The sequence below is a fragment of the Denticeps clupeoides genome, chromosome 5 (genome assembly GCF_900700375.1).
Source record: "Denticeps clupeoides chromosome 5, fDenClu1.1, whole genome shotgun sequence".
In the NCBI taxonomy this organism is placed as follows: domain Eukaryota; kingdom Metazoa; phylum Chordata; class Actinopteri; order Clupeiformes; family Denticipitidae; genus Denticeps; species Denticeps clupeoides.
Genome location: NC_041711.1, coordinates 33162975 through 33230243, shown reverse-complemented (window position 1 = coordinate 33230243; position 67269 = coordinate 33162975). Strand labels below are relative to the sequence as shown.

At 45.9% G+C, this 67269-nt stretch overlaps 4 protein-coding genes across 4 annotated transcripts; 2 read left to right on the top strand and 2 right to left on the bottom strand.

The window, feature by feature from the left end:
• Nucleotides 1-11231: 11231 nt before the first annotated feature.
• Nucleotides 11232-28288, bottom strand: tgfb2 (transforming growth factor, beta 2). Its single transcript, XM_028981095.1, has 7 exons — nucleotides 27323-28288; nucleotides 17550-17713; nucleotides 16441-16573; nucleotides 14769-14879; nucleotides 14455-14623; nucleotides 13440-13593; nucleotides 11232-12909 (listed from the first exon to the last, which is right to left on the bottom strand). Exons 1-7 carry the CDS (start codon nucleotides 27666-27668, stop codon nucleotides 12751-12753), a joined length of 1236 nt encoding a protein of 411 aa, XP_028836928.1. The 5' UTR covers nucleotides 27669-28288; the 3' UTR covers nucleotides 11232-12750.
• A 3997-nt stretch (nucleotides 28289-32285) lies between these two features.
• LOC114791077 (RRP15-like protein) lies at nucleotides 32286-35226 on the bottom strand. The gene is given in 6 exon segments (XM_028981603.1): nucleotides 32286-33173; nucleotides 33176-33284; nucleotides 33975-34152; nucleotides 34236-34333; nucleotides 34548-34828; nucleotides 35084-35226. Coding segments are annotated over 6 exon segments (810 nt in total). The 5' UTR covers nucleotides 35133-35226; the 3' UTR covers nucleotides 32286-33078.
• A 243-nt stretch (nucleotides 35227-35469) lies between these two features.
• On the top strand, nucleotides 35470-38345 carry LOC114791075 (uncharacterized). The gene is made up of 2 exons (XM_028981601.1): nucleotides 35470-35800; nucleotides 36366-38345. Exons 1-2 carry the CDS (start codon nucleotides 35593-35595, stop codon nucleotides 37775-37777), a joined length of 1620 nt encoding a protein of 539 aa, XP_028837434.1. The 5' UTR covers nucleotides 35470-35592; the 3' UTR covers nucleotides 37778-38345.
• Nucleotides 38346-39437: 1092 nt separating this feature from the next.
• LOC114791076 (alpha-N-acetylgalactosaminidase-like) lies at nucleotides 39438-42273 on the top strand. Its single transcript, XM_028981602.1, has 9 exons — nucleotides 39438-39527; nucleotides 39856-40012; nucleotides 40080-40220; nucleotides 40492-40703; nucleotides 40785-40879; nucleotides 40958-41119; nucleotides 41238-41435; nucleotides 41525-41665; nucleotides 41772-42273. The coding sequence occupies exons 2-9, from the start codon at nucleotides 39858-39860 to the stop codon at nucleotides 41982-41984; spliced, it is 1317 nt and encodes a 438-aa protein (XP_028837435.1). The 5' UTR covers nucleotides 39438-39527; nucleotides 39856-39857; the 3' UTR covers nucleotides 41985-42273.
• The last annotated feature ends 24996 nt before the right edge of the window (nucleotides 42274-67269 follow it).

Here is a 67269-nt window from a genome sequence, read left to right as displayed (position 1 = left end):
GTGTGACCTGGTTTAAAAAAAAAAAATTAATACACTGTTCACGTGCACTTTTTTTTGCCTGATCCGAGTGAACATGTTCAGTTCACTGTGTGATTTGTTCACTGATTTAGGGACAATGGCCACTGTCTTCTATGATATGTGAAAAGTAGACAATGCCCTGTTGTTGAACTTCACACCCATGCCACAACTACATGAGTGTGAAGTTTAGGGAACTTAAAAATGCCTCGCAGCCATTTTTACAACTCAAAATCTGTCACTTTCAGCTCTTATTGCTCAGTTTCACCCCCTCAGGTCATGTCATTGTTCCAATAAACAATGTGCACCCAACGACATGACAATAAACCTGCCGTGTCCTAGCCGGCCTAGTGGCCCGGTGATGCCTGAGTGAAAAGGCCCAACAGGTTGCGCAGCAGATCCCCACAGACAGTTCCCCCTGGACCGGGTCGCCGGGTTTATCCTCCATTAGCCTTGTCACACTGATGGACAGGGACAGTTGAGCTTCCTGGCCCCGAATCAAGGCCGGCGCTCTGCCTGAGAGGCGCTTCATTCAATAAAGGGGCCATTTCACATGGAAGCCTCGCTTTATTAAATTCAGGCCTGTTCCACAGAGAGCGCAGGATTTATGTGTGTGTGTTCCCACGAGTCCGGGAGCATGTGTTATAGGTGAAATATGGCCCGTGCCACAACGATTGCCTTTGTGCGGCCCGGGTCCAGCGTGTGTGTGTGTGTGTGTGTGGGTACTCGGCCGGGAACGTCCGTTCCTGCGTCCTTGTGCTGTTAAATGAATTGTTGTATCTGTGAACACAACAGGCTCACCAGTTGCTGTGAATAAAAGCCAGAACGCCGCGGGGATAAACCACAATGACCCCGTGGCTTTGAACAGTAAACATCTGCCGCGCTGGAGCTATAATTGGGTCTGGGTTTGCATGAGGGAGGGACAGAAATAGGGACGTTGATGCAGCCATTTACTTTAGGTCGCAACGTTGCCAGCCGACCCCTCCACCCAAACAACATGGCAAAAATGCAAGACATCCTCGGTTTGCTTTTGTAGTCCATAGTTTATGCTTGCTGTGATGCTATCAGCTCCTATGAGGCCACGAGGGCCTGGAATCGCCCCTGTCAGTCTTCATGGCACCGTGCTTCAGCTTGGCGAAATCATTGCATCAAGTTTGAGTCACTCCAATCAATTTGGCTTCTCTTAAAGGACCAGTCGCTTCTTCCGCTTCTTAATGATGGGCCTTAACCGATGAAGAGGTACACCACTGCCTCTTTTACTACCAGACCTTATGCCCACCTCTGTCTGGAGGGAAAAACGATGCGTGTCCCTGCTATCCCTCAAGCGGTCAGCATTACAAGCCATTATGTGCTATTAATCATTACTCGCGATTAATCTCGCCAAACCGGGCGCATGTCATTACGCGCCATTAATCTCGCCACGCCCGGTGCCTGCAGGGCCGCGAGCCGCGCAGGTCACTCGGGTCACACGCTTGGCACCGGCATTAAAATACGAATCGTTCGTCAGTCCGACCGACCATCTGGGGTAATTGCTTCCTTACAGCCAGGGCCCCACAGGGTTAATGGCACCCCCATTCCCCTCCGTCACTCAGCCGCCTTCCCCTCGCGCTCTCACACTTTCTGCCTTATTATTCCTTTATAACTCTCTTCACAGTGTGTGTGTGTGAACGTCTGTTCAAACCAGACACGTGTGCCCTCACCGTCCACAGCCGGCTTTGTTCTGTGACCGGCTAGATTTTTGTCACTTTTGTGCACTTAACCTCTCAAAAACCAAACTGCCTGAATGACAGAACCAAGTACATTAGTTTATAATATCAGGACCTTGACTAATGCTTGTTTGTCTCTCCATGAAAAAACATACAACGATACTGAATCTACAGGTGACAAATATACCTTCTATGGACTGAGACTGGGGATACCAGGCTGGTTTAAAGGTCAAGACACACCACATTCCCAGGTTCTGGGCCCATAATGTTTAGGCAACATTTTCAAGGTCTCAATGAAGTGGTATGAACATTCATTTCCTCATCAAATGTATAATTCACTGTTACACGCACATTCCTAAGCACATTCTGTGAAGAAATGGGGCATGTCACTACACCTGTCTATTAGCTGTCTGCTCATCATATACCGTACAGGCCAAAAGTTTGGACACACCTTCTCTTTATTTTCATGACCATTTCCATAAAAAACTGTCATCTTTACCCGGCTAGAACATTTTTGTCCTTCGGGACAATCAATAATCAAGGACAAATTAGATAATTGCAGCTTTCTTTTTTCCTAAATCGATTCCTACAATTTGGATGGAACAGAACAGTTCTCCAGCATCTGGATGTTTTACTGCAGTTTCTGCTGACTCCTGTCTTCTCACACACACTCATCACACCCTCTGTCGATATTTCGAGCTTCTTCCTCTGTCGCCACCCCCCTCCTGCTGTGCCTATGTCTATGCAGCTCATCCTTATGAAGCCACTGATGTGCTCCTGACTGCTCTCTGACGGCGAGGGTCAGTCACCCAGGCCGTTGCAGCTGAAGACCACCGGCCTCCATGCAGACCTCTGAAACACAGGACCTTTCCCACCTTACAAAACTCAGAGGATCATGGGAAAGCCACACATCTGCTGTGTATCTGCATAAAATATAACACTGTCCGCAAGATGGAGTGAAGCTCTTCCAGCCTCAGAGCCAGATGTTTTATTTAGAGTCCTGAAATGTGCTGGATAGGTAATTGACTTTTTTTTTTAGGGAGTGACTGAGCAAGACATTCTGTTGTGGCACAGAGAAGCTTCGCATAGTTTCCATTCTGTACCGATTATATTTCCCTTTCTCTCTCCTACTTTTGACCTGTTCATTTGGGAAGGTTCCTTGACTTCATTGTTTCATGTGGAGAACACTGGTGGCAACATCTCAGTGGAGGAGATTACAATAAAGCCAGTCATGTTGACCCCATATACTTATTTGGTGCACACTTACATAGCCTCCTTTCAGACTGGGTCCTTTTCTGGCACCAACCGGAAAGAGTAACACTGCGGTGCAAAATGCCTCACTGCTGAGGTAAGCAGTGCTGGGATGCAGCACTGTAAGGTAAGAGTTAAACCACTCACTGGTTCCCGTGGACGTCTTGGCAGCATCCCCATAATGACAATACCAGATTGCTATTATCAGAGGTAATATGAATGCCCAGCAGCCCAAGTTCCCCTTGGTTTGCTTCTTGTCTCTTATACACTGGTGGGAATCTCTCTCACTTTCAGGCCCTATTGAGTTTCAATTGCTACATGCCCTTAAATTTCCTTTTTAATTACTGTTAGCTCCCTTGTCCTATAGTCAGGAAGTTCCCAAGTCACTGGCACTCAGAACCTCAGTTATGGACTTTCCTTTCATATGTTCTCCAAGTGGGAGGCCAGAAATCAATCCCAACACAGGGCCCAGGCTGGCTACTGTAAAACCCTTTAACAGCAGGCAGCACACTGGGACCTCTAACTGGGAGCTCACCAGTTCTGGGAAAAGAGTGGAGTGTGACCAGAAGAAGACGGTAATGTAGATTTGATGTAGAAAATAAAAGATGCCTGGTGTCCATGTGAGTTCAGTACATTCTATTTTCAGTTTACATCAACTACCGATTTAATAGTGTTTAGTACTAGTTTTATCCCTTTCATGATGTTCCAAAGAAGTGATGTTGTCAACACAAGAACATCTGAGCCTTTTTGGGAAACAGATGACATGTGAAACAGATGACATATCAGAAATATGTTAATAATAATAATGCTGACCCCTTGTATAAGTATATATGTGATGTAAATAGGTTTTATGAACAACAGTAGTGATTTTATTTTTATTTTATTTTGGATTTTGTTTATTATGATCCCTGGTAACAAATCTGTAACAACATATCTATAGTAAGATTTTAGAAATATGTGTAATATGCTCATGGTTATGGTTACATAATTTACTTTTAGTGTAAAAGTGTAAATTAAATCTGTTACAGTTGCTTACATGAGGTAAAGGTGAAATTCAATTGCAGTTACTTAATTACAATTTTAGTTACATCTGAATATTGCAATCAAAATGTGAAATAATTCGGTATGGCAGGAATCATAGGAGTGTTATGTGTGCCAATCAATCAGAGCTCAATGCCTGTAAAAATTCAAGTGAAACGGACGTTGTTAGTTGAAAGTTTCTGTCAGGCAGACATCAAAACAATTCCTTGCATGCACGCCCAAACACACACACACACACACACACATACACACACACACATATATATATACACATCACTAGACACACACACACCTGCATGGGAATACACACACATCACGCTAACTCAAGCCTGCCTATTTGGATGTATCCTGTCACTGAAAGCCATGACTAAAAGGTTAAAGTCAGTGTCTGCCATTATAAAGTAAAGGGGCAGGCAACTATTTTTCTACTGCAGATCCGCCATGTGATGTGATCAGAAAAAGAAAATGAAAGAAACGCAGTCCAAATAAATGTAGATATAAAATAATTGCCATATAGATCTTCTGCCCACGACATGGTCAAAGTAAAATTTTGTTGAACTTTGACCTTTGCACTCTGTGATGCACTGTTGTGCGACCAATAGAAACAAAGCATTGAAGAAGTCTCTGAAACCAAGATGGAGAAGAGGTTGATTATAGCAATGATTATAAGTTAATTATAGCAATTGAATTTATATGTATATTAGAAAAAAATGTCAGACTGCTAGGTGTGTTTTGCCAGTTAACGGCTGCTGGTATCCCCAGACGGAGGTAAAGAAGTGCCCCCAAACGACCATAAAGTCACTTAATTATTTACATTACTTGAATATATATTCGTTGGAATAGCAACACTACTGTTACATTTTAAATAGGGTAACTTGTAATTGTAACAAATTAAATTTCCAAAACAAAATTTCCCAACATTGGCTGTACTGTGGTGATTGTCGATCACCACAGTATAGTATAAGACAATATGAGACATATATATGTTCAATTTATATAAAACAATTGGCGAAACAGTGATCGTATATAGTAAAGCCTGTGGTGTGATCAGAGGTGGAAAAATTACTTTCAATTATATGATGTAAAAAGGACTAGTCATAAGTCCAATATAGCACTAGTTGTTTTATTCAACTTTTAGGCAGTAAAATGTAAAGATAATAACCATTCTTTGGGTGGACAAGGCATGGTAAAGGAGAGATAACCTTTCCCCGTATGACATCATAAGGGGCCATTTTCCTTCAGTTCATACGGATTTTTAAAAATGTTTTACTCAGTAACTGGAGTATTACTAAGTAGCGAAGTAATGTAGCAAAGTAAAATACTTGGGTAAAAGTAAAAGGACCTATTTCTAAAACAACAAATTACAAATTAATCATAAAAACTGCCCAATTACAATAAGTGAGTAAATGTAATTCTTTACTTTCCACCTCTGGGTACTGTTGATGTAATGTGTTGGGTGGTGATTGTATAGAGGAAAATCTGTGGTATGGCTGATGTAAAATGTTGGGTGGTGATGGTATAGAGTAACATCTGTGGTATGGCTGATGTAAAATGTTGGGTGGTGATTGTATAGAGTAAAATCTGTGGTATGGTTGATGTAAAATGTTGGGTGTTGATTGTATAGAGTACAATCTGGTATGGCTGATGTAAAATGTTGGGTGTTGATTGTATAGAGTAAAATCTGTGGTATGGCTGATGTAAAATGTTGGGTGTTGATTGTATAGAGTAAAATCTGTGGTATGGTTTATGTTAAATGTTGGGTGTTGATTGTATAGAGTAAATTCTGTGGTATGGCTGATGTAAAATGTTGGGTGGTGATTCATATAGCGAAGTCTGTTGTTGTATGGCTGATGTAAAATGTTAAGTGTTGATTGTATAGAGTAAAATCTGTGGTATGGCTGATGTAAAATGTTGGGTGTTGATTGTATAGAGTAAGATCTGTGGTATGGCTGATGTAAAATGTTGGGTGTTGATTGTATAGAGTAAAATCTGTGGTATGGCTCATGTAAAATGTTGGGTGTTGATTGTATAGAGTAAAATCTGTGGTATGGCTGATGTAAAATGTTGGGTGTTGATTGTATAGAGTAAAATCTGTGGTATGGCTGATGTAAAATGCTGGGTGGTGATTCATATAGTGAAGTCTGTTGTTGTATGGCTGATGTAAAATGTTGGGTGGTGATGGTATAGAGTAAAATCTGTGGTATGGCTGATGTAAAATGTTGGGTGTTGATTGTATAGAGTAAAATCTGTGGTATGGCTGATGTAAAATGTTGGGTGGTGATGGTATAGAGTAAAATCTGTGGTATGGTTGATGTAAAATGTTAAGTGTTGATTGTATAGAGTAAAATCTGTGGTATGGCTGATGTAAAATGTTGGGTGTTGATTGTATAGAGTAAGATCTGTGGTATGGCTGATGTAAAATGTTGGGTGTTGATTGTATAGAGTAAAATCTGTGGTATGGCTCATGTAAAATGTTGGGTGTTGATTGTATAGAGTAAATTCTGTGGTATGGCTGATGTAAAATGTTGGGTGGTGATTCATATAGCGAAGTCTGTTGTTGTATGGCTGATGTAAAATGTTGGGTGTTGATTGTATAGAGTAAAATCTGTGGTATGGTTGATGTAAAATGTTGGGTGTTGATTGTATAGAGTAAAATCTGTGGTATGGCTGATGTAAAATTTTGGGTGGTGATGGTATAGAGTAAAATCTGTGGTATGGCTGATGTAAAATGTTGGGTGTTGATTGTATAGAGTAAAGTCTGTGGTATGGTCGATGTAAAATGTTGGGTGTTGATTGTATAGAGTAAGATCTGTGGTATGGCTGATGTAAAATGTTGGGTGTTGATTGTATAGAGTAAAATCTGTGGTATGGCTGATGTAAAATGTTGGGTGTTGATTGTATAGAGTAAAATCTGTGGTATGGCTGATGTAAAATGCTGGGTGGTGATTCATATAGTGAAGTCTGTTGTTGTATGGCTGATGTAAAATGTTGGGTGGTGATGGTATAGAGTAAAATCTGTGGTATGGCTGATGTAAAATGTTGGGTGTTGATTGTATAGAGTAAAATCTGTGGTATGGCTGATGTAAAATGTTGGGTGGTGATGGTATAGAGTAAAATCTGTGGTATGGTTGATGTAAAATGCTGGGTGTTGATTGTATAGAGTAAATTCTGTGGTATGGCTGATGTAAAATGTTGGGTGGTGATTCATATAGCGAAGTCTGTTGTTGTATGGCTGATGTAAAATGTTGGGTGTTGATTGTATAGAGTAAAATCTGTGGTATGGTTGATGTAAAATGTTGGGTGTTGATTGTATAGAGTAAAATCTGTGGTATGGCTGATGTAAAATGTTGGGTGTTGATTGTATAGAGTAAAATCTGTGGTATGGCTGATGTAAAATGTTGGGTGTTGATTGTATAGAGTAAAATCTGTGGTATGGCTGATGTAGAATGTTGGGTGTTGATTGTATAGAGTAAAATCTGTGGTATGGCTGATGTAAAATGTTGGGTGTTGATTGTATAGAGTAAAATCTGTGGTATGGCTGATGTAAAATGTTGGGTGTTGATTGTATAGAGTAAAACCTGTGGTATGGCTGAAGTAAAATGTTGGGTGTTGATTGTATAGAGTAAAATCTGTGGTATGGCTGATGTAAAATGTTGGGTGTTGATTGTATAGAGTAAAATCTGTGGTATGGCTGATGTAAAATGTTGGGTGGTGATGGTATAGAGTAAAGTCTGTGGTATGGCTGATGTAAAATTTTGGGTGGTGATGGTATAGAGTAAAATCTGTGGTATGGCTGATGTAAAATGTTGGGTGTTGATTGTATAGAGTAAAATCTGTGGTATGGCTGATGTAGAATGTTGGGTGTTGATTGTATAGAGTAAAATCTGTGGTATGGCTGATGTAGAATGTTGGGTGTTGATTGTATAGAGTAAAATCTGTGGTATGGCTGATGTAAAATGTTGGGTGTTGATTGTATAGAGTAAAATCTGTGGTATGGCTGATGTAGAATGTTGGGTGGTGATGGTATAGAGTAAAATCTGTGGTATGGCTGATGTAAAATGTTGGGTGGTGATGGTATAGAGTAAAATCTGTGGTATGGCTGATGTAAAATGTTGGGTGTTGATTGTATAGAGTAAAATCTGTGGTATGGTTGATGTAAAATGTTGGGTGGTGATGGTATAGAGTAAAATCTGTGGTATGGCTGATGTAAAATGTTGGGTGGTGATGGTATAGAGTAAAATCTGTGGTATGGTTGATGTAAAATGCTGGGTGTTGATTGTATAGAGTAAAATCTGTGGTATGGCTAATGTAAAATGTTGGGTGGTGATTGTATAGAGTAAAATCTGTGGTATGGCTGATGTAAAATGTTGGGTGGTGATGGTATAGAGTAAAATCTGTGGTATGGCTGATGTAAAATGCTGGGTGTTGATTGTATAGAGTAAAATCTGTGGTATGGCTGATGTAAAATGTTGGGTGGTGATTGTATAGAGTAAAATCTGTGGTATGGCTGATGTAAAATGCTGGGTGTTGATTGTATAGAGTAAAATCCGTGGTTTGGTTTATGTATGTCTGTAATGTGGTTGAGTGACTGGTGAGTTTATATGAGCAGTTGTGTGTGTGTGTGTGTGTGTGTGTGTGTGTGTGCTCGGGTGGGGGGGCCAGCTCAGCAGGGGGTTCAGGCTAGCAGGCTGACTGGCGCTGGAGGGATTGAATGACCGCGGCTGTATGGCTCTATTCTTGCCTGTCTCGGTCGTGATATCTCCAAGACGCCTGTCAACTTTAAGAGAAGAGGGGATTTTTTAAGCCACTTTGTGGATTCTGAGAGATCCATCAATCTGTACCCTCACAAACAGCGGCTCAGCTCAAAGGAGTGGGCTTTGCCTCATTGTGTAATTACAGATGCAACACAACACTTTTTCTGCTGGGCAATTACAGCTGCCACACTTCAGACAGATGGACTGAGGAGAGAGAGAGAGAGAGAGAGAGAGACGGCCAAACAGAGAAATAATAAAAGACGACAGTGCGACAAGGTAAAGAAAGTTTCTGTCAGGCAGACATCAAAACAATTCCTTGCATGCACACCCAAACACACACACACACACACACACACACACACACACACACACACAGACAGATACTTGAAGACTTACTCTATCACCAGACACACACACCTGCATGGGAATACACACACATCACGCTAACTCATACGTACTCTTGCCATACACCTGAATGCAGAAACACATGGATGCACGCAAAAACAACGCTTTTACACAAACGTGCTATCTCCCAACACACACACACACACACACGCAGCTTTTGACAAGTAGTCTCAGAAGTCTTCTTTGTGCTAATGGCCCTCGCTGCATTGCTGCATGCTGACATCACCGCTCAGAATGCCTCTCTCTCATTTCACATTGTTGCCGGCAGCCAGCTGTGCCTGAAATCCCAAAATTCTCTCCTTGGGACTTTTCACCCCAAAGCCCCTCTCATCTGCTGGATCCCCCTGAGCTGTGTGTGTCAGACAAGAGAACTCTTCAGAGGCAGCATGCCAGTCATTTTTGTCGGTGAAAAATAAAGTGTGTGTGTGTGTGTGTGTGTGTGAAAGGGAAAGGGGGGAAAGTGAAGTGGCCAAATGTTTTGCTTAAATTCTCTTCTGCGGCCGCTTCCTGCAGATCAGAGCCACACCTGACACAAGCCTGCGCACAACGAAAACAAACACAGAGTGACAACCCAATTAGGCCGTGTGATCCCTCCCAGATCCCAACACACAGCTGTGTGCGCGGCCGCCCGTTCACGTATTCACGTCTTTGTGGGGACAGAAAGAGAACCTGCAAGGTGTTAGATATGCGGACATTTTAATGCTATAAAGTTATAAAGTGAAGTGATTGTCAATTGTGATACACAGCAGCACAGCACACGGTGCACACAGTGAAATTTTTCCTCTGCATTTAACCATCACCCTTGGTGAGCAGTGGGCACCATGACAGGCGCCCGGGGAGCAGTGTGTGGGGACGGTGCTTTGCTCAGTGGCACCTCGGTGGATCGGGACTCGAACCGGCAACCTTCTGATTACGGGGCCGCTTCCTTAACCGCTAGGCCATCACCGCCCCCCCATGAAAATGTTTGTTTACTGAGATTGCTTAGTAAAAGGGTTAGGTTTAAACACTATATGCAAATAAGAGCTGTAAATATTGGCCATCGGGTCGAGTTTACGCTCAGTTTTTTGCATTTTAGTCGTGCTCAACTTCCTGTCTATATTACCTATCCTTTCTGCACTGAATCAAAGTAAAAAAAATGTTAGTTTGCTCTTTTAAACTAAGCTACCTAATTCATGCTTATGAGTAAATTGTTTTATGAACAATATAATGCTGCTGCCAGCAGGTTAGTTTGGTTTATTATAAATGATTTTTTTGTACTGTTTTTAGTGTGTATGATTCGTACACATACAATAAGGATTCCTTCATAACACAAATCTGTGTCGCTCACTGGATGTTCATAACCTGCTGAGCTGAATGAAACTGGAACCTCCAAAAAGGCTTTATTCTTCAACGTGTGGTTTTATTATGTGTGTTAGTAAAACAAAAGTCCCCCTGTTCAAGTCAAAAGCTCCCTTGGGGACTGTGGAGGCGCTCTGGAGCCCTTGCAAGAAACAGCAGCACTGAAAATCATCTGCTGAATGTGTGTGTGTGTGTGATACTGCTCAGTCTTAATCCAACCAAGTGACCTGCAGACACTCTCCAGAGCTTATTCCACTCGATTCCTGCCCTAAATAAAGAGCCACTAGCTCCGGTTAATTAGATGGGCTCCCTGCCCATGTTTGAAGGACAATGGGGGGATTTACTCAAGAGCCTTTCGATGGAACTAACTAAGTGTACACAAACTCATGGGGTCCTCCACAGGGATTTCTGCTAATCTGTGTGCCGCCTCGGACGCCTCCTCAGATGCGACTGAATAAAGCGGATGGTTGTTGTCGTCGAGCTGCCATTATGCATTAAGTGAAGGAACGTTTATGATGGATCAACATTAAATCACTCACGCAGGCGGCTCACTTTATATTGTTTGTTTTTTGCCGAAATGCTGAGCGTGTTTTGGTGCTCGGCCAGGAACCACACCATATTTTACTTATGCGAGCGCTTGCCCAGAAATCAACGACATATTCAATGACATAAACCCCCTTCCAAATAAGAATAAGACTGAGTGTGTGTTTGGGCTCCCTTGTAAATTAAATAATTTACTTTATTTACCACTAGAGCACCACAACAATGCGTTATAATACATCATAGTGGGTCAAGAACAGCATCAACATGAACACCATCGCAGACGACATGAACAATAGTAGCTCTAGAGTGACAGCAGTGGTGCCCAGGAAGTCCACTGGCACTGCTGCCCAAGGGCATGAATATAACATTTCTTAAACATCCTGACCTCACTCCTGTGGTAAAAAAAGGTTTTTAACAAATAAAAAAGGTAAAAATAAAAAGAACCATCAGTGCAAATCTTAATATCAAAATAGTTTTGTTCCTTGGAGCAGAGCTGGATGACCCCTCCAGAGCGAAGGATTCTCTCAGCTGTTATGCTGAAACCCATGACAGAAGTTCACTTCAGAGTATATGAGTAAATGCTCATATGAAACTAAAATGTCATCTTTTTTTCTTGAAAATGAATCTAGTTGAAAGTTGGTAAAAGAAAACCCCCTTTCCTGCTGTTTAACCCACAGCTCACATACATACACGCCAACACAGACTTCACTTCCTGTACTCGTTCAGCACGCTCGGGGCGGGATGATGGAGCTCCCGCCACTCTCTCGGTTCCTCGGGCTTCCCCAACTCCAGCGTCCAGAGCAGTCGGGACTTGGGCTGCGCTCTGATTGGCCAACTTTGGCTGGTCTCTTGCTGGTCGGGTCGCAGCGATATCTGGACGTGTCACGTATCTGAGTGTGTTTGCAGCCATCACATTTCAATATAGCATAGCTTTAAAGTTCCTTAAAAAAAATTCAAAACGCCTACAAGCCTCTTATCACCAACAGTAAAAGTACAATGTCAGTTCATTCTCATCATCATCAGCTTGGTCTCCCAGAAACACTTCGACAGGTTTTAATAATCCAATTAATTGTACAGAAAGGCACTTATGCAGCACTTATGAGTCCAGAAATCACAAGGCCTTCAGTTCGTCTTCTTCCCATCTCTCCTCTGCTCTCACGTTCTTGGGCGAACGCAAATTTAAAACCAGCAATTCTTGATTTGTGACGGTGGAGATCATCTCTACCGTAAAACACTTTTAAATATAATAACAAAAAAACAAAGCAAAAAAAGAATTTACAACCGCTATCGTTTCAGAAAAACAGAAAGCCGACAGAAGGACTTGATTTAACTGCAGGAACGAGGGACTCTCCATGAATTTCACATATAGACACTTATCATTGACTTCCAGTGTTTGCTGTACTTACGTCCTCGTGTGATGAGTGTGTGTGTGTGTATGTGTGTGAGGTGAGGCATGTTGACGGGGATTTTTCCAGCACAAACACTAATACACACACTCTTGTGCAAAAGCCAGAACCTTTTCTGTGTGTCCTTCTTTATTCGAGTCTGAATTTTTAGCGTGGGGATTTTTTTTGTAACCTAACCTGCTCCTGCACATTGTGGCAGAACTCTGTGTAAACAGAGACAGCACGAGTGTGTTTAAATTCAAATGTGTGTGTGTGTGTGTGTGTGTGTGTGTGAGACGTCTCGGCCAGGTCCTAGCTGCACTTGCAGGACTTGACAATCATATTCGAAAGCTGCTCGATTTTGGGGGTCTTGCCGATGAAGTAGAGGATGGTCAGGGGCTCCAGGTCCTGGGAGACACAGCAAGGTGATGCTGATGCCTCAGGGTTGATGGTGTTGTACAGACCCAGGACCTGGGAGAAGACAGAGGTGGGTGACCACAGCTATAGCGGTTCAAAGTCGAGCTAAAATACATATTTGATCATAAACAGTCCCAGTCCATGTGATTATCCCATGCAGTCACTGAACAATAAAGAGAAGAAGGGTTTCTACTGATGGTGACATGAACACCATGAGGAGAGAAACTGGATGTATTCTATTTATTCTAACTAAGCCAATAATTTACTTCCTATATTGTTTATAGTCTATAAACAATAGACTATACTTGATATTTCATAATATTCGTTTGTTCATAAAACACTAACCTTTTATTACATATTACTAAATGTAGACATGCTGCTGTAATCTGCTCTACCCAACCAGGTCCTGTAAGGTCACACACTGTACAACCCCTGACCAGGGTCAGCTCCAGGTCTCGTCTGAGACTCCAGCACCAGCTGGTCCAGCCTGTTTCTCATGGATTACACCTGAAGTCTGCCTCAGAGAGGAGAACGTCTGGCCCTACTGCTCCACTCACAGCTGCGCCGTGGAAATGCTTTTTCACCTTGCTGTGTTGGGTGTCTGCGCTCCACAGGTATGGACAGGCTCCAGCGCAGAAGTTAGCATTGTAGCCCTTTGGCTCATGGATCCACCTCCAACCCAAGTCCTTCTTAAAATCAATGTACAGCGAGCGGAGACAGCAGTTGTCCTGAACGTTCCTGTAGATGAAGGACAAAGACAGGAGCGTTGGAGTATTTAATAGTTTTTAGAAGTATGCCAATCCCAACACTTTCATAATCAAAAACCAAACAACAAACTAAACAAATGAAGATCTACTGAATTTGAACAACCTGGTGCACTGCTTTTGTAGTATCTGGCACTGCGTAAGGTCATGGGTGGGTGGTAGTAGCCTAGTGGGTAACATACTCGTCTATGAACCAGGTTCAAATCCCACTTATTACCTAAGTTGCACCAGGGGAGGACTGTCCCTGTAACTACTCTTTGTAAGTCCCTCTGGATAAGGAGCATCTGGTAAATGCTGTAAATGTGAATCCCATTGGGATTTTGGTGGGATTTTTTTTTGAAGATTGTTGAGGCCTAAAATGGCTGATGCTTCAGCTAAAACAATTCTCACATTCTCACAATGTACTGTTTTTTTTATTATTTTATTTACGAAAAAAGGTTACAAGTCCCTTCCTGCATGCATGCAGTAGTGGAAGTCACATTTTAAGAACAACATCTACATTTACATTTACAGCAGTTACCAGACGTCCTTATCCAGAGTGACTTACAATCAGTCCCCCCCTGGAGACACTCAGGGACAGTCCCCCCCTGGAGACACTCAATATTAAGTGTCTTCCTCAGGGACACAATGTTAGTAAGTGGGGTTTGAACCCGGGTCTTCTGGTTCATAGGCGAGTGTGTAACCCACTAGGCTACTACCACCCCAACAACAGCACATGACTGCTGAAACTGGTCAAAATTCAACTGTGTTGGTGATTCAGTAATAAAATGTATTAATGAGTAGAATTTATAATCTTGTGCAATATAATGAATGTGTTAAGTCTGCGTGGGGTCACCTGGAGCAGAAGGTGGCGTCCAGGGCTCGTTTCTGCCGGTGACTCTTCTGCTGGGACTCCAGTCGGTAGGAGGGCAGCAGCATGAGCAGCAGGTGGGGTGACTGGCCACTGTGCCGTCGCTTCTTATAGTCCTTCAGGTCACCTCCATGGATAAAGCTGTCATCAATACCTGCACACACACACACACACACACACACACACACACTTTTATATAGCATTTACATAGGGCATTATGAAGAAAAAAAATGTAAAGGATGGGAAAAGAGACAATTATGACAGGGCACCTTTATAAGAAGGAATTTGTCTCCTCATACCTGCAAACCGGGCTTCCAGCTCCTCACTCTTATTGGGAATGATGTAATTGTTTGAGGGAACAAACGTGCAGCACGGGCAGTGCAGACTGATCTTGAATCCATAGTTTCTGTCTGGTGGGAGAAGGAAAGTGAGGCCAGATGATGAGTTTGCCCACATTTGTTCCTTGTTGGCATGGTATTTTATTGAATGGGTAATTCTATTTATAAAATGAATCTGAAAATCTTCACTTCACCCTGTAATATGGACCAAAAAAATCCAACAGCAGCATACATTAACAGTGCTCCCAAACCCACCAACCAGCTATAGCTGCCAACCCAAAATGCTAAAAGGCAAGGCAATATCCTTTTGGAAAAGTATAAATAATCTAGTATATAAAAGTATATATACCAGATTACTTATAAGTGTGCAGCCATAACTAGATAGGATTCTAGTTTCGAAATCCTGAAACCATCAGAGACCTTACCAAGATGGCTGCCAAGTCCTGCCTATAAGCACTTAAAGGTCCCCTGACATGAATTATTATTATTTTTTGCTATTATATCAGTCTTAGTGGTCCCCTAAAACTATATCTGGGGTCTCTTTCCGAATTCTTGGTGCAGAATAGCCACTTTTAGCGAGTCCCACAATGAGATTTCTGCAGGATGCGCCATTTCTGGGTGGTAGTAGCCTAGTGGGTAACACACTCGCCTATGAACCAGAAGACCCGGGTTCGAATCCCACTTACTACCATTGTGTCCCTGAGCAAGACACTTAACCCTAAGTTGCTCCAGGGAGACTGTCCCTGTAACTACTGATTGTAAGTCGCTCTGGATAAGGGTGTCTGGTAAATGCTGTAAATGTAAACGTAAATTTCAGTGTGTGTAGCTTTAAATGCTAATGAGGTAGAGAGAGGCGGGGGAAGGAGGAGAGCGGCCTATAGAAGTGAACGAGCATTTCCAGATATGATGTCATCAACACCGTTCACCAACCACAGCGTTTACATTTACATTTAAGGCATTTGGACGACGCCCTTATCCAGAGCGACTTATAACGTGCTTCCATGTTACCACCGATGACGTGAAGTGTTTGGCACAGACAGTAAAAAAAAAAAAAAGTAATGTGAAGTGAAGTGATTGTCACTTGTGATACACAGCAGCACAGCACGGTGCACACAGTGACATTTGTCCTCTGCATTTGACCCATCACCCTGAGTGAGCAGTGGGCGCCCGGGAGCAGCGTGTGGGGACGGTGCTTTGCTCAGTGATTCGAACCGGCAACCTTCTGATTACGGGGCCGCTTCCTTAACCGCTAGGACACCACTGACCCACTGGCTCTCATGTGACAGAACTAAAAAAAATGCTTGTGCTTTGCACATTTTCTTGACGGTCGGTGGGGAATTCTCTGGGCGGACAAACCATGAGTAACGGGAGGTAACTTTTCCCCATTTTACGTCATAAGGGGTTAAATTCTAAATATGTCTCTCTGAAGGGCGAAGCAGAATGGCCAAAGCTGATAGGGGACCTTTAACGTCTTCATAACACTCACATACACAGGCCACTTGCTTTCAAATCTCACTGCTCTCCACGGTTTGGTCCTCTGGCTGTTTATTTAGCTACTGTAACTGTGGGGGAAATTCGCCTCTCGCGGAAACCACCGAATATTCATACAGCTGCTGCTCTGATTGGTCCTCACCTCGGTGCAGCAGCCACTCGCTGACCGCCTCCGTCACGTCGAAGGAGAGCCACTCCCCCTCGGTGCGCGTGCGCACCACCTTGCTGTCGATGTAGCGCTGCGTTGGGGACGTCAGGTCCTTGTGGCTCAGGATCTGTGGGACGTAATAGCGGAGTGTGCGTGTTAGTCTCCAGCCCCGCCCCCTCGCCTCCCACTCCCCGGCTCCGCCCCTGGGGCTCCCTGATCGATCGCGCAGGTCTGGGAAAAAGTGCGGCGGCGGAAACAGATGCTGGACAGAGCGGCGTTATTCCTCGGTCCTCCGCGGCCGCGTGTTTACGTTGGCCCGTCTCTGCTTAATGCGTTAAACACCGCGCTGCACTGCCACGGCTGGGCCTGGGCCTGCCTCCAAATTATTATAGTGACATTCATATGGTTTTATATCGATAGTTGATCAGGTATTGATCTCTGTCTCTTGACTCAAAAGATGGACGGAAATTGTATGTGTACAAATATTAGAATTTATTCAGCTCTAATGAAACGTCGGTTTTAGTTGTAAGTGGGGGAATGTAACGGGTATAGTAATAATATAGTAAACTCGGTTTACCCCCTCTGCCACAACTAGAGACATTCAGGATGCATTTACACTAACAGACGGGTGATCAATAGACACGAAACATCCAGAAAACCTGGCGCGGAGTGCCAGGAACAGTTTGGATCGTGAAGTGAAGGTACAAATGGTCATGAAGACCTATTAGGCCCAAATTAGAACTGTTGGAATAAAAAAAAATACAAAAATAGTCTTTATGAAATCTATTTATTCAAATGACTTGAACGACACAACACAAAATGATTATCATTCCCTCATCTTATTTTTTGCGATTCCTGATTGTTCTTCAGTCTTCACTTAAACTTCGTAGACCAATGACTCTATAGCAGTGGTTCCGCTATATAAACTGGAGCTGTAAATCTTGGCCCAAGGTGGGTCGGGCTCGTACTCAATTTCTAGGATTGTAGTCGAGTCGGGTGAGTTTGAGCCACACAGTAAACGACTGGTAAATTCGCATCTGGGTAAAATCCTCCATCACATTCCCCTGAATGCACGTGGGCATTGAGATGAAAACGAGGCTCACCTGGTAGAGCTCGATCCTCTGCTCGGACACTCGGGCTTTGGGGTTCTGCAGCCTGAAGATCCTGAGCTCAGCCTTGACCAGGTTAGAAGCGTTCTTCTCCATGGAGCTGACGTCAAAGCGCAGGCGTCTGAAGTAGGGGTTGTACTGCGTGGGGGAAATGATGTCTGAAACACAGTGGGACCTTTAATTAGACTCCTCCCATTTGAAATGCCTGTTTATGACAGCATCGTTAAAGATTGAGTCCTGGGCAAGCGTTAGGGGAACGTTCTCGCCACAACATACAGACAACTACTGAGCAATCGACCTTGCACCAGAGCTCCAAAATAGTACCCTTGTTGTTCTCAATATGGTACCATAGAAGAAGTAAGGGGGAGCAAAACTTTACTTTACTTTACTTTACTTTACTTTACTTTACTTTACTTTACTTTACTTTACTTTACTTTACTTTACTTTACTTTACTTTACTTTACTTTACTTTACTTTACTTTACTTTACTTTACTTTACTTTACTTTACTTTACTTTACTTTACTTTACTTTACTTTACTTTACTTGGCAGACGCTTTTATCCAAAGCAACTTACAAGGAGAAGACACCAGCAATTCTCATTCGAGGTCCGGCAACAGAAGAAACCTCTCACCGCCACGGCCCAGTTCTCAGCCCATGTGGTTTCTGGGTTACCACAGCAACACACACACCGCCCACATAATGGCCCGAACCATGTGTGACCGCCGTATGCGTGACGTGGGGGTCGCAGCACGCACAGTACAGCGAACCGTGTGTCCCGTGTGTCCCGTGTGTCCCGAGGTCGGACACCAGCTCCGCAGTAGTGGAGTCCCGCACGGCCGACGCCCACACGCCCGCTCGCAGGGTTCCGCGCGGAACATTGCGCTTGTTTTATACGCGCCTCCACAGTAGTGCGGCCGCGTTGAGAAATAGGGATCTCGGCTCCAGACCCAACTTCAGTCCCGCTCCACTCAAACGTCAGCAGAGCACGCCGCCGCATTACCCAGCGCCAAGCCCTGAATTGATGGCTGCAGCGTTACCCAGAAGCCCGGGATTACGGGGCCACGGTGGTTTGTTTAAAGAACGTATACAAGCAGGACGTCCGTCCAGCAGCCGGAGGGGAAACTGCTTACAAGCTGGCGCTAGACGGGCCGTGGCTTCAGCGGCGAAGGAAGCGCCCGCTCCAGAGTTTCTGTCGGTGACGTGCGCCACGGTAACTGGTGTTTGAGTGCGGGGTCTACTGGGCCGTGAAACAGCGTCCCCGTCCCCGTCCCATCACTCCATCGCCAACACCAACGAAGCTCTCGCCGGTTTCCTTCCCATCTGTCAACAGGAGAAAGTCACACTTCGTACGCGCGGCGAGCCGGCTCCGGCGCGAGTGTTTACGCCGCCGCGGGCCATGAATGAGCGCGCTGTGCTGCGCCCAACACTGCCTGCATTGAGCCGGGAGAGGCGCCGGCTACACACACACACACACACACACACACACGGAACACAGATGTCGTCTACGCCGCCTCGTGTACGGATCTACATCCGGCGGCGTGCGGCGACAAGCCTCCTGTAATCCCAGCCTCGTACGCGGCCATTTTCCCGCCGTGCCAAAATCCGCTGGGAGTACCGCGGTGAGCAGTCTGGGAGCGGCGCTGTCGCGGTGCACGGCCGTGATACCGGGCTGCGATGTCACTCACTCACTGACACGCGAACGTTTTTAATAAAGATGTCACTCCAATGCGGAATTATAAGACGGTAAGAAGAATGTTACGTTGTATCAATCAAACCAGCGCGCTGTCTCCATAACGACATTATCAAACGCTTGGCCGGAATTTTTGGATACAAATTTATATAACCATATCTGCCGCATTGCGAAACGAAGATAGAAAATAACCAAGTCGGATTGAGATATAATGCGAAAGTAATTACACTTAATTGGATCATAAGATACTCACACTAATGAAATGTGTGGCACGATGCAGAACCCGATGACCCCCGTTATTATGCGGGATGTGGGAATGTTCCAGAGAGGGAGGAGAGCCGGCCAAACGTGCTTAAATATGATAAACTAGCTGCTCTACTGTTCCTTTTTATTTTATTTCGCTTTTCCTTGCTCACAGTCGCTCCCAATGTGCTCTCTGACTGAAGACAGACCGCGGCTGCACGAGGCTGCACGCCCACAGCGACCCCGCTGACCGCCGCTGGCCTGTTGCGCTCCCGTATCAGCGCTTAAGGAGGCCCCGACACAGCGGCCCTGTGGTCTCTCCTGGAGCCGTGGGTTCGAATCCCACCTCTGACAGATAATCCTGGGCCAGTGGTGGCCTAGTGGTTAAGGAAGCGGCCCCGTAATCAGAAGGTTGCCGGTTCGAATCCCGATTCACTGAGGTGCCACTGAGCAAAGCACCGTCCCCACACACTGCTCCCCGGACGCCTGTCATGGTGCCCACTGCTCACTCAGGGTGATGGTTAAATGCAGAGGACACATTTCACTGTGTGCACCGTGAGCTGTGCCGCTGTGTATCACATGTGACAATCACTTCACCTTATAATTTTTTCTAACTGAAAAAAAGGCAGCGCCCCCGGCACCCCGTAAAGGCAGGCAGATGTGCAGGCGTTGGGCCTGAATAAGGCACCTTCGATCCCGCGCCGGAAACCCGCACTTCAGCCGTTCAAACAAGCGCTTCCTTCCTGAGAGGAAAAAGGCTGCGACGGCCAAACCCTCCCTCCACTTCCTGCGAGCGCTCATGTGGCCGCTGCAGCCACGTAGGTGCAGGGGTTAGAGCATCTGAGCACAGCTAAGCCCCCGAAGTGGTCCGGGCCAGCACGACTACACCCCGAGGAAGCATAATTCACCCCGGTCGCCCCTTCTTACGTACAGCTGCGTGGACGTGATATAACACTTGCATGGGAACGGAGGACCTCTGAGCAAAACACTGCTAGTGCACGTCAGGCTGGAATTCCGGTCCAAAAAAACCACCAAAGCCCCGGTGCCCCGGACCCGCTCCCTCACTTCCTGTTTAAAGAGCCGCCGGAGCCCAGATTCCGAACAGGAAGAGCGACTGGCGGCTCTCATCAGCGCCACGCTCACGGACACCTATTAAAGTCCCCCGGCGCGGCGGCGGTTAAACGCTTTATGGGACGATAAACATCTCGGGAGCAGCGAACAAATTGCAGCCCGTCCGACTGTCACCCTCCTCCCGGCCCGCCGCTGCAAGTTCGGCGGCCTGCGGTTGCCGTGGAGATCGGTGGCGTGGCATCTGGCTTGAATAAAATATGACATTAAGAGGCAGATATTTATGGGGGAATATTCATTTTCTTCAGGCTGTGATGAAAATCCTCCAGGAAGTTGACTCAGATGGATTCAACTTTATAACTTTATAAAAAACAGCAGATGCAACGGGACTGGACGTGAGGGTCCCACGAAGAGCCGCGAGACACCGAGCGAAGGGAAGGGGGGGGAGCATTTGACCTACTTCTGTTGGACACGCCGCCGGATTCCCCCGCCCTCCCGTGAGCGGGGCTGGCTGTTACTCTACCAGGCCCGGACCAGAACCAGAAGACCCAGGTTCAAACCCCACTTACTACCATCGTGTCCCTGAGCAAGACACTTAACCCTGAGTGTCTCCGGGGGCGGGGGACTGTCCCTATAACTACTGATTGTAAGGCAGATAAGGGCCGTAAATGTAAATGTCCCAGGCGGAGCTGCGGGGCAGGCCGGGGAGAAAAGACGACAAGGTCTAAAGAGTCGGCGTGGACACCTGAGGACAGGCAGGAGAGATGGGGAGACAGCGGGGGGAGAGTGGGGACGTGGAACGGAAGAGAAGCGCCCCCGCCCGTCTCGTTCCCTGCAGACGCCGCCGCCCAGATGCTCACCTGCCAATGGCAAATTGGAAACAACTAAAAATACCCCGGCGCCCCCCAAGCCCCTCCCATGGCGGCCTGTCAGTCTCGGCGGGGCTCCGCCCCCTCTTTCCCGGCAACGCACGCACTCAGTAATAAGGACAGAAAATCCGACGGGGACGCTGTCGCACGGCAACCGGCAAACAAGCCGAGGTGATGAGCGGTGGCAGAGACGGGGAGACGGGGGAAAAGTGGGGGGCAGATAACACTCTGGGGCATATTACGCCGTATTACGTATTATCTGGAGCGTATTACGAGCGTATTGCGGCGTATTGCGCCGTTTGCAGAGCCAGTGGCACAATGGATAATGCGCCTGACTACGGATCGGAAGATTCTAGGTTCGACTCCTGCCTGGCTCGTGCATTTGTGGGTCAGTGGTGGCCTAGCGGTTCAGGAAGTGGCCCCGTAATCAGAAGGTTGCCGGTTCGAATCCCGACCCGCCAAGGTGCCACTGAGCAAAGCACCGTCCCCACACACTGCTCCCCGGGCGCCTGTCATGGCTGCCCACTGCTCACTCAGGGTGATGGGTTAAATGCAGAGGACACATTTCACTGTGTGCACCGTGTGCTGTGCTGCTGTGTATCACATGTGACAATCGCTTCACTTTCTTTCTATTAACTGAGCATTAGTGCCAAACTCAATTTGTCCTCGAATGAAACGCAGCCGCGGGCGATAAAACTCATTAATATCCATCCAGGCGTGCGCTCACACACACCCACACACACACACCCACACACACCCCAGCTGAAGGCTTTTTCCATACCCTTCACACACTACACTTTATGAGACTCGAAAAACAAACCGGCATTAGCGGTTTCGGGCCCCCGACACCCCGCCGCACTAGACAGACTCGTCGACACCCCTCTCCGCCCGGGGGCGGAGCCACGCGGTCCGAGCGATGGAGGCCCAACAGCGTGCGGGAGCTGGAGGAGGACTTGTTATTCTTCTGCTCGCTCTTCCTCTCTCTCTCTCTCACTTTCCCCGCCGACTCTCCCACTGTTATGCAACGCCGCGCTTTCTGGCCGCGGCTGCTCTCCAGTATGAACGGCGGAGTCCAGGTCTTGCGTAAGTTCACCGAGACCCGATTTCAACAACAACCCCATGATGCCTAACCCCCCCCCCCCCCCCGCGCCCACGATCCCTCATCTGCTTCCACCCCTCCGCCGAGCGGCCTCTCACACCCGGGCTTCACCACGCACGAAGCACACACACACACACACACACACACACACACACACACCACTCAGATCCTGGTCCTGAAGCTACACCGCTTCTACCGGTTTCCCGTCCAATCACGACGCCCGCTGTGCCACCCGGCAGATGCGGATCCAGCAGTGACATCCGGTGACTGGGGACGGGGGGGTGTGGTGACGAGGCCTCCTCCACGCGAGCGTGTTTATTTACAACGGAGGAGGCGAGATTGGCTGGATTATGCACTTACCCTGACTAAACACCATCCATCACACACACACACACACACACACCACTCACAGCACAGCCAATCACGAGCCACCAGCACATAACACACACACACATACACAGCTTTCCCCACCCGCCCGATCCCTGTACCAGTTCAATACCAGCACTTCCTGTCCCGGCCTCCTGCTATAATCAGGGCCATGCCGGCATTTAAACAGTCGGCTGAGCGAATCGCCGTGAGCCTGAGCAGTCGCGCTCTCGTCCCGCTCCGTTTTAACGGCCTAATTAAACATGGATCCTTCGCCAGAAACGTCCTGCTAACAAGCCAGCCTTTCTCCAGGCCCCTTCGCGAGCGCTAATCACGCGGCCAGAAACCCTAGCCGGAGGGAACGGGTGCCGGACAGCGTGGCACCAGCCGGGGCGCGGGAGGTCTCCTCAGAGACCCCCTCGTTCACCTGGAGGGGCCCAACACGTCAGGGGCTTATTCAGACGTAAAAACACTTTCTAACAGGTACACAATATCTGTCAATATCTGCACAACCAGGTTATCCAAACCTTTAAATAACATTCAAATAACATTCAAATAACATTCTGCAAAAAACCCTATCATAACCCCCACAGTCTCCACGGAGTAGGTGTGTCGCCGTTTGACTAGTAGTTTATTTAACTTTTTGATAATATTCATTTAAACAATAGCCCTGCGATTTACCGATGGCGTGATCTGCAATTTGCCGATGGTTTGATCTGCGATTTGGCGATGGTTTGATCTGCGATTTGGCGATGGCGTGATCTGCGATTTGCCGATGGTTTGATCTGCGATTTGCCGATGGCGTGATCTGCGATTTGGCGATGGTGTGATCTGCGATTTGCCGATGGCTTGATCTGCGATTTGGCGATGGTTTGATCTGTGGTTTGGCGATGGTTTGATCTGTGATTTGCCGATGGTTTGATCTGTGATTTGGCGATGGTTTGATCTGCGATTTGGCGATGGTTTGATCTGCGATTTGGCGATGCCGTGATCTGCGATTTGCCGATGGTTTGATAGGCGATTTGACGATGGCGTGATCTGTGATTTGGCGATGGCGTGATCTGCGATTTGCCGATGGTTTGATATGGGATTTGGCGATGGTTTGATCTGCGATTTGACGATGGTGTGATCTGCGATTTGGCGATGCCGTGATCTGCGATTTGCCGATGGTTTGATATGGGATTTGACGATGGTGTGATCTGTGATTTGGCGATGGTTTGATCTGCGATTTGACGATGGTGTGATCTGCGATTTGGCGATGCCGTGATCTGCGATTTGGCGATGCCGTGATCTGCGATTTGCCGATGGTTTGATATGCGATTTGACGATGGTGTGATCTGCGATTTGGCGATGCCGTGATCTGTGATTTGGCGATGGCGTGATCTGCGATTTGCCGATGGCTTGATCTGCGATTTGGCGATGCCGTGATCTGTGATTTGGCGATGGTGTGATCTGCGATTTGCCGATGGTTTGATCTGTGATTTGGCGATGCCGTGATCTGGGATTTGGCGATGGTGTGATCTGCGATTTGGCGATGGCGTGATCTGCGATTTGGCGATGCCGTGATCTGCGATTTGGCGATGGTTTGATATGCGATTTGACGATGGTGTGATCTGTGATTTGGCGATGGTTTGATCTGTGATTTGGCGATGCCGTGATCTGGGATTTGGCGATGGTGTGATCTGCGATTTGGCGATGGCTTGATCTGCGATTTGGCGATGCCGTGATCTGCGATTTGGCGATGGTTTGATCTGCGATTTGGCGATGGCGTGATCTGTGACCATAACACCCCATAAACACACCAAATATGAAATATATTTAATTTGCTCGCGTTTGAATCCCGCCAGCTTTCGCATGCTCTCCCCGTGTTGGCGTGGGTCTCCTCTGGGCTCTCCCGGCCACCCGAAGGTGACGCACGCGGGGTGAACTGGTGCACCCTGGGGTCGGCTGTACAGAACGTCAGAACAGATCGCCGAACGGCAGAACGTTAACAACGTTCCAAACAGCACGTGAGAGCTCCGACGTTTACGAAGACGGTTACGGGCGTTTTATTACTAAAACGAGACTCGTACTGAGCACATGTGAAGGGGTAACGCTCTGCTCTGAGAAGGCCGCGCCCGCGTGCAGGAGGGGAAGCCATGTTTCACTGACAGCTCTCCGGCGTTTAATGGCCGAGAGACTCGGTCGGCGTGGCGCTCGGGAATCCGTCTGGCGAAGAGGAGAGACGCAACGCCCACGCCGCTCGAACACGGGCGGTAAAACTAAAAAACGCAAAGAAGACGGAAAACTTACTACGAACTACAGAACCTCGGTGTCACATGAAACCATTGAGGCGGCAAACACACACACACACACACACACACACACACACAGACAGACAGACAGACACATGCACGGCGTCTCTCTGTATTCTGGCATCAGCCTCCTTCAGCAGGGACACAGGGCTGCGCTTTATAAGCGTTTATGTACGCCGTGTGTCACGTGAGTGCAGATGCGCTGGAAAAATGAGCTGCGCTACGTTTTTTTTTTTCCTAATGACAGCCGGCCCGGGGACCACGAACGTGATGGAGGGCGTCCACTGAAGCGACAGCCTTGATGGATGGGGGGGTAGTAGCCTAGCGGTTAACACACTCGCCTACGAACCAGAAGACCCAGGTCCAAATCCCACTTATTACCATTGTGTCCCTGAGCAGGACACTTAACCCCGAGTGTCTCCAGGGGGGGACTGTCGCTGTAACTACTGACTGTAAGTCGCTCTGGATAAGGGGGCGTCTGGTAAATGCGGTAAATGTAAAAGTGAGACGGGCAGCAGCGGGTCTCCGGCTGGAATTTTCCTGCACGCGTGACGCCCGGCCGCCCCGCCGGTTTAAATAGGCCGCTCCCCCCTCGCGCATTTTTGTGCGGCTTCCAGTGGCGCTGCGAGCGCTTCCTGGCGCCCCACCAAATAAGGCCGATGCCCTCCGTGCGACAGCGTCCACACGGCACCCTCACGCCAGACGCCGCATGCCAGCGCCGCTTGCGATCTGGGGACAACAGAACGACCCCCCCGTCCCCCGTCCCTGAAAAGATTCATAAGGATGAAATGTAAAAGAATCCGCCTCTTTTTCGCTGGATGTTGACACGGTATTATTTATACCCCGTAAATGCCTTCCTGGCCGGGGCTGGCCCGCCGCCAGCTCTATTCATATTTAGGGTATTTATACAACAGACAGGGCCAAGGATAATATTTAATGCAACATATACCCCCGGGCGTATAAAATATCTCCCCGTTTACTTCCCCTCCACGCTGTATACTCACACATCGACGTAGAGGCTCAAGCCAATTCATCATTAATATGCCAATCAGCATTTATTTAAATGAACCGAGGCTTATTGTGCATTCATGTGAATAATGAAATGATGTAAATGCCTGAAAGTTCTATAAGAGTGATTTTTGGAGTAATTTATTTCAGTTTTTTTTTTTGTTAACCAGCTCTATAATGGCAAAATCTGACAACTTCTCTTGCATGACGCTATTCGTGTGTTCCCTTTGTTGACACTTTTGGCGGGTGAAGTCATGGCCGCAGTTTTGCCAAAACGAGGTTAACGTAACGTAGCAGGACCCCGATATTAAGCAAAGTGAATAAGAGGCTGACTGGAAAACAACATGATGAGTCAAGTCGTTTCAGTGCTATCTGAACCCCGGTATGAGTTTAGGGAGGGCCTTCAGACTTTCGGACTCCAACACTTTGGTGCTAAATTCAAAAGTCGAGATGCAATTTGTCCTCCCACGTCTTAAACGATTAAATTCATGACTCATGAATGGTGCCCATCAGAAGTGAACCAGACCCTCCAATGCCTCCCCGTGCACACTCGGGGGGTGAAAAAAAGACCATTAAACGTGCGAGTTGTGAAGGTGCGGTCCAAACATCACACATTTATCACTGTAGGTGAAGAGGGCGGTGTGGAAAAAGCACCCTTCAGAACCCCGTGGGTCTTGCACCTCGTAATTCAGCGAGTGTAGACACCTACATCGGCGCCAGATGAAAGGGAACCCATCTCTCTCACTCACTCTCTCTCTCTCACTCACTCTCTCTCTCTCTCTCTCACTCTCTCTCTCAGGTTCACACCAGGCAACTTTTCGATGCGCCCGGTTGCCAAGTGCGCTTTCTTTTACGCCAAAAGATCCGGAAAAGGATCCGGAAGGTTCCAGCGCGTAGCCATTTTGACAAAAAAAACAAATGTCCGATAACAACTTTATCTCTGCCTCTTGTGTGCTGCCTTTTCACCACTCGCCCTGTGTTGGATCGGCGACTGTAGGTTCGGGGGAAGGACCTGGCAACCCTGGCAACCTGACCGTCTACTACGCGCTTATGATGGCGTTATTCTCTCCATACACTGGACTAACTTCGTGCGCAACTGCACTAGAAAGTGGTTGGGAAGTCGCCTTACTTTCTGCAGGGTAGAAGGGGTGCATGTCTATCTTGTGCACCTCCTTGGCGTAGTACTCCTCCTCGCTGCGCTGGCGCTCGCAGGTGGCCGCCCGGTCGTTGGCCTTCTCCTGCAGCAGGTCCCGGGTGCTGTTGTAGATGGCGATGATCTCCCGGGACACCTCCTCGGGCTCCGGGTAGCTCTCCGGGGGGCTCGTCAGCTTGAGCTTGCTGAGGATCTGGCCGCGGATGGCCTCGATGCGCTTCTTCATGAACTGGTCCATGTCCAGCGTGCTGCACGTAGACAGGCCGAGCGCGACGGCGGCTAGATCCAGGGTCAGCAGGAGGCTCACGACGTACAAGTTCATCTTGAACTCTCCCGCCAGCAGCAGCGGTCTTGGTGTGGAGGGAAAACAGAAATTACACAGAAAATACAGTTTGGTTTAGAAAACGACGTCGCATGGAACCATTTCTCGGCGCGTTCCTCCAACTCGACGTTTAATGCAGATTAATCGGAGATTCGGGCGCCACGTGAGATAGTTTTGGTGCGATCGCTGCGCGGAAGCCCCATTCGTCTGGCGGAGAGAGAGACCGGCCTCAGGCGTGACGGCGAGCGGGATCCGCGCACCTCCGGCGCGTCGGGGCGCCGCCAGGCTCTCCGGCTCCAGAAACGCGTCTCACGCCGCGCTGCGCATCGCCCGTCCCGCTCCGGCTCCGGCTCCGGCTCGGCCCCGGTCCGCGCCGACGCTCGCAAGGTGTCCGAGGGGCTCCAGAAGAGGGAGGAGAAGAACCCGGTTAACGGAGCGGCATTTACGCGCGAACGCTCTCTGGTGACGAGAATCGTTCCGAGACGCCAAAAAAAGGAAAAAGAAGCGCCGAGATGTCACAGAAGGAGCTGGACCGAGTGCGCTGGCGTCCCGTTCGCTCGTCCCTCCATCTCCCGTCGCGGGAAATTACCAAAAAAAAAAAACGCGCGACCCGCGGTCCCTGCGCGCCAGTGCGCGTTCCGACGTCGGGGAGGTTTATAAAGGGGCGGCGACGCGACCACGTGCTTCCGTCGCGGTCGTCCCTCTCGGACCCGGCGCTGCTCGACGCCCGTCGGGTAACGGACCGGCGCGTCCCGGTACCGGGGGCCCTAAAGCGCGCCGAAATACGCACGACGCGTCTACGCGCCACGGAGTGGTTTTTTTTTTCTAGCGTTTATGTCAACGTCGGTTTCCGTGACGCAGTTCTTCGCGTATAACGTGTAGGGTCGAAACCATGAGACGGGGGTAAATACAGATCTCCAAACCCCGCGGTGGGCCGATATGAAAACGAGCGCAGTGGAGAGCAGAAACGTGGGCGCAGTAGTGGCTGTAAATGCTGAGCGCGGCATTTAACTCGTCCGATACGGAACTGGCGACCTTTCGGGCTCCCCCATGTCTCCCCAAGTTTGAAATCAATGCGCTAGGCGTCAGTGTTTCGCCAATTTCAAATCAGTGAAGTGAAGCGATTATAACTTGTGATACACAACAACGCAGCACACGGTGCACACAGTGTCCTCTGCATTTAACCCATCACCCTTGGTGAGCAGTGTGCAGAAATTACAGGCACCAGCGTTTGGGGACAGCGCTTTGCTCAGTGGCACCTCGGCAGATCAGAATTCGAACCGGCAACCTTCTGATTACAGGGCCACATCCTTAACCGCTAGGCCTCCACTGCCCCTAAATCGATGATCAACCGTGTCCTGAAATGCTAATATCGTCAGTCTTACCAGCATATGAAAAGATGAAAGAATCAGCTACTACAATGACTTTTATGAATAGATTTACACTACTCATAATCAATTATACTGATCTATGTACAGAAGTTTGTGATGCTGTTTTATCAGAATCAGAATTGTGTTTATTGGCCAATAAGCCAATAATTTGATTTGAATTTGATTCCGGTAGACGGTGTCTCTCAAGTACGGTTTAAAAAAAACAACAACATTGTGCAAGGGTACAATGAACAATATCCAGAGCAAATATAATATACAATTATATACAATCTGCAATATGAATACGTCATGGATTCATATTTTTACTTATTTTTTATTACTAGGTATTGACAGGCTTTTATGCACTTGTATTGGGAGGGCCCCAGTGTGTCTGCTTTTTGGAGCCAAATCTCTCACACTTTGCTTCTCACACTCTCACACCAGCTGTCACCATGACATGGGGTGGGTAAAGTTGCCGTGTTCTTTCTGTATGGAAATTCTATGTTCCCGTTCCTGTATTGTGTTTTCAGATGTTAATACTGAATACAAATCCATAAAAAAGGCTACACCGATTTGTCTATGCATCTAGGTTGCATTTCACAGTGACATAGATGCCCAGCAATACACTTGCTCTTCCACAAAAATTAGATTCCCCTGCTATAACACCAAAAAGCCCTTTATAGGTACTACTTTACAACACACTAATACGTCTATAGGTGTGTGTGATGTTGACAATAAAATACTCTCAAATATTCCACTCATTGCTTAAATACAGAGAGAAAAGCTTCCCTGCTATAACACAGAAAACACCATTTTTAATGCACACCAATCTGTCTACATGTGTATGTGATAGTAAAATTCCACTCTCATTACTAAAACCAGGCAGAAAACATCGTTCCCTGGTGGTACTTTAATGCACACACATGTATATTTGATACTGACAGTGATTGATAAAGGGATTAATCAAGTTTTTTGATTCTGAACTGTCTGTTCATTATGTCCAAGCATAGTAGTAAAAGGCAAATTTTTCATTGGTTTACCGAGGACGCAAAATTCATGGGCGGTTGATTGAATTATTATTCACATTTACAACATTTATCCAGAACCCCTTATAATCAGTCGTCCCACTTGGACAGTCCCACTGGAGACACTCTGAGACACAGTGGTAGTAAGTGGGGTTTGAGCCTGTGAAATCGGCAGATCCCAGTGGTCAGAGTTTGCCGACCTGGCCATGGACGTATACCAGGCCACGGTGATGACGCACTTCGCCACCCACCTCTCCCATCACCCCGATGGGCCGCTGTGATTTACGCCGCTGCTTTCGAGAAATTCCCAATTTTTAAATTTTTTTTTTCATCATTTGCCAACGTTTTTTTTCCGTTTCGCGAACACCTCCACCGCCGCCCCCTAAGCCCAGCTATTTATCAACTGTGACGGGCCCTCAGAAATTCGCTGACCGCCGAGCACGTTGGTGCAAACCAGATGTTGTCACTAAATCAGTGCCCGTGCCGGCAGACATGAGCAAGAAGAAAGGGGAGCCTCTCCGATGCTGAACCCCGCTCGCCTCCTCTATACACGCAACGCAGCAGCAAACGTGTCCAATTCCCCCAGAGATAAAAGCTGTTGTGTGCTGTAGGTGGACACACACACACACACACACACACACAGCGTGAAATAACTCATGCCTCGACACCCTCTGGGCCCTGTGCGTGCCGCTCTGGCTGCACCGCTGACAGTTCACGCCACTGCTAGGTGGCTTCTGGGAGACCCGCAGACAATGACGGCGAAGACACTTTCTCCAGCCATGTGTCAACAGTGAAAGGAGAGGGGCTGGAATTCCGCAGCGTTGCCATGACGAATGGGAACTTCACGTGGCGAAGACGGGTTGGCCGGGCCGCGAGTGGAGCAACAAGGGGCTCGGCAAATATTTCCACTCGCTATGTGCATAGGGGACCAGACCGTGGACGGGAACGTGCTCCTCGGCCATCGGTGCTCCATCAAAGGTCATCGGGAGCGTAGTGTACTCACCATAGCAACCTGGGCAAGTGGGGCATGCAGATATCTATATCGGGACAGAGGCATGTTCACGGGGCTTTTATTTAAACGCCGGCTTGTTCGTTTCCCTCCCCGGGTCCGAGCACGACTCCAGCCTGGTCTGCAGAGCTGAAAAGGTCACAGCCAGCAGTGAATTCCTGCTGCCTCGCAGCAACATAAGACAACAGCGCCACACCGTGTTCATTCTGCTCATCTGAGCGAGATCAGGAAAACTTGATGTTTCCGAGGTACAAAAATCCAAACTCTCTCTCTCTCTCTATATATATATAGATAATCAAAAAAAGTTCTGTTACAGGGATGAGCTAAATCAGACCGGGTGATTTGAATTTCCATTGCAAGAACTTGCAGTTGATAAAATCCTGAAAACAATTAAGGCGATATTATTTAGAAATATGTATAAATTGCTTCAAACGCTGCCATGGATGCTAACTAAAGTGAAGTGATTGTCACACGGTGCACACAGTGAAATGTGTCCTCTGCTTTTAACCATCACCCTGAGTGAGCAGTGGGCGGCCATGACAGGCGCCCGGGGAGCAGTGTGTGGGGACGGTGCTTTGCTCAGTGGCACCTTGGCGGATCGGGATTCGAACCGGCAACCTTCTGATTACGGGGCCGCTTCCTTAACCGCTAGGCCACCACTGGCCCTAAACTGGTATATCGACACTGACAGGCCACGTCATGAGGTACACATTCCTACTGCCGTGACCGAGGGCATCAAGCAGTTGCTGCAGATTGCAGTTTGAGATGACTTGTGACGTGGTGGAGTGGCCATTGGAGATGGGTACACCTAACAGGACAGTGGTGGCCTAGCGGTTGAGGAAGCGACCTTGTATTTGGAAGGTTGTCAGTTCAATCCCGATCTGCCAAGGTCCCCCACACACTGCTCCCCGGGCGCCTGTCATGGCTGCCCATTGCTCACTAAGGGTGATGTTTAAAAGCAGAGGACACGTTTCACTGTCTGCACCGTGTGCTTTGCTGCAATGTTTCACAATGACAATCACTTCACTTTCACTGTGGGCATAAAGGGATGGACATGGTCAGCAACCACACTCAGGTAGGCTCCAACAAATACGGCAGGTACAAAGCCCCTTCCCTTTCTTCAGCAAGTTGCCTTCATCACACCTAGATGCCAAAATGCACAATCATGTCACTGGCTGACTAGCTACTTGTGACCTAAAAAAAGTAGACATGAAAAAGTAGATGTCTTTATTATCACCGTTTGGAACATATCGGCCGATACACGTCTTTCAAAACAGCACAGCTGAAAACAGTCCATGCCGCTCTAAACCGTTTCGAAATCAGTGTTTTATATCAAAACTGTAATTTTCCACCCTCCTCCTTGTTCTTTTCTAGGAATTGAAGAGCAGTAAAACATTCGGGGGGCCTGGTGCCAGTCACAAAATAAAGGCGCTTTGTTTTATAAAAGACACTCTGAAAGCCTTTATCTGTTCATTATAACACCTAGCATTTGCCTTATTTCTCTCTTTCTTTCTTTATAAGCCATGCAGTTTATGAGCTAATTTCATGCATTGATAAATTGCTCAGTGGTATTCAGCCAAGAAGCAAAAGTTAATAGAGCTCAAGATGAAACACACACACAAAACATCAAGGTACAAACAGGTAAAAGGAACCCTGAAATCATGATCAAGACACATGAAGTATTTAAGAATACACAATCTTCTGAAGGACGAGATTTATGAAAGAAGACATCAAACTTGCGCAGTGAAAAATGGAAGATGCATGCCACTTTATGACCATGTAAAAAGTATTCTAAATAAATATATGAAAAGGAATGAATCCTTTTTCATTATTTAGATGAAACAAATCTATATACAGAATAAGGATCTAGGTCCATAAAACTGCCTAGAAAACAAGAGATTCCCAGGGTTCTTCTGCTGTGCATAGAAGCACTCGCTCCTCACTGAACTGGGTCAGGATCTGCAAATCAGGAGCAAAGTAGGGCCATACGTCCTACCACGTAACACCTAGTCAGGAACGGACCCCATTCCTGTCCACCGAGAGGAGAACAGTACGTATCTCCAGAAGGGCCAGTCCGAGTCACTGTTGTAGTCCCCTGCTATTTACTCCCCTCTTCATCGCTCTCCTTATCCCAGTCCTTCATGGACGCGCCCATCATGAAGTCGTCCCTGAGAACGTTCCAGGCGGGCTTTCCTGCCGAGCCATCAGCAGCCTGCCGGACAAAGACACAATCAGAAAGCCACATACAACATGCCGATGTGTGTAAAGATAATAAATGTAGGTAAAGTACATCTGTCTCTCAAACACTGCCATCCTGTGGATTTGCACTTAATATTTTATGACTGATGTTTTGTGCTTAGTGTTGAGAGTCTGTAGCGACAGGAAAGACCTGCCGTCTAGTCAAGTCTGCCTCAAATGCCCACCCCCACACTGTGACCCTTTATCATCAAACTTCTCATGAGGGCGAGCACACACGCTGCCCCTGGAACTCCTCAAAGAACATCCATTACAACCTCTAAAGCCTGGACAGATCGCGTGAGAGGAACCTTTAGTGGAAAATCAGTTTACATCTTACATGGGAATCACACAGCTCTGTAAACGAGTGAGGTTTCCCTTAAAGCGCATGGATTTAAATATTATTCACACACATATATATATATACACACACACACACACACACACATATATATATAAAGTTCTGTATATATCTTGAGACCTTTGTGGGTCAACAGCAGCAAACTTGGACAATAACGGTACTAATTTCAGGCAAATGCTTCAAATAATCTCCTGTTAACCATCATTTCTGGACATGAGTATGATGAACAGGACTCTGTTGACACCACTGAACAGCATGGTCAGTGACAAAAATATTATATCGGTCTTCATTCTTAGTTTTACCCACCACTGCTTTGTTGGTCTTGGTCCGTCCTGTAGTCCCACGCAAGACATCAATGAAGTCTTTCTTGGACACAGAAGACAGGATCTTGGCTTTCTTCCTCTCTGAGCCTCCAGCCTCACTCACCTTCTTATCAATGTTCTTCTTGTGTTTCTGCACAGCGTTGAAAAGTTGAACCACACCTCTGTTTGGAAAAAGTTGTTTCGTAATGTGAACTTCTTTAATTAAGAATGTTCTTAAGACAGAGTCACGCGGGTGCAGCTATACCTGGTGGCAATCCTCTGCAGGTTCCTCTCTTTCTCCTTGTCCCTCACCACGTCTGGTTTCTCTCTGCACATCATCTCCCACTCCCTCTTTTTGTCAATCTTTAAAAAAATGTAAAAATTTAAACAAACTGTGTGTCAGTCACTGTGGCCTCAGCCATTTCAAAGCGGAAAGAAAGACGGAACTGTGAGGGTCAGATGTCAGAATGTCACAATTTTTCAACAGAACACGTTCAATCATGAGACCCGCGTCCCACTGGCTACTGAAGCGTGTTGTACATGTCAGGGTGAGTGGACACGCCAAGATCATTTTTACCTGCTTCTTTCGCTCCAGCTGCTCCTTCTTTTCTTTTTCCTTCACCTTATCCAGGGTTTTGTTTCTCAGCAGTATTGTGGGCCTGCTCTCTGGCGTTTTCTTCTGCAGGACTTTGGCCATGGCCTCTGCCCAGCCGGCGTTGGGATTCTCCTGGTCTTTGGGTCCCTCATCCTCTCGCCGTTCTTCTTCAAAGCCTCCTTCGCTGGACACGTCCTCGGCTCCCTCGCTGCTCTCTTCATCGGCATCACTGTTGCCGGACACGTCGAGATCCTCGTCGGAACCTGGGACACGACACGACCGCTCAATTACCGAAACGGAATTTTTATTGCATCTGCAGTATAACTTCAGGCTTCAGATTATTTTTTACCAAAAAGAGAAGAGTGGAGCGACCTGAACTACCTACACAGAGTGGAACGGCATTTTCAGATTTTAGCTTACCGTCATTTAATAAGACTTAATCCATCGATATTTAAATAAAAAAAACGAGTGATTTTACTTAAAGTGCTCCTAATTTACTTCATTACTTCGCTCCTCACCTTCTGGCTCATCCGAGCTCACATGTGCGTTTTCCACGGACGCCGCCATTTTTTATTGGTGTAACCTCGAAAACAGTCCGTGCTGCAAACCCTACCGTCCCCAAGGTTCCGGCGTCATGCGGACCGTTTCACTGAATTTAATTCGGATTTAAATCCGAATTCCCGCAGGGTGGAGCAGGGAGCTGGTTCTGACGGCCACCTTCCAGAATGGACATGCAAAGCGTCACTAGAAATATTTCTCAAAACAACAATGAATTCAAAGTGACTAAATATAATTTACCACTCAGTAGTTACAGGGACAGTCCCCCCTGGAGACACTCAGGGTTAAGTGTCTTGCTCAGGGACACGATGGTAGTAAGTGGGGTTTGAACCTGGGTCTTCTGGTCCATAGGCTACTACCACCCCTGCCACAATTTGAATTACATTGTTCGATTGCTATTAAACCGCAACCCTTGGACCACATTTCTTGTCGGGTGTGTTTGAGGAATGAAAAAAAAAAGAAAGTATGAATGAAGAAGGGGGGAGAAGTGTGGCGTTGTGGCAGGTATGGCGGGGGGTGTGTCTTTCGAACTTTAAAGAGTAGAACAGGTTACTCAGCCTCTTCTCAGCGTGGAAGCCGCTGCTGCCTCAGCAGGGAGCAGCGCCGAGGGACAGGTGACGGCGAAGGCTCGAGAGGAAGGCCAACCCTGAGCGTCACCATGGCACTGGCGCTTCCGAGTAAGTACTGACAACAGTAAACTATTATTATTAACTATGAAGCATTTACTACATTCCTACTATTAAATGTGTGTTTATTTAAAACGGTATAAGCGCTGGTGGCGGTAAAGGCAGTAGCCAGAATGGCCGGAATTCTATAGTCCTTCAGGGTATCTGACAGGCCTGCAGAACCGGATCAGAGTGTTTCAGGAATGCTGCCAGGGAAAAGTCACCTTTCTCTGTTGAGCGTTGAAACAGAACTGGCCGTTTGAAATACATTACTTATCACACATCTAATTCAAGCCTAAATTACATATGCATCACGTATGCATGTTAGATTTTGCATCGAAAAGGGACTAATTTCATACGTCTCATTTTTCAGCCACTTCCTTTTGTAGATTAGAGTGGATTTTGGAATAAATACAAAAAGAGAGACTCGAAGGAGTGAATCCTCTAAGGTGGCATTTTGACAGAATGTACAGAAATGTCCTCATTCCCACTGTTTCATTTCATGGCTTTCATGCTTGTGAGCAACTTGATAATTTGAAAGCAAAATTCTGTCTTTCGTTCTTATCGTTTTCTTTAGAGCACAAGAGCCCCGTGATGGAGGCAGTGGAGGGGTTTGTTCTGGGCGCCATCGCCGGAACGGCTCTGGGCATCACCGAGGAGCCCGTCAACATGGCCAGGAACCAGATCGTCGCGGGGAAGCTGCTGGTCCCGCTGACCAATGCAGTGAGGGACGTGGGACCCCTGGGTCTGGGGACGTTGCTCGGGGCGATTGCCCTCACCGCCGCAATGACCACGACGGTGATGGGGGTGACGACGGCCGCCTCGGTGGGCCTGGCGTATCTGGAGACGAGGCGTGAGCCCAGGGCCACGCCCAGGGAGAAGCTGGCCTGGGTGGGCGCCGGGCTCTCCGCTGCCGTGTGCGGGTCGGCGCTGAGTGGAGCGACGCTCGGCTTCGTCACAGAGAAGGTGGCCGCGAGCTTCGGCGCAGCCGGGCTCCTGTGCGCCTTGGTGGCGTTCACCGCGGCGAAGCCTGCGCTGCGTCTCGCTCTTCCGCGCAGGAAGCCGCCCGTCCAGGCCGAGGCCCCCTGGCGGGGGGCCCTGGAGGACGAGCAGGTCCACCGCGTCACGGTGGACATCGAGCAGGCTGCAGGGCCGCGCCCGTCTCGCTGGGCCGACCGCCGGAGAGAAGCCGAGGAACGAGGGCGGCGGGAGGGGAAACGCACGGCGGTGGGGACCGAGCAGGACAAGGTCAACAAGGCGCTGCTGAAATACCTGAACTTTCTGGCCTTTTCCGGCATCCCGATGACGGTCACGGCGACGGTCACCACGGCCTTTGGGTTTTTTGGGTTTGGGGAGTACAGATTTGTTTTTGTGGTCCTGTTCACGTTGGTCCTCGCCATAACCTTCGCGTTAATGAAATGCACACATGTGAAGTTCTGGGTGTTGGCAGGGTGCATGGGGATGTTCGCCACGTTCGCCGTAGCCGTGCTCACGGTCCACGCGGGCCAGGAGCTGGTCGAACTCGCGGCCAGAATTCAACTGGCGGGGCGGCGGGTGTCCACAGAGACCATGAGCGCCAGGATTCATCATCGATCCACGCTGGAGGCTCTGGCCGCTGCCTTTTTAGTAGCCAAAATGTGTCAGGTGGGCCTGGGCGCCACGGTGGGAGGACCCCTGGGCCGAGAGGTCAACTCCAGGATCGTAGTAGGAGCCGCTGGGGCGGTAGTGGTGGTTGTGTCACTGTTGAACGCCTTGTCTTCTGTTTTGGGAGTGGGGGGGACAGCAGGGGTTCTGCTGGGGGCAGTTGGGACCGCCGGGGTGTCTTTGGGGTCGGCCGCTGCCCTGGCTATGGGGTGTGTGACGTGGACAGGGCGTGTGGCCACTACAGCAGGGTCAATATTGGGGGTTTTATACTTTGGGACGTGGAGTGTTGTTAATTTAATTCAAGTGGCGATTGGATTTGCATTTGCTCTGACTAGTCCTTATTAAAAGAGCAGCGTCAATTTTAATTATTTTTGCTTTTCTTTAATGAAACCTTATAATGTGAAAGCTGAGACTAGTTAGACTAGGTAAAAATGCATTGAAAAAAACAAAATATTTATTAAAACTGTTATATCTGATATTACAATCAAAGCCAAAAGTCTTTTTTTTTTATCTCATTTGATTTTTTTATGATGTTCTGTATAAAATTCCAGTGGAATTTGTTCTCAACGAATGTGCTTATGCATATAAGAACTGTAAATACAGCCACACACAGTACTGAACAGTGGATTTCACAGTGCTGAAGGTCTTTAGTCTGAACTTCTCCTTGTCATCACTGCACATTAACATTGTACTCTGAATGGAACTAAAAACGAAACTAAAACATAATCCCAATGTGTAAACCTAAAAAGGACATTTTCTATTTTAGGTAACTGAACAGGAGGGTAATAAGACGCCACACAGGCATATAATGCCAATTGTAGAACTTGTAGAACTAGAATGTTTGTCCTCTAATGACCTATCCTAAATATGCTAAATGCTGGTGTTTTGATTTAATTTCAAATAAATGTTAATATAAAATACACTGCAATATCATGCATTGATGTTTTTTCACATTTACATTCTCAGAGTGACTTACAATCAGTAGTTACAGGGACAGTCCCCCCCTGGAGACACTCAGGGTTAAGTGTCTTTTTTTTTTCCCACAACCACATTTTTATACAAATTTTAATCACCAAAACAAGGCATCTACCTCTAACTTATGTTATTCTGAGAGATACTGCTATGCTGCTATGCTGACGACACACAACTCCTCTTCTCCTTTCCTCCCTCTGATCTACATGCTGCTTCCAAAACCTCTGCATGTCTAACCGGCATCTCGTCTTGGGTGGCAGCCCATCACCTCCAACTCAATCCCACCAAAACTGAACTAATCTTCATTCCAGCAGATTCTTCACCACATCAGGATCTTGCTACCTGGACAACTCGCAGCTCTCTCCTTCTACAACAGAACACAACCTTGGCGTAACAATAGACAACCAACTCTCCTTCTCGACTCACATCAGCAACCTTTCCCGCTCATGTAGGTTCCTTCTCTACAATATCAGACGAATCCGCCCTTATCTGTCAACCCAGGCCACCCAACTACTGGTTCAGTCCTTAGTAATCTTGGGCGTCTGCCAAATGCCTTAAATGTAAATGTAAAATGTAAATGTAGATACACTCTCACTGAACTCAGACACGCAGACAAACTGACTGACTAAATTGGAATGTATATCATGTTAATATGTAGACATATATAATGGTCGGAGGAATAAAAGACTCCAGAAAACGCTGCTCTGCCTGATAATGGCGCTGTGCAGAGGGTGGAGGACAGCGTTCTCTCTACCACTCACATTAAAGTGTCCAGCTCTCCTCCCTGGCCTGTCCAATCACACGGAGTCCCTCTTCGCAGTCCTCGTTCCCCAGCACTCCACAATGTACAACGGGCCTTGTCACCCAGCTGCCACCCTCGGCCCTGATGCCTGAACCTCAGGCACATAACATCTGAAGAGCCACCCACTACTTAGCAAACTCAGTTTTTACACACCAGGAAATGTAAAGTGAATGGACAGTGTGTGTGTGTGTGTGTGTGTGTGTGAAGGGGAAACAGCGACACCTGGCGGGCAGCGCGGGTAGTGAAAGGACAGCAGAGGTCATGTGACTTTACGTGTGCTGAGTAGGAAGTGCAGTGGCGACGAAAATCGGGTCTTCAGCGGTAAGTTTCAGCACATTTTGTCGAGCGACGTTTACTGTTGTAAACACCAGTCCGCACTAGATTGGTCTCCTTCATTCATTCATTCATTCATTCATTCATTCAAACGCTGCACGGTTCAGGATTTTCTCAGTCGAGCTATATTAATGTGCTGTTTTATTAAGGAATACGTCAACTGTGTTGTCATTATCATGGTCCATAGAAAGAAAAAAGTGTCCACAGAATTAAAAAATATACGTGTGTAGGATGTGTGGTGGGTTTTTAAATGGGGAATCTGGGAATTACTCAATGGCTCTGAGGTTTTAAACACACACAATTTGCTTTCCTACAGATATGAACTTTGTACCAGGGATCTTCATCCTGGCATCCATTGCCACAGTCCTGTCTTTGGACAATGGTCTAATGAGGACCCCTCCTATGGGCTGGATGGCATGGGAACGCTATCGCTGCGATATCGACTGTGTGAGCGATCCTAAGAACTGCATCAGGTACAGCGGCCACGCGCTGTGGCGTCGAGCATTCGATTAGGCAGAGCGCTGACCCATCTCTCCCCAGCGAAGCCCTCTTCATCGACATGGCTGACAGGCTGGCTGAGGACGGCTGGCGGGAGCTGGGTTACGATCACATTATGATCGATGACTGCTGGACTGCCATGCTGCGGGACGAAGAAGGTCGCCTGCAGCCTGACCCACTCAGGTGAGCCGCAGCGGTGGCACTAATACCAACCCCAACTGGATTAACATACATGAAGACAGTTCTTCTCTTTGACCAAAGTGACTATAATTATGTTAAAAATGCACCTCAGTACTATTAACACTAACAAGTAAAACATCAGGTTGGGACTGACTGTGGCAGAGTATTATTTAAACTGAACTTTGGAGGATGCCTAGAGACATTTGACATCTAGCTGAAGATAGGCACTCTCTGCAAATTTGATGGAATGCAGTACGACTCAGTGACTTTGTAGGTTTCCTGGGGGAATGTTGAAGCTGGCACAATATGTTCATGACCGCGGCCTGAAGCTGGGCATTTACGCGGACATTGGCAAATTCACCTGTATGGGCTACCCTGGTACGACGTTGGACAAGATTCAGATAGACGCCCAAACCTTTGCCAACTGGACAATAGACTACCTTAAATTTGATGGGTGCTATTCCAGTACTGATGAACAAGAAAAAGGTAAAAAAACAAAAAAAAAAAAGCCGTATTTATCAATTACATGCTATGCTATGGTGTTGATGTGTTGTCCATGTAAAATAGGGTACCCACTTATGTCAAAGGCACTGAATGCAACTGGTCGTCCTATTGGCTACTCATGTAGCTGGCCAGCTTACCAGGGAGGTCTTCCTCCGAAGGTACACCTCTAGAGATGCTTTACATGCGGTTGAGCTGCAACGCCGTCCATCTGTTAATCTCCTTCTGTCACCTCTCAGATTAACTACACTTTTCTGGGGGAGATCTGTAATGCGTGGCGTAACTATGACGACATTCAGGACTCCTGGGACAGCGTGCTGGGCATCGTGGACTGGTTCTTCAACAATCAGGACCATCTGCAACCTGCGGCTGGGCCAGGCCGCTGGAATGACCCAGATATGGTCTCTTGCTTTCTTTCACCCCCTCCTTAATGCTCATGAATATTCCATAAAGTCATAACAGGGAGGCTTAATAAATAATGAGGTCTTTTTTTTTTGTTGGTTAAATTTTCCATCTCAGCTGATTATCGGAAACTTCGGCCTCAGCCTTGACCAATCACGTTCTCAGATGGCCCTGTGGGCGATCATGGCTGCCCCACTCATCATGTCTAATGACCTCAGAACCATAAGCAGTTCATCCCGGAACATCCTGCAGAACAAAGTGCTTATTGGCATCAGCCAGGACCCATTGGGGTTCCAGGGAAGACGCTTGCTGAAGGTCATTTTGCATCTGACTGGTACCAATTACGAATACTAATATTTCATTTCTGTGCATTTCAAACGATGTCTCTCTTTCATGTCTCTCAGGAAAAGAGCCAAATTGAGATCTTCTGGAGGCCTTTGTCTCACGCAGCCAGCGCACTTGTGTTTTTTAGTCGCCGCTCAGACATGCCCTATCGATACCAGACATCCCTGGCCAGACTCAACTACACAACAGGCTCCTACAAGGTCGACCTTCCCAGCTGAACTTCCTGTTTCATGATAACTCTACTTTCTGAAAACCTTTATTGTACAATTTTTCAAATGAACCGAGGCTGGCTTCTCTGTGCTGCAGGTCCTTGATGTGTTCACAGGGGAGACAGCATCATTTCCATCTCACACCACCGAGTTCACCGTCTCCATTAACCCCTCGGGGGTGGTCATGTGGTATGTCTGTCCCACGTCACGCTGGATGCATCATGAGAAGGAGGAGGGGAGGAGGTGGAAAAACAGAATCTCCTCTCCAAAGCACCACAGGCTGAATACAGGATCTCGTATGTTCCTCTGAACAACTGGGCCTGGGCTTTAGTCCAAGCAGCATTAAACACAGCTAGGAACTGTGTGTTTCACACTACATCATGTGAAGAAGGTGAAATGTTTAATTTTCTTTTGATTTTTGCACATTTTATTTACATTTTTTAAAAAGCTGAAATGCCCATTATTGTGTTAACACTGTAGTTAACAAGTGTAACACTGTTTTGCATCTTTTAATGCTAAAATATGAAGGATTTGTGTGTATTTCTGACTCCTGGGCTGTGACTGCAATAAACTCTTCCCTCAATGGTCTTTTAAGAAAATATGGTCTGTTGAGATGAATTGTAATCTTTTGTTGAACTTTATTTCGTTGTGGACGGTACAAGCCTTACTTTGACTACCTGGTTGGACTGATTTTCAGAAGACACTCCTTCTTCATTCCAACCACCATTGTTCATATTCGCCCAGAACCATAATATAATGAGTTAGAATAAATGTTCAGAGCGCTATACAGAGTCTTTACATTTACATTTACAGCATTTACCAGACGCCCTTATCCAGAGCGACAATCAGTAGTTACAGGGACAGTCCCCCCCCCTGGAGACACTCAGGGTTAAGTGTCTTGCTCAGGGACACGATGGTAGTAAGTGGGATTTGAACCTGGGTCTTCTGGTTCGTAGGTGAGTGTGTTACCTACCAGGCTACCACGACCCTATGATACCAATTTCCCTCACCGCTAGGGGGCACTATAGGCTTTCTTAACAACAACAGATAATGAACTTGAGTATGTTAGCAGTTCAGTTTACGGTGTGCACATTAAACATCTTGCTGAGAACCTGATGGGTTTTATGAGAACCTGCTTGTTTGTGGCTGATATGTCTGTGAGGTCCGCACACTGGTTGACCTACAGAAAGAGAAGCCCAGAGGAACCCCTGATGGAAGCTATCCATGTCCAGCCATGACGTTCCCACGGCCTCTGAGGGGTAAACAAGGGGTTGATAGAGGTCAGCTCTGGTCTGTCAGCAGGGATCACTTAAGGATACCACTACCATGGAGAAGCTGGGGGTCGGGGGTCTTGGATAGTACATGCACATATGTATATACAATGAATAAGAATGTTTCTATTTGGGCATCTTAACATCACTTTTATTGTGCACTTAAAGTAAATATATAGGGTTGGTAGTAGCCTAGTGGGTAACACACTTGCCTATGAACCAGAAGACTACAGAGTCACAGGTTCAAATCCCACTTACTACCATTGTGTCCCTGAGCAAGACACTTAACCCTGAGTTGCTCCAGGGTGACTGTCCCTGTAACTACTGATTGTAAGTCGCTCTGGATAAGAGCGTCTGATAAATGCCGTAAATGTAAATGTAAAATATACAACTGTAATATTCAGAGAACTTGGTTTAGAGCAGACGGGCACATAGTGTTCATTTCAGTTGAATAGTCACCTACATCGCTCTGTTTTACCTTTTACCCACTGTTTAAGCTCAATAAATCCCGAACGGATGTTGGAGGACTACTGCCTTTATCAAGCCCCACACTTTTTTTCTTGGATTTGGGTCAGGGTTCTATGCAGGGCATTCAAGGACGTTTACCTTTTTTGTTGAATTGTTCTGAAAGCATGTTCATGTTTTATCAGTGTCTTTATGATGCTGAGAAGTCACCTCCCAGACTTTGTTTTATTGCAGAGGTCAGCAGGCTTCTGCTTCGAAACACTCCTTTCCTGCATTTCCCCTCATTACTGCCTGCTGAAGGGAAACATCTCTGCATATGAGCGCCATCTCAGCTGTGGTACATTTTCCCTTTATCTGTTATTCTGTCCTGAGCACGTCAGGCTGAGACTCCAGAGGTCCATGTGAACGCAGCGTGTTCCAAGCTCTGGTAGACGGAACATAGTTTTATCTCCATATCTCTTCATGTTTGCTTGATTATTTGGTCAGTGGATCAAATATGCAAACTTTTGTGTGTTTCAGTGCGTATGTGATGCAACTGCACGAGGCTTGACAACGAAACACAAAAGCAGCTACTTGACTTACATTACCATACATTACCACAGAGATCCCCCTGAACTCTGCAGGACGCGACAAAGCCGGGTCACCCAGCAGATGCTGCCCAGCAGGATGCCCTCTGTTGGGCGGCCATGTCACCGTGCACAGCGAGACATGAAATACAGGGTCGTGCCATCGCACCAGGCCGGGGACACTTTTTAGTGCATCGTAAAGAAACGGACGCGCAGTGCGCATCTCATGTTGCAGAGAGGATCTCCCGCAGGTGCCGGCAGATCCATGTCGCTGCCCGTGAGGACCACCCCGGGATCAGAGGGCAACATCTCAGATCGCAGATAACGTGATTGAGTGAGCGAGTTGCGAGTTGCCTCTTGACCCGCGATTTCACAGTTTCACCACTCAGCCTCCATCCAGTAGTTCAATTACTTCACTCCTTCATAACTATTTCCACATAATATATGTAAAATATGACAGTAGAATTGACTTTATGAAGTACTTTCCATTTGTGAACAGGAACGATTCTGGACAATCAAAATCATGCACACGGTTAGAAATCTGTTCCCAGGTCAGAGATCAGCACACTATTTGATGGGGAGGAGTTTGTATTGCTGAATGGTGTCGGCCCTTTCCTGCACCACTGATGACAGCTGAGAGATGAAAGGGACGATTGTCACGGCGTGCAGCCCACTGAAGCTTGGCGATGGGACTCGCTCCAGTGACTCTCTGAATGCATTTGACTTTGGGGTCCCATTATGCTTTAAGACAGGAAGACCATCAATGGCAATGGACAAGGCCATCGATGACCATGTAAGCACTAAAGCCACCTATGTTTTTCCATACTTTTTTATCATATATCAAGTCTCTCTCAGACAAACACACACACACACACACACACACACACTTGTATCTATATGATCCTGTAGGCCTGATCATGTATATTATTACAAACATAACACATACATTTATTAAACACATTCGCCTTGTGGGGACTATTCCCCTAATAATAGTTTTTTACTTATTAAGTACAATAAAATGCATACATGGACAAGTGCAAAACAGTGGAGGTAGTGTTGAGCATCACGTGCAGCGTGTTGCAAGGGAGGCTTACGGGTCAGAACCCCTCCGCATCCGATCACGAAAATCAAACACTTCCCTCATTGTTGTGCTTTTTTCTTTTTTTCGTAGGATGGAGAAACACAGAACGAGGGTCTGCATCGAGGGAAAGGAACTGAAAGAACGAGGCTGCCTGGTGTTAGAGAATGCATCCCTGCCCATGCTCACGTAGCCTCTCTTTCTCTGGACATCACTCTGTGTACCTCCATTCATGCAGAGCCTAAAACCCTCAAAGAGGATCATTTTCCCCCTATTTGCTTAAACTGGGTTTCCACAACTCCAAGTTTTCATTCCCTGGAAATTAAGCAACGAATTGCTGACTTTTCACAGTTTATCAAATAATGGGAAGTTAGCATCTCTATAAGTTATAAAAGATGAAGCATTTCCCATGTTAAAAAAAATCTTGCTTCATTATAAAAAGCCAAGATTGATTTCAAATGTATTAACGTTCACGTTTTAGAGTGGGAAAATTTGTGTTTGCAAAGCCTGGCAACGTTCGCTGTTTCCATTCCACTCATCTCTGTGGTGCACAGCAGTGCTTTCCTCTACAATTATTTACGGTCCTTGTCCATGATCTTTTTCCCTTCCCTATTTTACTGGAATTGCACTTGCTCCTTGCTGACCTCCGCTTCCAAGCGAGCTTCAGATGAACAACTGAATCATGAATACATCTTTAACTCTTCTTTCGTTGGGGGTCACCTTCTCTATGTCCCCCTGTCCAACCAGCTGCATGCTCTCGCTTACCACATCCACAAATCTCCTACTAGTTCTTCCTAAGTGAAGTGAAAGTGAAGTGATTGTCACATGTGATAAACATGAGCACAGCACACGGTGCACACAGTGAAATTTGTCCCCTGCATTTAACCACCACCCTGAGTGAGCAGTGGGCAGCCATGACAGGCGCCCGGGGAGCAGCGTGTGGGGACGGTGCTTTGCTCAGTGGCACCTCAGTGGGACCTTGGCGGATCGGGATCGGCAAACTTCTGATTACGGGGCCGCTTCCTTAACCGCTAGGCCACCACTGCTCCGTTCCTCTTCTCCTCCTGCTCTATCCTCTGCATATGTCTGGACCAGTTCAATCTTGCCTCTCTGACTTTGTATCCAAAATGCCCAACCCGAGATTCTCTCAGTCCTAATTCTCTCTATCCTTTCCACCCCCAATGGAAATCTCAGCGTCTTTAAACCTCAGCCACCTCTGGTTGGTCCTCCTGTCTTTTTAATCAGGAATACTTCCGAAAAACAGGCTTTGGGTCATGGACGGTGGTGGCCCAGCAGGTAAGGAGGTGGACCCGTAATTGGAAGGTTGCCAGCTTTAATCCTGAGGCGCCAAGGTGCCACTGAGGGGCCACTGAGCAAAGCACCTGTCATGGCTGCCCAATGTTCACTTAGGGGATGGTTTAAATGCAGAGACCTACCCATTTTAACCTACTACTAGACTGTATCTTTTATTTAACTTTTAATTATATTCTCTTTATATTGGGTGAAAACCCTACATTAGATGTGCATCTGTTGTGTGCTCCACATGTTGTCTAACTGTACTTGTTTAATGACAATAAAGGCATCTATTTACATTAATAAAATAATTCACAGTGCAGACTCCTGGAGGAAACTTTCACCTTGGGTCAGTGAAAGATTTTGAAATCTCATTTATTCAAGCCCACGGTACGTTTGGGGACAGTTGTCACCACAGGGGGCACTGTTGGCCAAAGCTTTGAAGACTTGAACATCCTGCGGCTGAGGAGGCTGCAACCTTGTGAGATGCCCTCACAGGTGTCTTTCGGCTGGCATGTCCAATCTGGAATGCCACTTACTTAACTCTTTTGCACTGCTGTCTGCTCGGCGGCCTGAATGCAGATTACCGGATCGCTGCGTTCTGATCCAAAACTTCCCACTGGAGATTAACCGAGATGACCTTGCTGGGTGCTGGAATCCTCTCCCTCATTGTGGCTAACTGGCCTTAGTATCCCCTGTGCTTCAACCCCTCCTGACCTACTGGATAAGATGAGGGTGAAATGGGGGCTGGTTGACAAAGCCAGGGGTCATGCTTTCCCTGAGAAAGTAAACTAGCAGGATAAAGGAACCTTTTGCTTGGCGGCGTTGGGTCAGACAGACACGTAGGCTCTGTTGCCGTCCAGTTGAAGGGTCTAACAGGCATATGCAACAATGACAATGGTATTAAACAACGAATCCCTTAAAATATCATGAGGTCCGGTTAAATTAGCTTAGTTGTGAATTAAGTTTCTGCATGTGGAACACTGGGCCCTGGAGGGACGGTAGCAGTTTAGCATGTCCTGTTCCTGCTATGGTATTTTGTCACCCAGGATTTACAAGGACACCGTGCTCTCCTTCACTCTGTTCCAGCACCGGAATCCTCTCAATAGACCTAGTGATGCAGAGCCACACTCTGAACTGGACCAACAGCACGTAGAACCTGCCCAATTAACCATCTCAAACGACCCGTTATATAAACCCTCATTTCACACAATGCTGTTTTGTGTGTTCGATTGGATACCGTTTAAAAACACGCCACGATTTGCAGCTTGAGAGGTTCTTAATGTCGCCACACTTCATTCCTCTTTAATGCCTGAAACGTTGCAGTAAATCCCACAATGTATTGCATACTTTGAGTTTTACTTATCACCGAGAGAATCCCCTGTATGGCCGAGGAGAGCCGTGGCTCACAAGCCCTCCATCCATCGTGCTGGCTCTGTGTCTGGCTGCCTACATGGCCAGCTGCACGTTGTAGAGCTTTAAGCTCGTAGCTGGCAGTAGTCCAGGCTGTCAGCTGCCTGTTGGCATGAGTCAGTAGGGTCAAAGTCAGCTAACCTGCCAACAGTGCACTCCCAAGGCCATTGGGAGTTTGCTTAAAGAGCACAGTCGACGGGGCAGAAAACGCTGGTGGGGCACGTGAGCCTCTGCAGCCATGATATCCGAGGCGACCCGTTACCTGTTTCAACATACAGGGGTTTTCTGCTTCTGCTGTGTATAGAGAGTCTTGTTTGCCACAATCCCCACACTCTCCATAATGTTAGGGGAAAATTCCATTTCCAAGGCAACAACCCATCAAAGGTCTCAAGCTGCTTCTGAGAAACAAATGCATTGCAGTTTAGTTGTAATCATGCGGATCCATCAATACCCAATGTGGTGAAGGTTAGAACATCAAGGTGTCGAGCAAAACCCCGATTTATCCATTATAATAGCTAGTGAGGGGTGTAACACCGGAACAAAGAAAAAATGGTATGAAGTGAGGACTGTCTTGCTGTCTCTTCTAGTTATTCAAATACGCACTTATCTCCCTAGCAGCCCAAATATGCCTTTTATAAGTGCTTTGTGTACTACATGTGTACTAGTGTGATGCAAGGGATTATCCTGAATGTGACTGTCATGAAATCAACTCAATTTTACATCAGATCAATTGCTCATGGATGCTTTCCTTATTACTGTAGTTTATAACTGGGCTGAGGGCCCAGTTTTTTTGTTTGTCTTGGGTGCCATTTTGATTCCAATCCTTTCTAGCCTTTCAAATCCTCTCCTCATCCAATTAAGGCTGGGCTGGAATAAGAACCTGGTTGTTAAACTGATGCAAAAATAAAGCACAAGCAGTATGCAAGCTAAAGTTGCCCAGAGCTGATGCAACTTGGGGGAGGAGGAGTTGGACTGGTGAAAAATTGGTTAATATTCAAATGTTGGTTTTGGCTTTCTTTTTCTGGAACTCAATGTGTGTGTGTGTGTGTGTGTGTGTGAGAGAGAGAGAGAGAGAGAAAGTGAAGTGAAGATATTGGAAAATCACATCGTTTTTTTCCCCGATGGAGGCTGGTAAACCGTGCTGGATACAGGCCAGGGACATGCCCAAGGTTATTCCTGCTGTACCGTATTCAGACTACTTTTACTGTCACACCTTTATTCTGGCAATTATCATTATCAGTAAGTTGCAGGAATAATTTATGTCAGCAAACAAGAAATATTGTATATGGAGAAACATATATATTCCACAAACCTTTTCATGCTGTGCAAGCGTGCTTGCAGCGGTTTGAAAGTAGACAAATAATCAAAGGTCGGAGTTATTAATTCACACCCAGCCCATGGAATGTGAGAAGCACAGAGCGTTCACCTGCCCTCTCACTGCTGTGTGGAGAATCTCTGATGCCCTTTCTGAAGCTGATGAGATTACAATGTCTGCATTGCGCAAGGATAAATTTCACTAAGTGCACAAAGAGCTGCTTCACAAAAACTACAGTGTTAGCTGCCATTGCTTTGATACAAGGCAGGTGGACATTCATTGTGACAAATCCAACTATATATTTGCAGAGCTATATATATATATATACACACACACACACACTCACACATATACACACACACACACACACACACACACATGTACAGCATTTATCAGATTATTATTCTGCATGGAAGGTGCACAGTGCAGGCCTGAATTCACTCTCTTTTTTGTGCATAGTGCAGATCTGCATTCACTCTCTTTTTGTGGCCTAATATCATTCTAAATATCCAGTGTAATGGCTTGATTGTGTTTGCTTAATCGAGTTCCTACAAAAGCTCCAGCAACCTTTTAAAACTTACTTTGCTGAAAAAATTTTTCCCCCTTTGGACACGTTTTTCATCACATGGCCTAGGCTGTATCTTGACCTTGATGAATTATGAATTCATTTCATTTCATTTCATTTCCTGGACCAAGTAACATCCCTGGGGCAGCCAAGGAGCAGACAGATCTTCCAATTAAATACTCTCAGGTGAAACATATAGTAGCATTGCTGGAAGGAATTGCTGAAATATTCACAATGGACCATTGTGTTTGGATAGCCGCGATATTGTCTTGGTGACCTTGATCATTCTGGAGCCACTGTCAGGGAATTTAGAGGGTTTCAGGTATTGGCAGATGGCAATCATGTTTACCATTTCACCTTAGAACTGGCACCCAGCTGCTGTTTCTAGATAGTCCTGCCACAGACAAGGAAACAAGACACAGAAAGGTCATCACTTTATGAAACGTTTAATGCCACAGAAGAGGCCACTTAAAAGGTCAATAATTATTCTGGATGGTTGTTATGGGTGGGGGGTTGACATCTGAGTGCAGGGGAGCTCAGGGGTAAACGACTAGTCTAGACCCGACAGTGATGCTAAGCAGCTTTTCGATTAGGGTGAGCCATGCTGGATGACCTCCAGAGCCAAATAGTGCTGGGGTCAGAGCCCAAACGTCACCCTGACACTGAATCGATGCTATATCAACATCCGTGACCCTCCTCCACCCACATTCCTCTGAGATAAAGACAGCTGCTGTCGAGTTAATGTTTGAAGTGGGAGAGTATCAGCTGAAGGGATGATATGAATATTACGACTGAAACCCCCCGTCCCCCCATCCTGACCTGCCCCTGTCTGATGGACATGGACTTGTGGGACACATTTCAAATGCAAGCTCCTTCCAGCCGTGAACAGAGAAGGCCATCAGTTCAATATCACGGCCTAAGTAGCGGTGGCAATCAGCCAGTGATCAGTCAAACATATAAAAGCCAGCAACTGAATATTCAAATATGGTTAGCAGAGTGCCTGCATAATATATGGTGAATGAGATTTGACGGTGCAATGATGTAATGGACTTCCTTCTAGGACAGGATTGTATCATGAGTTCAGGTCTACTTGTTTTGACATTCAGTCCTCATATCTTCCTGGCCTCTGCCCATGCTTATCACATTAAATTGATACAGGATGTTTTTCAGGAGATTTAACACGGGTTATTTATTACCTGGTTGACCAGTAGAGCGGTAATACCTAGAAGTTGAAGTTCGTTTTTTTTTAACTGCCATTGTATATCTTATCACAACTTCCATGAACTCACACTCTTTTCCTCCAACACTTCATGGAAAGATATGGCTTACAGGAATTTTCTTTCTATTTATGAAGATAGCCATGAATGACTTCAGATGATATTTCTCAGGTGACACTGATGATCTGAATACCCAGCCTCACTTTGCTGCTAATTCTGATCACAACTTTGTATTTGTCCGTACAACATTACAATTGTAGACAAATGTGCTGTCTGCTCACTAATATTCAGATCCTATACAGAAACTGGAGCATTTTTGGACCGTTGTGTTAACAGCCACAATTCCAAAAAACGTTGGGGCATTATATATACTAAATAAAAACCGAACACAAAGATATGGTGATTTCATAACTAGTTATGTCAATTGGCAACAGCTCAGCAAGAAGGGGCAATCTTAAAGTTTCAGTGTATCTCAGGTGTAAATATGGGCAGACGATGGTACCACCAATCCCCTGATAGTGGAGCAATTTCAGAAAAAGTACTAGGCTATTGAATATTTCATCATTACATGACACAAAATAATCAAAAGGTACAAAGAATCTGGATAAATATCTGAGCATAAGGACAAGGCCAAAAAATTGGGCTCAGGGATATTTCCAGAAAACCATTTGATGCCACAGACGCCTGTTAAAACTCTATCATTAAAGAAGAAGCCATATATGTGAATATGATCCAGAAGAAACAACATCTTCTCTGGGCCTAAGCTCAATTAACTGGAATGCGGCTAAGTGGAAAACTGTTCTGTGGTCAGACGAATCTAAATTTAAAATTCATGCCATGTCATCGGGACTAAATACAAGAGGGACCACCCAGCCTGTTATCAGAGCTCAGTTCAGCATCTCTGATGGGATGGGGTCCATTAGCACATATGACCTGGGCATACTGCTTCGATTACAACATACTGGCTTTGTAGCAGGTTCTGGGCACTGATTTGGCCTACCAGTGCTCCAGATCTTTTATTTACAACTTGCCAAACATCCCACCTTTGTGGTTTTTGTATTAATTAGGATACTTTGGACATTCTAAATAATATATGTGAAATGTATGTCACATAGTCCTACTTCATATGTATCTAGCAAGTTGTGGCAGTGGTGGCCTAGCGGTTAAGGAATCAGCCGGTGGCAGTAGCCTAGTGGGTAACACACTCGCCTCTGAACCAGAAGACCCGGGTTCAAATCCCACTTACTACCATCGTGTCCCTGAGCAAGACACTTAACCCTAAGTCGCTCCAGGGGGACTGTCCCTGTAACTACTGATTGTAAGTAAGTGTAATGTAAATGTAAATGTAATCAGAAGGTTGCCGGTTCGAATCCCAAGCCGGCAAGGTGCCACTGATGTGCCACTGGGCAAAGCACCGTCCCCACACACTGCTCCCCACCTGTCATGGCTGCCCACTGCTCACCAAGGGTGATGGGTAAAAGCAGAGGACACATTTCGTTGTGTCACAATAACAATCACTTCACCTTTCACAACAGACTTTCATCTCCTAAACACACTGAAAATGTCCTGCATGGACGGAGATAAATAAAACCAAAAAGGTTATGTTAGTCCAGGTTAGTCTCATAATGGTTCCTAATGGTCACAAGAGTTGAACTTTTAATAGTTTATCTAGTGTACACTAGTGATCTAGAAAGGATATGAAAAGTGTTCCGTATTTCCAGAACATGTTCATTGAAATGCCCCCCAAATTCCCCTAAACCTAATGGTAAAAAATTGTGTCAACACAGGGACGTGTGGCAAGCTTTCATTTCAGCCTCCAGCTAATTAGGTAATAGTGCATAGTGACTAGGCCCAAACTAGTTCTTCTATCTGTCATAATGTGAAAAGGGGTAAACAGCTCTGGTAGACGGGCAAATCCCTTAAGTCCGTTGGCAGTCGGTGGACCTGTTTTAGCATACGGTCAGAACACCTTACTAGACCAGCCCATTGTAAGCAACACTCTTGATGATAAAAGGAAATGTCCATGTGCGCAAAATGACAGTGATATGTGCAAGATATAGCAACGCTGATGACCAATACCTCACGTAACCTTTTCAGTGGCATTCAGTGGCTGACATTTAAGTCCAGATTGAGCTCTTGCCAGGACTGGACACCTCTGCTTTGTCATCCCCACTTTCCATTGCAGGTCACTGAGAAAAAACCTGGACGTGCTCCCTTGCGCCACATCTCACACACACAAAAAAAGACCCTTGTGCTTTTCTGTCAGCGAGGAACTGAAGTCAGAGTCAGGTGGCAGGAGAGTTTCTCAGTCTCGGGGGCACAATGACAAGAAGCTTGACACGAAATATTAAGTTTCACGTAGTTGTTGTCAGGCTGAATCTAGTGTATGGAAGTGGCAGGCCAAACCAGCAATTAGGACTTGAAATAAAGTCACATGGACATTTTTTTTTCCAGCCTTTGACTGCTCTTTACACTAAGAAACGAAACATAAAGCAGTTTTCTGCTGCAGAGATATGTACCATCAATTACATTTAGAATATTGTTTCTATACATTATACACATTTGCACACTACTCTGTCTATATTAACAAGCTCTGACCCTGGAAAGGGGGGTGCTCCGGCTCTGTGTTCCAGTCTGGAGTTTTACGTTATGTGTGTTGATTTCCTGATTGGGTGTGACTCTTTGTATGTGTCTTTAAAGGAAGTCCAGTGTGCTCGTCCTCATCCGGCGACTGCTTGTTTATGCCCTGTACCTGTGTCTGATGTTTTGTGTGTGTCTTTTGTTAATGTAAATGGCCTTTTTGTTAGTCGTGCATTTGTGTTCGCTTTTTTCCTGTCCTGCCTTGCAACCATGAGAGGAATTTCACCAACACACGTCATAGCACACAGGGGTACACACAAAATGAGTTTGGATATAATTCATCTGTCTGATCACACTTACTAAAAACAATATAACATTCACCTGAATGTCACGATCATATTTATAATCTGTTGTATATATAATCTTTGCTAAAACTATAAAAACTGCACTTTTTAACTGAAACACAATGCACTAAATATGCAAGGTCACATGAAGTCTGATGATCTTTCTAGGCCTCGTTTTCTGGATAGACACAACTATCTCATTCATTCATTCTTATGCACATGTACATGGCTTCAAAAACCGTCCCTCACACGGTCCAGCCTTCTTCCTTTCTTTTTATTTGAAATGAACAGGAATTTCTGTGAGGGATGAAGATTTTGGCTGGCGAAACTGTGGCCTGTACCGGATTACTGTTTGATGAAAGGTTGTGTGTCCAGCGTAATCCCACAGGCCTCCCCCTTGCGGATGGGATCTCCCCTCATTACTGACCCATTATCCTGCCCTCTGATCTCTGCTCCGGGCAGGAATCCCGAGTCAGTGGGCCGTTTCCCGGCGTCACCACAACTTCCCTAACGAGCCCTCAACGACAAAAAAAACGGCTAAGAGTCCTATCTTCTGACCGGTGGATGTTGTCTCTATATTCTCATGTTGTGGCTACATTAGAACATTATGTTTTCCCACATTTCATAATATTTTTATAGCCCTGATGGTCATCATAACACCGGCCTGCAGAGCCATGTGTATTGTAAAATATGGAAATGTTAGAATTGGACCATTTGTGCATGGCTATATGGACATTTACGAATGTCTCGGATGTTTTCAGCACATTGCGTTAAGCATCGTGTCCCTGATGTTGCATTTCAGATCAATCGATTTCGGATTGGCTTGATTTTTAACCACCACATGGGGGCACTGTACGTGTTGTGCATGAGGTGATGGGGATTCCTTTTAGCCGCAATTTCTATCTCTGCATGTGTGTAAGTGTGCTTGAAATGCCCTAGATGGGATGAACATGCTGTTTCTGAAGGCAGTGAACACTAAGGTGAAAGAAAGCTGATATGAAGATGGAATGAGGAGTTCCAGACATCAGAACAGCGAGAGGTCACCCTCCATAGATCACTAAAGTCTGGCCAGCCAGTGAAAATACCTGTCTTGCCTGCATCTTCGCAGGCTGCGCTCTTCAGCCACATGGCCGACAGACAGCTAGACACAGGACTTGATTTGTGTTGCACATGGCACCAACAGGACTGACGTGGACAACTGCTTCAGGGTCAATGGGTGTGTTACAATCTGACAGGTCCAGAGTGGGTGTGTGAGGTCTCTGAAGGCACAGTGTGAGGTCTGCAGCAGTTGACTTTGGTGTGTGTCAACGTGCGTGCGATTCCATGTGCTGAAGCTCCAGTAATGTGTATGCCTTGTTATTCATGAGGTCATGGGGTTGGATGAGGATGTGGAACGATGGACAAACCAACCACCATTTCCCGGAAAGCTCACCCTTCACGCCCCAAGCCACCCAATGGTACGTAAAAATGACCGTTTTATATGCATCCCGCCAATTGAATACAAATATTATCTCTTAACTGCAAATAAATATTATGTTTAGGGAGTGTCTGATGACACACATCATTGACCTGGATCTGTTCTCACACTCATGACACCTTTTCATTACTTCAGGCACAAGAAAGAGCACTCTGAGACTCCAGGAGCATTGTAGATATCAGCACCTGTGTGGCAAGGCCAAACACACACCGAAACGCAGATGTCAGTGCGTGCAGTCACACACACACACATTTGTTTTCACAGAATTGCGAGAACCACAAAAAGCATAAATGGACAAGTCAACAATATATGCGCATAACAATATTCAGAACCATTCTAAACCTAAACCTACGTGAAAAAAAGCATCATTTTTGCACCTACAGTCTCCCCAACATCTGTAGTTACTGCCGGGCTCTGTGAATTGTGCTAAAATGCCAGCACACCAACCTCACACGGGGTAAAGAATGTTGGCTGATGTGGTATGTTTGAGGCTAGCGTGCGTTGAGGATGACAACTAGTCTCTCTTTCGCAGACTCGGCCTGTCATTACGTCCCAGCGCAAAACATGAAATTTCATGCTTTCACTTTCCTCTTGTAATAAAATACACCGCCCACGCAAATATACGTGGACGGATTTAGACATAACTACAGAGTTACAGATTTGGAAGGGCCTTATTTCAAATAAAAGTGAGGAAAATGTAGACGACCGCAACCAAGGAAACAAAAGCTCTTCACCAAAGTGCACAATGATTGTGCAATTATCTTAAACAGATTCATGAAACAATGTGATATTTAACATTTTGGATTATCTAAATCACCACGTACAACTGCACAATGTATATTTAACCAGAAGGTCAGCAGTTTCCTTGGGGCCACCGCTGCCACTTTCTGCAGCGCTGTGCATGTGTGGCACGCCAGTGCGTTTGTCTGCTGTGTGAACATTTTGTGTGAGCGCTTGTATTTTGTCCATTTTAAAGCTGTTGCTGTCTCAGCATAATGAGGGAAGACGCTGTAATTTTCTCTGGACAGTGAACAGGCATCTGGGACCGCAGGATGAAGCCACAACGAAATTGCAGCATTGTTATATAACAGGGGAGAAATATGGGTCAACAGCAAGTTGTCCCACTGGGACATGTCCTTTCCACGAGTTTCACCTGTATCCATCGGGAATGACGTGGTTCATTGCCCTTTCATGTTTTAGCCTCAGTAAAGCATTGCCACCAATACTGATGACTCTATAAATGACACCAACATGAATCTACATTTTATATGTGACATTTGGGGTGTTGCCTTCAACCTGGTTGTGTCTAAGATCCAGTCAGCTGAAAATGTTGCTTATTTCTTGTTGATTATGGTTAGTTAAAGCATTTGTATTTGTCTTTTTAGAAACCATTATTTAGTTTCTAAAAAATTACAGTTGCTTTACACATTCACATTCTTATATGAATTTTTGTAAGATTTTTTTACATTGAAATTAGATTTTTTTTTTATTTCTTTGAAGGACCTCTAAGAACCCAGAAAAGAAGATCGTTTTCCTCCCTTGTGAAAATGTCCACTTCTTATGTCCTTACTCAGCAACCTGATCTGAAGAACAAACAAGGATCCTCTCTAATGGAAGCCATTAATCATTGTGAATTAACAGGACACCCATCTGTACCCTCTGCCTAGCAACATACACAGTTTCTCCAGGTACAAGGAACAGGTCGTCCATTACATGCAGTGGAAATTAGGCATGTTTAATCTCAGAGACAAACCTCTCCACGAATGTGGGGTCAGCAAAATCTACCATGCATTGCAGAAACCAACTTAATAATAATGCATTTTTTGTATAATTTTGATATAGACTTGTGTGTTTTGTGTGTTTTTTTAAACACATGGATGACCAAATATACACAGTGAGCTATATTTTGATTTTCTTCAAAAAAAAAATTGGCATTTCAAAAATAGTAAAAAAAAAAAAAGTGTTGTTTTTTTTGTTAAAATGATTAAAACCAAAAGATTTCGATTTTTTTATATATGATTTCATAATCTTGTGTTTACTTGTAATTATGAGACATTTGAATACAAAATAGATATAACTGGATATTTCCAAGTCAAATATAGTCAGAAGTAGAAGTACATTCATTTCTTGCATTGTCCAAAATACTCATATGTCAATGCAAATTAGCCTCATTCACTTAAATGCCAGGTCATGATCAGTCATGCCCTTTTGTATCTGCACTCAGCTGTCCAAGTCTAACTTCATAGCCTTTGGCTGACCCTTGTAAATCCGCACTGCCCTTATATAACCCAAGACCTGACCTCTGCCCCAATGTTGTCGCTAGAGACCCATTTTAGTATGTAAAGCCACGACTCTCACTCCATCCAATCTGAATCCCTGCCGGGGGTTCTTTCCAAAATGTCTCCAGAGATGTAAGGATTTCCTCATTGGCCGGGGGTGAGTATATTCTTTGATGCAGTAGTTACTGATAGAGACAGCATTGGAAGGATTAAAGATCATAGCTGGCAATGTGCTGGCATAGACCTATATTAATTATACATTTCACCATGCTGCTTAGACAGCATCAATGTCGTGATTTATATTATGTTTCTATTACATTTTTACATTTACAGCATTTACCAGACGCCCTTATTCAGAGCGACTTACTAACAGTATTTACAGGGACAGTCCCCCCCTGGAGCAATTTAGGGTTAAGTGTCTTGCTCAGGGACACAATGGTAGGAAGCGGGATTTGAACCTGGGTCTTCTGGTTCATAGGCGAGTGTGTTAACCACTAGGCTACTACCACATGTAGCTGGTGATATTCAATGTACATCTTGGTCTAAAATTGTTTTTTTCTGAATAGTGGACAACGAAGGGCGTGAGGAAAGGCTCCAATAGGACTGTCACTTCCTGTTACTGCAGAAACGCCAGAAGGCCAAGCAGCAGCAGCAGAGAGAAGGTGTAGCTCAGAAGTGTGGAAATGCACTTATCACAACCAACGCCGATGACAACAAGATCTTGACTTAAGCCGCCACTTAATTTGTGGTTCAGGTCTGCAATGACAGATTGTAAGCTAGAACCTGGGACAGGAGCCTAGTAGAGGGACCATCAAAAATAGGAGAAGGAGGGAAGATGGCCATCTTGTCCCTGTGACATTGACAAAGGTTCTTGGCTCTTGCTGTACCCTGACATTTTGTCACGATGCCAAGTGAAAAATGTCAATACCATATTGAGGTCCATCAGCGTGGCTGTCAGCGTAGTTTGCTATAAATGGAAGCACTTCCCTGGACCAAACTCCCGCTGTACCGGTCCGCGCGTCAGCCACCTGACTCAGCTGCTTCGGGGGATCAAGCCGCCCCATAGCACCCGCTTTCTGTTTTCCCCACGGTTAGCCCAATTGCTAATTTTAGCACAACCTTCGGGGAGGGCGGGCGCCCTGTCCCTGGGAGCGATATGCCTCTTTCCTTGGGGTAACAACCAGGTTTTCGGCCAAATCTGTGTGACCTTCTAGCTAACAGCTGGCTTAGACTTGGCCTTCACAGAACAGGGGGGAGGAGGAGGCTGAAGGGGAAACTAGCAGCTAGTGTTTATGTGTGTGTATATATGCACTGCATATGTGATTATGGGAGGGATGTAAGGCTCACTGTGTGTGTGTGTGTGTGTGTGTTTCTTCTCACATTGCTGAGCGCTTATTTTTCACCAGGGTGTGTCCTCAGCCCCGTGTATACATTTGCCGGCGTGTGTTTAGAGAGCCCGAGCACCCCTGCATAACTGAACATGCGACATGGTCCCACTCTGTTTATTTGTACACGTCAGAGATCAGCTGACTAGTGACCTCACAGGGGCGTGTGAGCGGCTCGCGCACTGGGGAAGGTGACCTTGTCCTCGGTGTCTGTAAACATCCAGAGTAGGTCATCCAGAAGTCAGGACACAAGCATGGAACCCTCCATCGCCTCCATGGCTGCGCCCGGCATTGTACACAAACCCTGCAGTATTAACACAACTGGAAATGCTGTGTCCCAAACAGCATGAACTTCCATGCAGCTCAGGGGGTAAGCAGAGTTCATCACGTCAGCAGAGTGACCAGCATCCAGGTGTCACTGAGAGGCCTCCAGTCGCCAAACCCATCAAGGCAAGTGCAGGCTGCATGTGAGAGCAGCTGAAATTCTGGACAGTTCATCACCGAGGTGATTTACGGCAGGTGAAGCCTTTCCATTTACACCGTCGAGCCCTTTCATTAACCTCCTGGGCCCTTACACTGAACTAACATCAAATATAGCCGAAGAAACCATTATAACATGGCAGCTCTATAAATATACACCTATCACATGACATGTTACCGTGTCCCTGTTGCCAAATGGTCATTTGCGGCGTATTGTGCGCTCGTCTTCAACTCAAACATGATCAAAGATACCCTCTGTCCATCTAGCACGGTATGTGATTGAGAGCTATTTGGGATGGTGTGGTCAGGTGACCCAGAGTAGGTTTCAGACAGGGATGAAATGGCGCCAACTCAAATGCTCCACAAGATGCACCTGCCAGACATTCATTCCTGGCTTCAGCTTTTGATCTCAGATCAGCATCAGACGGTGATATTTGGGACGGGGCTGTTGACACAGAGGCGTCATGAATGTGCGAACCTGTAGATGCACACGACATGTGCAGTCATGCTGGGGTGGGTCCTCCTGAGGGGCTACGCGGTAACATTCGTTCACAACCATCCACCACATGAATATCTTCCTGCTTGTGACAGTAAAGGTGACTCCTGAATATTACAGCGCATTCCTGAGCCTGAGCCAGTGCTCTTGACGTCCAACACCATCACGCCACTTTCTTCTTTTAGCAGAGATGCCCGCCCTCCCACACGTGATGCTTCACACCCCCTAACCCCCTCTCACCTCACCAACACTTCTGTGGACCCTTTTCCTAGTGGCACATGTTCAGATCTAATTTACACATATTCCCCTTTACAGCAACACACAGGGACGCTTGCCTGTACATGTAAGACAGTATATTTCATTTACTGCATTTTACCAGACACCCTTATCCAGAGCTCCTTATAATCAGTACGTATCCCTGGAGACACTCAGGGTTAAGTGTCTTGCTCAGGGACACAATGGTAGTAAGTCGGGTTTGAACCTGTGACTTTGTAACCTTCTGGTCCATAGGTGTGTTAATTAATAGTGGTGGTGGCCTAGCGGTTAAGGAAGCAGCCCTATAATCAGAAGGTTGCAGGTTCGAATCTCGATCCGCCAAGGTGCCACTGAGCAAGGACCGTCCCCACACACTGCTCCCCCAGGCGCCTGCTCACCAAGGGTGATGGTTAAAAGCAGAGGACACATTTCATTGTGGCACTGTGTGCTGTGCTGCAGTGTATCATAATGACAATCACTTCACTTTCAAGAGGCTACGGCAACCCAATTTCTACTGGTCATACTACAGATTTGAATTTTTGGGGAACTGTTGCACCACAAGCTATTCGCCCACGAGGGAGACACAACTGAGACCCAAACAAGTGAACAATTGGCTGACTGTCACTGGTGTTGGATTTTATTAAATGCACAAGCAGTAGTGCAGAGCAGATGCTGGGGACAGGCCTGACAAATGTCGGCTGATGTCATGGTATTGGATGACCATGACCACACCTCCCCTGCAGCCGATGATGCCTGTGTTGTGTAAGCTGAAGAAAGAGGTCAAACTTTGGGAAATCCTCCGAAACCAGTGTCCCTCACATGATGAAATAACAATGCATGTTTGACTCTTTGACCTGCTGGTGTCAGAGCTAATTTGAGGTTAACCATCCGGCTGCCTGCCTCGTCGTCACCCATGAAAAATTAACTCCTCCAGGTCCACGCCGGACATGATAAGTTGGAGCCGGTTCCTTGCGGCCGGGTGGCCTTGTGACTAGGCGAAGACACACTTACATCTATAATAAGACCTGCCGTTGCTCGACTGGCCTTAAATTAGCTCCCCAGGGAACAGCGACAGTGTCAATGAGTCCAGAAGTTTATCTCAGATTACACCAAAGGGGCACAGAGAGAGCGTTTCAATGAGAAATGTGTTTATTGAGGACTGTCCCGGTAAAAGAGGCTGAGCAAGTCAACTCTAAAGTTCAGCTGTGAGATATGTAGTCGTTTCCATGGCTCCGGAGTCTGACGTCATGGCCCATCAGCCCAAAACAGGTCTGGTGTCCATCATTGCTACCCCGTCTGCAAGATCAGTATAAACGCTCATCTGACGTTGGCATTCGACTACATTTTCACACTTCCCACAATGCCTGCGCTAATACAATATTGACTGGACCTATCTCTGCTAGACATCTGAAGCAAGTAAACAATAATAAAAAAAAAGAATTTCAAAAGAACTTGGAAACTGATCAAGCAAATAATACAGCTGCCCAGAAGAGCCTTAACACATGAATGGGTGGTGGGAATCTGGTCTAAAATAGGTCACTCCACTGAGGCTAACAGGGACAATATGGTGAATTTCTTTGAAGTCATGGTATTCCTGCCCTCAGTTCCATCTGCATTTACGTTAAACTCCAGCGTTTACTAAATGGCAGCCCAGGACGGTCCCATTTACAAATACCCTCTTTATTAATAAATCAATTTATGTATTTCCGAAATAACCTTCTGGCAGGCAAGCCTACTCAGTCCTTATGCAAAATGTCTAGTGTTTTGAGTCTCGCTGGACCAGCGCTTTCATACGAAACCTCATTTGTATTAATGCAGGCTGCAGTTGAGGGTGAAGCATGGTGTGGCAAATGCTACGTCCATGACTTGACATCTGTGAATCGCGTTTTGTTGGTAATCTCACTCCCCTGAATTCCGATTGACGTTTTATTTCTGCTGAAGTGGTGCACTTGGCAGGGCGAGTCAAGGGTAAGTTTTTGCCAGGAAATGATTGACAGGCAGAGTGGGACTGGAAGAATGGGACATTTCGGAGTGGCAGAGTGTGCCAGAACCACCTGACCAGTATTTGCATTTGCTGCTTATTCCACCACATGAACTATTGTCCCGGCACCATCAGTAGTCTCAGACAGAAACCTGTTTTCAGCAGGATCGGTTATGTTTTCTATGAAGTTATATAGTTGTTCTTCTAATTTATTGCAGGCATTCTAATTCAATTTGAACTTCTTTAAAGCAATTGTTCTGGTATGAATGTGGATTGTACTTTGATATCTGGAGTTGTTTACCAGCATTGTCTACCAGGATAGTAGGTCATGGTTTTGTCCTATTTTCAAGTCTGTAGGAAATAAAAAAATGGAATTTTCTTGATTTTTGATCTACTTTTTCTACCATTTGTTCTACTTTTGCTCTTAAATATAACATCAGGGTGATGTGTTGCAGTAAAAACAGATTTCAGTGACCTGCTGAGTGTTTAGCACAATAGCTGAAAAGCCATCTTGCTGTTGGTTGTTTTAATCCACAACATTTGAGGGTAGGGCTGTGCCAGCTTCAGCATTAAGTGTCAAATACTTACGACTGCAGCATATGATGATAAAGCTGTAATCGCTTGCTGAAAAGGGTTGAACTTTTCATTCTGTTGGTGCTGTGCATTAATGAAAAACTATTAATGAACAACTGGGAGGAACTGTGAACTCTGAGCATGCTGTATGTGCATAACCATTAACGACAAGACCATGCACGATGTTCAGGCACCTTGACTTGGAATTGAATCTTGAAAGTTCAGCTGGTTATAGGCTGGCCTATCATGGATATTGTCTGACTGTGTCTGACTGTGAAATGTTAGACTCTGTGAAATTCTGTTTATTGACAAAAGAATCCAGTGAAAATATTTTAAACCCAGAAAACATAAATGGAATATAGATATACGCAAAGAAAGAGAAACACTAATAAATATGCTGATGGCAGAAGTGCTACACAAATATGCAATGGATTTGTAAGAATAATTAATTTCAAATGCATAAATTAGGATGCCTAAAACACACACACACACACACACACACACACACACACACCATTCTTGCCAATTTGGGTGTGGTACCTAATACCGCACTATATTTGATCTGACTCACAGGGTCTTCTGCTAGTGAAACCTACAGAAACCTGCATCTCAATTCTTTATTGGGTTCTAAATGTGCCTGATGAATGAATAGATGAAAAGATTCACTATAAAGACTGCTTGAGGCAGAGCAATGTTGAGAGGAAGTTTACATAAAGGCAACAGGGAGCTTTTACAGAATAAGGTGTGGCCTGGGCTGCATGCCAGAGCCTAAGGGCTCTCCTCCCTGGAGTAATATTCTCAACTGTGGCCCTGAACTTATTTTTGCTGAAGTTGCACAACGTAATAGTTCAGTATTGCATCCTATGTTCATCTTTTTCCAGGATACAGAAATATCGATAAAAGGTAAACTTGGGTTAATCAACACCTTATTATTGTCATGGTTAGCTTTTTTTTTAATCCAGATGCAATTTTTAAAAAACCCGATTGGGCTTTGTTGAAACACACCCAGGCGTTTTTCCCCTCAGCAGGCCTAGCCCTGTTCACCAACATTCTAGTGAATAAATATCCCATGTCATAAATCCAAAATCAAAAATAAAGATTTGACCAAAGCATTCTTGTTACTTCATGTTGCTCTTTTGTATTCAGCGAAGCGTTCATGTTTAATGAAATCTGATGAAACCACATTTCTCTCTGTCACGACTGTCCTCAGGCCATGACACAAGGAAATGCTGTTACTTACTTCCCACTAGCGATGGGCATAATTAATCAACGATTGATGAATTATGCTCATTGAGGATTTATTGATCGTCATGATTATTAAAAGTTATGGTGACGCAGTGTAGGTGCAACAAGTCCTCTTTCTGCATAGGCTGCAGTAGAAACTGGTTCCTCTTCAAACCAACAAGGCCAGACTGTCTATCACTGTCACAAGGCTGTGAGAGGTTTCTCACCCCTGAGCATTCTGACATGCTCAGATTCCGATGGACTGACAGGATTTTTAACAATCTAGATTTTTTTTCTGTAACCTCGTTACATTTTATGTAAGTGTAGCATTTAAGTCTAAAGTTTAAGTCTAAATCTTCTCCTGCTCAGATCATACTTCAGGTCAACCACCCAGATCTGGGTCAGAACTGAACACCCCTAAATCTTGCCGTACAGTTGCAGAGAACATAAAAAAGATAATTGTTTTCTTGATGATTGTCTAAAGACAATTATTTCTTCCCGCCACATTTAGGGACCCTGCGGTTGGCTGACCTCTCCCTGGTCTTCTGCTGCAATCTGACTGACCTTGGCCAGGGCCATTCAGATAAACATGGGCTTTATGCAAACACACGTCACTGAACAGACTGTGTGGCATAACAATATTCCTCCGCAACACATGGAAAAAATAATAATGGATAGGAATTCCGAGAGGTGTGGGGAGTGAAGGAGGAGCCCGTGGTCATATGATGTGGTCATGCCAAATATTTCAGTCTAGCTGGTGAATAATTGTGCTTTCCCTTTCCTTGCCTAGAGACAAAGTATTTTTTGTACAACTGAATGTCACTGACGTGTCTTTTAATACGGAATATGATTCAATACATTATTAGACAAAAATGTTAATTATACAAACTGAATGTTCCAAGGCATTTCTTTTTTGATTGGTTGATCAATCGCTTGAAGTTAATAAGTAATTACACGATAATGACAACAAACGATGAGATCAGCAGTCAACCATCAATGCTACTGTGTTGGTGATGGGGGCATTATAGCCCACTAGTGGCCATGTTAACAAGTCATATTGCATCATGGTTTGAGAAGTGGAAACTGGTACAAGGACAAAGCCTTGAACAGCATGTGATTCCAACAGTGCAGTCCTGTTTCCAGCCCAGGGTATTTAAGGAAATGCTCAGTCATGGCTTGAAAAGATTATAATAATTCAGTCATATTTAATAATGTATTTGCTCTATAAGATAATACGATTGTGGCTAATCTGCTTATAGTAATGTGTTTTATATTTCTTAAAGTATTTAACTTTTTATGCATGCAATTTACTTATATATTTATATATGTCCAAGGAACTGGGTTCCAGGCCACAAATTTTGTACACATTTACATTACCTTCAACTGTGTTATAATCACAAACAGGATGATCTTGCAAACATATTTTCACATTTGCTCATGATGAAGGTTATTTTCTCCAGATGGTTTCATGCAAAATGAGTGAAGACCACCAACCAAACGTTTATCAGGACTGTGAGCCAAGGCAAACACAAAAGTGTATACTTTGCTTCTGCAGTGTCAACAGCAGCTTATCGTGAGTGATATCTTCAGAAATTGTCACACTCCCCTGCAGTTTCTTCTGTTGGTGTTTGTCTCATCATCTTTCTGTCTCCCCTGGCTGGTTATCACAAATCAGTAAAGATGATTCAGCTGCGTCCGGCGTTGCTCGGGCACATGGGAAATATGTCTTTGTCACATAGTCTGCTGATCAGTTATCTGTAGGATGTATGGAACCTGTGGGCTTTAGGCGACAGGGTAGTCTGGAACCTGCTGGAGCTGCACGTGTTGCGCTATCAGATGGAACAGAGACTTCCTTTGATGGTTCCTCCTGATAAGATGTATGGAAACGGAGCAGCAAAAACTTTCGGTCCGTCTGATGCACACCGACTTTCCGGCAGTAATTGTGTTCTTGAGAATTTTAATGGAACGCTTTTTATGATTATCATTTATTTTTTATTTAATTTGAAGTTGAACTTTATATATATACTTTATTTAAAAGTTTTCACGGTGTTGTGCATTTGCACCTCCTTCTCACAGTTCCAAACCTGTCCCTGCATTTCATTAAGTGAACGGTGATCTTTTAGGTGCGTTGCATTCTTCATGAAGCCTTTCAAGCCTGTTGTGTAATGGCAGTCTTCCATTAATCAGTATGGCGAGAGGAAGCAGAGGAGCTGCTTTTCCATCTGAAGTGAAGCCTCTCTAACCGACTGGAACCGAGGTGAGATTGGCGTTTCCTCTGAATTGGAGCAGGGGAACCAGCCAGAAAACGACTGCTCCCACATGAGTCAGGGCACCAGCCCACATGAGTCACTGAGGGGCAGAGCCTCATCTGGTGCCACCACTCTGCCCACTCGCTGCTGATTGGTTGAGAGGAAATGAATTATTCTGACAGGGTGTTTGTATCAGACGTCTCTGACCTCGAGAAGGAAAGGGGCGGGGAGAAGGCTGCTCTTTAAAAACCAATCAATACTCATTCCGAAAAATTGATTTTCATTCAACAGCATGCATGTTCTGGCAGATAAGACTTTCCAACCTGAAGTACGCACGGCAGTGACCGTAATGTTATTTAAGAAAAGCACGAGTTACAACCAGTTGCACAATGCTGCATACATTTTTAGAACATCAAGGAACAACCAACAGTTTCACAGATGCAGTGAAACTGTACCAGAATCTTGTAAATACACTCACTCAGCCTCTCTTCATAATTACTTATTCTGTCAAAGAGAGAAAGCCATGACCATGATCGGATTAATGTACAGAAGAAAACATGACTTCAAAAGTAAACTTTAACATGTTATAAAGTGCACAGAATGCATTGTAAGGGGATTTCAGAGGACCTGCTCAGTGGACTCTGTGAACAAGAGGATTCAGACGTCTGAAGATAAGGGCTCAGAGCAACTTTTGCTGTGAATATTTATTGCACAGCACCGTAACCTGCCTATCTCTATCTAAAGATAAAAGATGGCTCACAAACAATTAAACGAGTCTCAGTTCATCCTTGTCAAGCATGAAAAAGAGAAAAGGAAAAGTTTGACAGAAGTCACCATCTGGAAAGGAGGTCAATGCTCTTAAGGGCTCCTCATGTGTTTGCCTACACGTATAGTGACAATATATTCATCCATTCCAAGGCAGGAGAGGGGAATTGTGGGAGAGTCTGGCCTAAGGAATTTTTCCGGGTTCAATGACATGTGGGTGCTAGACCTTGAGAATGACTCAGATGCAGAGGTGTGTGCCGTTCTGCAGGATTTCTCCAGCGCTTGCTTGAGGAACGATGCCAGATGGTTTGTGTGGACTACACC

What these genes read in the sequence shown, in the direction of transcription:
- tgfb2 (XM_028981095.1), bottom strand. Translation starts at nt 27,668, where the DNA reads ATGAACTTGTACGTCGTGAGCCTCCTGCTGACCCTGGATCTAGCCGCC. An exon ending in CGAGTGGCTGCTGCACCGAG is followed by an intron (nt 14,880 to 16,440) that starts GTGAGGACCAAT and finishes TTCTCCCACCAG; the next exon opens with ACAGAAACTATGGATTCAAG. An exon ending in CAGACACCCAACACAGCAAG is followed by an intron (nt 12,910 to 13,439) that starts GTGAAAAAGCAT and finishes GTCTTCTCCCAG; the next exon opens with GTCCTGGGTCTGTACAACAC.
- LOC114791075 (XM_028981601.1), top strand. Translation starts at nt 35,593, where the DNA reads ATGAAGAAGGGGGGAGAAGTGTGGCGTTGTGGCAGGTATGGCGGGGGG. An exon ending in CATGGCACTGGCGCTTCCGA is followed by an intron (nt 35,801 to 36,365) that starts GTAAGTACTGAC and finishes CGTTTTCTTTAG; the next exon opens with AGCACAAGAGCCCCGTGATG.
- LOC114791076 (XM_028981602.1), top strand. Translation starts at nt 39,858, where the DNA reads ATGAACTTTGTACCAGGGATCTTCATCCTGGCATCCATTGCCACAGTC. An exon ending in AGGGAGGTCTTCCTCCGAAG is followed by an intron (nt 40,880 to 40,957) that starts GTACACCTCTAG and finishes GTCACCTCTCAG; the next exon opens with ATTAACTACACTTTTCTGGG. An exon ending in GCTGGAATGACCCAGATATG is followed by an intron (nt 41,120 to 41,237) that starts GTCTCTTGCTTT and finishes TTTCCATCTCAG; the next exon opens with CTGATTATCGGAAACTTCGG.